Source organism: Hirundo rustica, chromosome 16, assembly GCF_015227805.2.
Source record: "Hirundo rustica isolate bHirRus1 chromosome 16, bHirRus1.pri.v3, whole genome shotgun sequence".
NCBI lineage: Eukaryota > Metazoa > Chordata > Aves > Passeriformes > Hirundinidae > Hirundo > Hirundo rustica.
In genome coordinates, this window is record NC_053465.1 from 6,670,359 (window position 1) to 6,735,483 (window position 65,125).

General features: G+C 55.9%; 3 protein-coding genes and 1 long non-coding RNA gene across 11 annotated transcripts; 3 read left to right on the top strand and 1 right to left on the bottom strand.

The window, feature by feature from the left end:
• The first annotated feature begins 991 nt into the window (after positions 1 to 991).
• On the top strand, positions 992 to 30,812 carry ZNF512B (zinc finger protein 512B). 6 transcript variants are annotated; one of them, XM_040079808.2, is made up of 17 exons: positions 992 to 1,108; positions 4,954 to 5,076; positions 6,075 to 6,154; positions 6,926 to 7,054; positions 7,404 to 7,576; positions 7,741 to 7,994; positions 8,793 to 8,864; positions 10,472 to 10,606; positions 11,912 to 12,036; positions 14,449 to 14,541; positions 15,347 to 15,445; positions 16,131 to 16,418; positions 16,979 to 17,170; positions 23,395 to 23,496; positions 24,492 to 24,554; positions 26,493 to 26,591; positions 26,954 to 30,812. In XM_040079808.2, exons 2-17 carry the CDS (start codon positions 4,956 to 4,958, stop codon positions 27,245 to 27,247), a joined length of 2,319 nt encoding a protein of 772 aa, XP_039935742.1. In that variant the 5' UTR covers positions 992 to 1,108; positions 4,954 to 4,955; the 3' UTR covers positions 27,248 to 30,812. The 6 variants fall into 6 exon arrangements, with proteins under 6 accessions (XP_039935742.1, XP_039935743.1, XP_039935744.1 ...); XM_040079810.2 differs by having other exon boundaries at positions 1,060 to 1,108; positions 16,131 to 16,301; XM_040079809.2 differs by lacking the exon at positions 15,347 to 15,445.
• Positions 30,813 to 31,943: 1,131 nt separating this feature from the next.
• Positions 31,944 to 54,086, top strand: UCKL1 (uridine-cytidine kinase 1 like 1). Of its 3 annotated transcripts, none has more exons than XM_040079688.1 (15): positions 31,944 to 32,014; positions 39,494 to 39,687; positions 40,221 to 40,327; positions 40,664 to 40,834; positions 41,080 to 41,151; positions 42,646 to 42,835; positions 43,698 to 43,759; positions 48,772 to 48,791; positions 51,123 to 51,221; positions 51,560 to 51,653; positions 51,950 to 52,012; positions 52,303 to 52,425; positions 52,759 to 52,866; positions 53,005 to 53,161; positions 53,710 to 54,086. In XM_040079688.1, exons 1-15 carry the CDS (start codon positions 31,965 to 31,967, stop codon positions 53,784 to 53,786), a joined length of 1,587 nt encoding a protein of 528 aa, XP_039935622.1. In that variant the 5' UTR covers positions 31,944 to 31,964; the 3' UTR covers positions 53,787 to 54,086. The 3 variants fall into 3 exon arrangements, with proteins under 3 accessions (XP_039935622.1, XP_039935621.1, XP_039935620.1); XM_040079687.2 differs by lacking the exons at positions 31,944 to 32,014; positions 48,772 to 48,791 and adding exons at positions 35,611 to 35,939; positions 45,037 to 45,053; XM_040079686.2 differs by lacking the exon at positions 31,944 to 32,014 and adding an exon at positions 35,611 to 35,939.
• Positions 33,082 to 35,479, bottom strand: LOC120759943 (uncharacterized). The gene is made up of 2 exons (XR_005703264.2): positions 35,327 to 35,479; positions 33,082 to 33,842 (listed from the first exon to the last, which is right to left on the bottom strand). It is a non-coding gene; the product is annotated as an uncharacterized LOC120759943 (long non-coding RNA).
• A 9,154-nt stretch (positions 54,087 to 63,240) lies between the features above and the next one.
• Positions 63,241 to 64,354, top strand: LOC120760191 (corticoliberin-like). The gene is made up of 2 exons (XM_040080171.1): positions 63,241 to 63,283; positions 63,754 to 64,354. Exon 2 carries the CDS (start codon positions 63,778 to 63,780, stop codon positions 64,165 to 64,167), a length of 390 nt encoding a protein of 129 aa, XP_039936105.1. The 5' UTR covers positions 63,241 to 63,283; positions 63,754 to 63,777; the 3' UTR covers positions 64,168 to 64,354.
• Positions 64,355 to 65,125: the final 771 nt, after the last annotated feature.

Here is a 65,125-nt window from a genome sequence, read left to right on the forward strand (position 1 = left end):
AGAGCAGGCAGGGTGGCCCTGACAGCAATGGTTGATCTGGGTTCGGCTCTCACCAGGCAAAATTAATGTGATTTTCCCTAGTTTCGGGGCTTCTGATGGATCCTGGCTATGCATTTCCGCAGCTGCTAACCAAGGCTGGCTCTGACCTGCAGCACTTTCCCAGCTGCCACCAGCTCTGCAGGGCGGACATCCCAAGCCTGGGAGCTGGGAAAGTGTCCCAAGGACATTGCAATAGGCTCACACCCAACATCATTCCAAGGGGTTGGGGTGACTTTACAAGAGGACCCGGGTTTAGATGCATTGATGGATGGATGGGGAGGGCATCCTACCTATACCTTTGTGGGCAGGATGATGAACGGGACACCCTGAAGAGAACAGTGACCTACAGGACACTGCCAACACCTTGGAAAGTAGGATGATGGGCAGGACACCCTGGAGGAAAGGATAACGGGCAGGGCACCTTGCCGGGCAGAATGACAAGCAGATCACCCTGTCTGCATCTTGGAGAACAGGGTAAGGGGAAAGCTGTCCTGCCCACCACCTGGACAGGCAGAGGACACAGAGGACACCCTGGAGGGCAGGACGACGGGCAGGACACGCTGCCTTGCACCGCGGAGGGTGCGACGGAGGCCAAACAGCCCGGAGGTGCGGATGGCAGCTCGGCACCCTGCCCGCATCCCGCAGAGGCAGCGCGGCGCAGCCCTGCCCGCAGCGGGGTCCGGCCGCACCTGCCCGGCTCAGCCCGGTCCGGGGGGCGCTGCCCCGTCCCGCCCTCCCGGGGCGGCGCCCCCGCCCGTCCTCCCGGTGCCGATCCCGGCGCCGGTCCCGGAGCCAAGGCGAGGCCGGAGCGGCCCGGTGGCGGCTGGTGAGGGGCGCGGGGCGGGCCGGGCCGGGCCGGGCCGGGCGGGGCGGGGAGCGCGCAATGAGCCGCGGCGGCGGCGGCGAGGGGCGGGCGGGGAGCGCGGCAGCGGAGCGCGGCGCCGCCGCGGGTGTGGGCGCGCCGGGAGCCCCGCACGGCGGCCCGGGGCGGCGGGCGGCACCGCCTGGCCGGCCGGGGGCGGGGGGTGCCGGGCCCTGCGCGCCCCGCACCGCGGCCCGGCCCGCCGAGGTAAGCACCGAGCGGCCCCCGGCCCGCCCGGCCCCGCGGCGGGGACCCCCGCGCCCCGCTCCGCTCCGCTCCGCTCCGCCCGCCGCCGCGTCGCCATTTTGCCGCTCGCTCTTCCCCTCCCGGAGCGCGGCCGGGCCGGGCCGGGCCCTCCGTCCCCTCCCCGCCGAGCCCGGCCCGCGGGGGAGCCCCGGCCGCCTCCCGGGGATGGGGCGCGGGCCCCGGGGGTGACAGGCCCGGGCGGCGCTGCCCGCGGGGTGACAGCGGGGAGGGGCAGCGAGGGGACGCGGGTGGCACGGCCGGGCCGGGAGGTGACGGGGCAGAGGTCCCCGTGCCCGGGAGGTGACAGCGGCAGCGGGCAGGGCAGAGCTCCCCGCGCCCGGGAGGTGACAGCGGCGCCCGGCAGAGCTCCCCGCAGCCGCTGACCCCCGGGACAGGGGACAGCCCAGTCCCCTTGGCGCGGTGAGGACTCATTGTCTGCCAGGCATGTGCGAGCGCTTTTCCCTTCGTGTCAGTGCCCGGGGACAGAGAGGGGAGGGACGGGATAACGCGCCTCGAACAGAAACTTTACGCCCTCAAAAGCCTCGTCTGCGCCTGGTCAGAGCCATGTGCGGCAGGAGCGCTGGGTGCGTGCCTCGGGTGAGGCTCTCCCTCCTGGAGAGCCTCGAGGGTGTCAGGCGATTTGGGTGACAGCGGCAGGATGTGCCGTGTCCCTCCGGAGCTGCCCGGCCACCAGCCGTGCCCAGGGAGACAGCGGCTCGCAGGGCTTCACCCACCACGTGCTTCCCTCCCGGGGAAACCTCCAACGAGGGCGATTCTTCAGAAGGAAGCCTCTCCCTCCGCTTCCTTGTCTTTATTCCCCGGAAGTTTTTCCCAGCAGCTCTGGTTCTGCCAGGAGTTCGCGAGAAGGGAGCACGGCTCCTGCGACAGCGACAGGGATGGCAGTGCCCTTTGGCATCCATCATTTGTGCTGGTCTCATTGCATCTCTGCTGGCACACGGCTTGTGCTGGGACAGGCAGCTCCCTCAGCTTTTGGCATTCCGTACCTCTGGAGCTGCTGGTAAATTACTGCTGGTCGGTGGAGCAGATTGACAGGTGACCAGGCAGTTGTCATGTGGTGAAGTCTATCCGTAGTGATGGGAGCGCGCTGGGAATCCTGGCAGGAGAACTTGGGGTCACGATCTGCAGGTGACTTTCCCCTGGTAACCGTAAGGACTCTGTGAGAGGGTCGCAGCAATCCCTGGCTACATACGTGCTCCTTCAGGCCTGATCCAAATTAACGGACAGACATTTCTGCGTGGAATTATTTCCCCTTTCCCGTTCCATGCCCAATTTCCAGGACTGCCAATGGCTTGGGAACAGTGCCTTTCATTCCCAAATATCACTTCCCCCTTCCCACAGCCGTGAATTTTCTCCTTACCCTTGCTCCCAGTAGTGATGGTCTTCACTCATCACATTTTGGTGCCTGTGTTCACAGGAGCTTTTTTTTTCCCCTGGAGCTGAAGTGGAATGCTTCAAAAATGTTGCCACAAAGTTCTAAAAAGTTGCCTAGAAAAAGCTGGAGACCTTAAAAGATGCTACCAGGCCCAGCCTTCCGTACCATATCCCACCCCTGGCTCATGTCCAGAACCTGTGGATACTTGTGAGAGAGTTGTCAGCAAAACCTTAAGGATGGTGTGGAAGAGCCCAGGCTGTTGCCTGTTTTTAGTGTGTGTTACTCAAAAATGAGTGAGAAGTTTGAACGTTACCAAAAAGCCCCACAACGGGCTGATTTTTAGCTCTGTGTCTCCAGGACAATTCCTCTGTGATCCCTGGGGTTGTATCAGTGGTCGGGGAGCGGATTTTGGCTCTTGCTGACTGGTTTATGAGGTTTTTATTTTTCACTTGATTCAAAAATAAGGGGGAAAATGCAAAGGGGTATTTGGTGTGGAAAAGCAGAAGATTCAGAACCTCTGAAGCTGGGCAGAGAGGATTCCTTTGAGGGGACAGACATGTTAAGGAGGATGAGAGGTGTCCAGCTGCTGGAACAGGGCTGAACTGGGCACTTCGGAAGTTTTGGGAAAGGAGAGTTGGGGTGATGCAGTGTCATGAGGTGCAGGAGGTGAGCACCAGAGATGTCAAGAGGGTCTGCCATGGCTGTCACTCTGCGTGTCACCTTGAGCTGCCCAGCAAGGCAGACAAGGAGGTTCTGTGCTCTTTCCCCGGTTGCGTTTTGGCATTAGTCCTGGCTGGATAAAGGTGTCAGTTGTGGGGGTTTCCCCTTGGTTTTCACCCATTGTAAGCACAGAAGTCTTGTCTTCGGCTTTCATTTCACTGGGTTTTTGTGAGTCTTTTTTTCCCCTTTTTTTCTTTGAGCAACTTGAGTGAGGATCGCTCAGAGGTGCCAGGAGGCAGCATTGGAAGGAAGGGGACTGGCACATTTGTCCCTGAAGGGCTGGGGACAGTAGCAGTGCCCACACTGGTGGGAGTGGAGCAGCGATTTAAGAAGGAACCACAGGGACCCCTCTCTGTGCCTGCTCCAGAAAGGAGCTGCTGTCAGGCAGGCTACAAACTCCTACCCAGCTCTCCCACCAAAAGAGCCCAAATTAGTTGAATCAGCGATCCCCGTGTTCAGCACGAAATGCCACGGAACCAGTTGCCAAGGCTGGAATTTCTCACTTGATCAGATTAACCTTTGTGTCCATGCAAGCAACCACATATGTGTCACCAGCCAAGCACAGGCTGGAAGCTTTTGCCAGTTCTCGGAGCGTGTGGGCTGCATCCCACATGGAAAGTCCCCGATCCTACAGAGAAAGTCCCTGGAGACACCTCGGAAAGAACTGCTGGACCCTCGTGTCCCGCATGTTGGTGGTGTGGCTGGCAATCTGGCCACACAGGAGATGCTCCTCCATCCCTCTGGGCGTGAGGACAGACAGGATGAGCATGGATGATTTGGGAATCAGCTTCTTTGAGTTAAATGATGCTAAACATGTGGGAGGAATTGCATGTGATGAGTCAAATCCGTGTTTTAAAAAACGCATGGGTGAACATCAGCATCCCGTCCCAGCCAAGGTCTCAAGGTCGTGGTGGTCCAAGGAATCCCTTCCCAAGGGCCTGATGCTCTCATTGTGGAGGCATGGAGCACTTCTTTTCCCCAAATCCATATATGGCATTTTATGGCATTTCCTAGAGCAGCCCCCATCCTCAGATGTGCCTTTGCTTGTGCTCTTGGGGGGAGAAGGAACTTGAAGCCAGAGGCAGAGCCAGTCCTGCTGTGGGCTTCCTCTTGGCGCTGCTGAATGGAGGGGTGTCCCACTGCCCACTTCCATCAGGAGTGAGAGTGGGCCTTGTGCGACCGTTTCTGATGTTCATTATTTATAGAGAAGCTAAATTGAATTATTAATACGGAAAATTCAGATAACATTAACAATTCTCAGTTTATAACAGTTTCCCATTAATAAGGAAAATTGGAAATTTATCATTACATCTGTTCATTAAAACTCACTATTTTTTTTTTTTTTGCTTTTGGTGTCTTAAATGAAAGCGAAGAAATAAACGAAGAGGAAAAGCCATTTATTCACTCCTTCTCTGGGCAAAGTCAGCCCATAATTTTTAATAAAGCCTTTTGCCATTGTATGCGAAGGGGAAGCCGGGCTGTAATGAAAGCAGCTTTCCAGCCATGTCTGTGCCGTTCCTCAACTGTAGAACAAATACTCGGAAGCACGTCCCGTTTCTTCTCTTTGTGGGAATCTTGAGGCTGCGTGATGGTTTTCTCATTTCCCTCCCTCCCCAGCAGCTCCCCTTGCTTTCACCATGTGTTGTTCCCGGCTCCAAGGAGTGAATTTTAACGCCTCCCCTGCTTCTTTCAGAGATGGCGGATTCCTATACCTGTAAAGGTGGAAGGAAAACGGCGGGCTCTAACAAACCCACTGCCAGCAAAGAAAGCAGGACAGAGGCGAGGATAAACCCGCCGGCAGAGCTGCCCAAGCTGGGTAAGGAACTGATTTGTCCTTCCAGTGGAGGTGGATGGGGCGGAGGGGATGAGCCTGGTGGCAGCAGTTGGGGGATGGCTGCTGAAACAAGTGGCCTGGGTCTCGATGTGTCTCTGCTCCTCACTTGACTCACCAGTGAGGGCTGTGCTGGCCAAAAAGCCCCAGCCCTGGGAGCTGCAGAGAGCTGGTCCCTGGGAGCAGGAGGGGAGGGATGGAGACGGTCTCTGCCTTCGTCTGCCTTAACGAGATGGGTGTCTCGCCGCCTATTTATCGTGTTGGTAGCTAAGTGTTACATCAAAGGATGGAAAGGCTTAAATGAGTTCAGGCCATCTGCTGCCTCCCGTGTCGCGGCCCCCGGGGTGGAGGCTTGTGAGCCTATGAGCCCTGGGGGACCCTCATGCTAAGGGCTGTCACGCTGATGGATGGCTGATTTCTCTCTCCAGGAATCTCCAGGCCCAAGGAGGTTTTTCCTCCTGTCTGTTTATGCTGGGTAGATCCCCTGTATGAGAGAGGTTCCCACTGCCTTTACCTTGCTAAGGGCAGCTCTGGATGTCGAGGAGTGCCTGTACCACGGGAGGAGTTTGGACCCCAGTGATGTAGCTCAGACAGGACTTCCAAAATCAGTGGCTTTGTGGGGAAATGCGTGTGCCCTAAATGTTTCCCAGATGCCCCTGTTACCTTGAGGGGATTGAAGCCATAATTGCTAACAGAGGAGGATAACTTATTGCTGAAGGGAATGAACTCCAGCTGTCCGCAATATGAACATGCCTGTGTTCAGGAGACCATTTTTCCCTGTGCCACAGCTTATCAGCACCTCATTTACAGGGGAGCTGGCATTGCCTTCCAGAGGAGAATCTCCCTCCTTGCTAGGACAGGGAATGGCCAGCCTAGAGCTGGGGGTGCCAGGCGGACAGCAAGAATATGGGGCTGGGCAGCAGAATTACTGGGACAGCGGCGCCTCCGGCATGGCTGGTGATGTGTGCTGTGTCTGTTTGCAGGAAATGCAGCCAGTGACAAAACCGAAGGCAGGAAGAAAGGAAGACCCAAGGCTGAGAACCAGGCACTTAAAGACATCCCTGTAAGACCCCACACACTCCAGTCCCTGAGCCCTCCCAGCTTCGCTCCATCTCAGGTGCCCTGCACTGTGCACTCCAGCCAGCCCCATTCCAGGGCTAAACCTGCCTTCCCTGTGGTTTAATCTTCAGAGTATCTTTAGCTTGGGCTGAGCAAGATCTTGGTCTCTCAACCCCTACATGCAGGCTTCCAGCATCTTCCAAAACCCTGGTTAAGGAGCTGTACTCCTTTCCAGCCTCCCTTTCCTAGGGCCATGTCCAGATGACTGGATCCTGTCACAGCCGTGTCAGGCTTGGCTAATGAGCCGGCAGCAGTGGCAAGGGGGTGATTTATTCCCTGAAGAGTTGTGCAGTTTAATTCCTGCCTTGTAGCATGGACAACACGTGGAGCAGTTTGTCATGAGAGCAGGGGCATGGGGTGATTTACGGACTAGATGAAATGTGGGGTGATTAAATCAGCCGGGTGACTTCGGGCCTGATTTATTCCCAGCCTGGTAGGGAGTGTGCATGTGCTCTGGAGGCATGGCAAGGTAAAGCCTCAGTAGGAATCATTAGCCTGTGGAGCCTGCAGCATCTGTCCCAGCAGCTCTCCCTGGAGCGAGCACTGCTCCACTGAAACACACCCCTGGGGCCCAGTTCATGGCTGTGTGGTGGAAGGCATGGACGGGAATGATCAGAAGTCCCGTGTGCCCTCCCAGCTCCCTTGGGATGCGTCAGCACACACCCAGGCACAGGGTGCTCTTCACTCAGATGTCTCTTGTTTCTCCTGTTCCCAGCTCCCTCTGATGAACCAGTGGAAGGACGAATTCAAAGCCCACTCTAGGGTGAAATGTCCCAATTCAGGCTGCTGGCTGGAGTTCCCCAGCATATATGGCTTGAAGTACCACTATCAGCGCTGCCAAGGGGTAAGGAGACCGGAGAACTGTCTGTCCTTTCCAGTGGCTGGCTCTTCCATTACCATCTGCAGGGTAACACTGCTCTGCGGCCTTAAACACCGGGAAAAACGTGAGGTGAAAATGGGGAGAGCAGAGATGTGCCAGGAGATGTGCCGTGCGTGTGTGTGCGTGTGTGTGAGGGACTGAGGTCTCTGCAGCTCAGTGTGAGGTCTGGCCCTGGGGGAATCGTGGACTTATGGTAACTGTTTGGGAGGGCAGAAGGGTATTACACATGATTTATGTTCATGCTTGTGTCAGAAAAAGCCTCTCTTTTGTGATCTAACATCTGTGCTCACCTGCCTCTCCCTGCTCCACACAGGGTGCGATCTCAGAGAAGCTGACATACTCATGCTCATACTGCGAAGCTGCCTTCACCTCCAAAACCCAGCTGGAAAAGCATCGGCTCTGGAATCACTTGGACCGGCCAGTGCCAACCAGCAAAGCAGAAAACAAAGTGCCCAAGGCCATTGGGAAGAGCAGTGGAAAGAAAAGGTACCAGGCTGTGGCTAGGCTGCATGGCAGTGGCATAGGGATGGCTGGGAGAAGGGGAACATGCCTGCCTCCATTCCTACAACCTGGGCTGGCGAGGGGGGAAAGCTGTCAGGACACTTTTCTAACAACCCCTCTTTAAACAAGCCCTCTGTGCTTTGCCCTAGACCTGCTGAGAGTTCAGCTTGCCCCACCATCCATCCCAAACAGGCAAAGACGGAAAAAGCCGTGGGCCAGGAGCACGCGGAGAATGGCGAGTGCCTGGCGGAGAGCCGGGAGAGCAAGGAGTTCCAGATTGCAGCGGCTGAGGCGATGGCAGCTGCCACCCCCACGGCCAAGTCCTCCAGTGGCAAGGACAGCGGGCAGCAGCGGGGCAGCCAGGCCTCACTGCAGGAGGAAGACCCTGAGAGGATGAAGCACAGTAAGATTAGAGCCCAGGGCTACACTGGTTCAGTAGCCCAGAGAGGTGTCCCACGGGAAGGGGATCTGCTGCAGCCAACACTGCTGCGAGTGTCTCTCTGAATCCAAGGGATAGCCAAGCCTTGTCTCCAGACCTTAGTAACTTGCCCTGCTCTCCAGTTTCTTGCAGCTTTAACTCCACTGGGAGTTAAAACTCAGTTGTAGCTGTGGTAGAAACATTTCTAAAGGACCTGCGTGATGGTTGGGTTTGATGATCTTAGAGATCTTGTCCAACTTTAACAATCCTATGATAGAATTGGAAACGGGTTGAATTCTTGGCCACACAGCAAACTGCCGTGTCAGCCTGTCTGTCCTCTCTGAGTGTGTCAGGTTAAACCAGGGTGGTTCTGGCAGACTCATTTTCCTGAAGGATTGGGACAGGGTGAGGAGCCTCTCTGTCAGTGGCCACTGCAGAGCTGGTGTAGGGCAGTGGTTGTCCCCATCGTGGCTTGGGGTTCCACTGCTTGCAGCACCAAAGCAAACCACCACAGTCACATGTGGGAACTGTTTAGCTTTTGCACTAGGCAGAGCCACCACTTTCACTCATTGAATTAATCCTGAATAACAGATTTATCCTGGTTTTGTGGAGTGGGAAGCAGCAGTCTGTTGGTGTTTTCGTGGAGGGGTGCTTCATTTGACAGCCTTTGACCCACTCCTAACATGGAGTGTGTGCCCACCCCATGCCCCAGGACTGATGAATCCCCCTGACAGTACAGTTATTTGACCAAATCTCTCTCTCTGTTTCTCTCTTTTGAGTCAGGAAGGAAACAGAAAACTCCTAAGAAGTTTACGGGGGAGCAGCCGTCCATCTCGGGGACATTTGGACTGAAAGGTAAATGCAGGACAACTCTGGTCAGCTGTAGGGTTGTACCTTCTCCCCAGGGCATTGCAGGGAAGTCCCTTCCCCAAGATCCCTCCCTGTGGTGGAGCCAGGCAAAGCCTGAGGATCTCACACTGGAGGAGTTGGCATCTTTTACCATGAGAGAGTCATAAAGGGAGTGAGAAGCAGCAGCAGAGCTGGGACTGATAACAACCCTGTCTGCTCTGTTCTGGAGCTTGGCGCTGGGAAATGAGGGAAGAGAGGAAAGGATCCGGGTACATTCGTCTGTAACACAAGAGTAACGAGCTGCTGACACCAGCGAGATATGAGAAACATCATCTCATCACCACCCCACCGTCCTGGGATGGCGCAGCGTTTCCAGTGGCGTCGGGAAGGAATTCTGCTGCGTGGAAAGGCTGGTGACGCACCCATCCCTCAGACTCCATCTCCAGCGCTGGTCGCCCACATTCAGGAGAGTGGATCCAAGGGAGAGGAGACGCGTTGCCGGGATGTTTGCTGAGAGGAGGCCCAGGAATTGACTGCTGCAGCCTGACAAAGCAGGAGCAAGTGGGACTTTGGTCATGCTCCATAAATACACCCAACTGGGCTGGGAAGGAGGGGGAAATCCTGGAGCGTCCCTGGAATGAGAGCAACTGGATTCAGGCTGACTGTGTGATACGTTCAGGCAGAGAAATAGAGAGCGGGTTTCCAGGCACTGCAGGAGGCAGCACCTTCCAGTATGAGGCACTCCGGGGAGAGGCACTAATGGCTTTGAAGGAATTGAACACTGACGAGCAGGCTGGATGTGGTCTCTGTGATTTCCTTTCCTCTGGCTCCTGGGAAGTCTGGGCTTGTTTCCCTTATCTTCCCCACAGAGGCACTGCCGGAGGTTGAAGCGTCTGCTGTGGCTTCCTGGCATGTGTTCCCGTGACCCACTGCCTCAGATGTGAAATGAAGATGGGGCAGGTGTTTCCTACGCTCCCCAAGTTCCATGTGGCAGTCACTTCCCAAAGAAGAGGGTGCCCCAGCACATTGTGGGGTGCTGTCCCCATTCAGACCCTGGGTTTGCAAGAGTCACAACCCCCAGGTCAGGGGGATGTGGAGCCTCGTGGGACAGGTGTGGATCTGACCCTGGTACTCACCTCATTGCCCCCAGCACCTTCTGTGGAAGCACAGGCACAGGGCTGAACTGCACATGGATTTGGGGAATTGGATCCAGGGCAGTTAAACAGCATTTCCAGAGAAGGAACATCAGCCGGAACAACCCTTTTACACACTGAATTTGCTGTTCCAATTCCCCTTTTCAGCTTCTTGCAGAACACCCTATTCCCTTCTCCCCAGCCTATCTGCCTGGCTGGAGGCATCCTACCTCACTTTGCCATGGAGTTTCCATAGTTCTTAAACTTGTGTTGGGGGAAGTGATGCTGTTTGTAAAACACTACAAGATGTTAGAATATTGCTTGTCACAATTATGGACCTGAGCCTACATGTACAGCCTTGGCAGATATGCAGCCAGCTCGTAGCTCCTGGCTTAGAGGGAGAGATTTTACACCTGTTAACTGTGAGGTGCTCTGAAAGCATTATAGCAAGTAGTGAATCCAAACCCTCTTTCTTTACAGGTCTTGTCAAAGCAGAGGACAAAGCAAAAGCCCATCGAGCCAAGAAGCTGGAGGGAAATGCCAACATGGAGGAGCTGAAAAAGAAACCTCCAGGAGTTGGTGTGAAGAAAGAAACGTCTGTGCATCCACCAGCAGGTGAGGCAAAGCACAGGCAGCTGCTGTGTGTGCAGTGTAGCTGCTTTTCTGTGCACTACCCCAAGCCTGCATGGTCCCTACCTCTATGCCACCATCCCCACCTTCACCTGCAGCTCCTGGTCCCCACACGCCTCTTGGCCCAGCGGCTGTTCACTGGGTGAGTTTTCTAGCAGGTTCATCAGGAGAAGCAGCACAAAGTCAGAGGTAGGAGCACACAACTCCTTCCCTTTTAAGATATAACACAGATGTGGGAACAGCCACTGCTGCTAAAACATTGGTGCTGCCACAGTTGACATCCTGAGGGGCACCTTACCTTCAGTTCACTGCCAGGTCAATGTGGTGAAAGTGCTGGGAGTTAAGAGCAAAGTTCCACCTGGCTTCACTGTGAGTCAGCATGTGACCCATGTGATGATGGCATTTTTCTAACATCATTCCCATGAATGACACCAGTGCATATCTGGGCATAATTACACCTTCCCTGAGCCTCGAGGTGCAGCCTACACCCAGCACAGGTTGCTTGCTTTCCCTGAGAGCTCTGACAGCAGGAGGAACGCAGGATGTGCAAGATAAACACAGCTGCAGTGCCTTGCACTGCTTTCAAATTCAAATAAATGACTCTCTGATCTCGCAGCCATACAAGAGCATCCAAATAAACAGACTTGGCAGATTTTATTCAGCCCAGGCTTCCCTTGCTGGAAGGCCAGCGCTGCTGTGCTGAGAACACGGCGTGAACTCTGGGCCTGGGAGCTGCTTTTGGCCCCACATGTGTCTTATTTTGGGTTTTTTAAAGGCCAGTCCCAGCCATTCAAATAAACAGATGCCTGGAAGCCAGCAGTCCCCCAGCTTCCTCCATGTCTGCCGGGAAGAGGATTGCCAGAGAAGCTTTCCAGGCACACGTCCGGATGGAGCTGAGACGCTCACCTTTGTTTCACTCCCGCTAATTGTTTCATTTGGCCGGGGGAAGTTATTCCAAGCAGGGCAGGATCAGGTGGCTGGGGGCATCGTCATCTTTTTTAACTCCCAGTGCGCAGGATACCAGAGTGGTCGGAAAGACCTGGGTCTTTCCCCTAGTCAACAGGTCTGGTAACTCCACATAAAATTGACCCAGTGACCCAGATTGCTTGGGCAGCTGCAAGAGAGTGGGACAGGGAGAACTGCATGGTTCATGTCCGGTTTTGGCTTTGCCTGGGAGAGTGTATCTCTTTTTTTAACATCAGGAACTTTCCCACTTCACTGCTTTTCAACTTCTCAAATCAAGCAGCTGAGGCAGGTTGGATGTAACACCTCTCTCCTCTCCCTCACCAGCAAACCCCGAGGACCAGTGGCAACGGGAGATCAGCGAGAAGGGGGAAGTTTCCTGTCCAACCTGCAGTGTTATAACCAGGAAAACTATTGTGGGACTCAAAAAGCACATGGATGTCTGCCAGAAAGTAAGGCCTTGCTTTATTCAGTCAAACACATGGATTTTGGAGGGAACTGGTTGTGTACATGTGCCTCTCATAAATGTGCAGTACTCCTCCTAAAACCTTTCTGGTCTCTGATAGAACATTGTTGGTCATCTTCAGCTTGCTGGCTGAATTGCATTGACACAGAGGGATTTGGACACTAATTCTGAGCAATTCTGAATCCCTTTGTGATCTGGGGCCCTTGCCCCAGTGTCTCAACAGAGTCAGATATTTCTAGTAGCTAAACAAATAGTTTTAAGGCTGGAGAGATTGTTGGGGTTGTCTCTAACCTGGCCTCCTCCGGAGCCCTGGCTATAGGGTTTCACTGTGCCCTGTGCCTTGTATCAGACCAGATAAGCTGGTTGCATGAGAAGGAGAGTCTCAGGGAGACTCTGAGCCTGGATGTGCTCAGGCAGGCTGTCAGGATGCAGGAGTTCAGTAATGGTGCAGTGAAAAATTGTCTCTCTGCCACACCACCATCCATCAGAGCGCAGGACTACGTCTTCATCCATCACCTGGCAGAGCCGTCGCCACGGAAAGCCAACGTGGGATCGATGCCTCCTGATTTGAAAATATGTGGCTGGGCTTTGATTCCACATTCATTTTCTGTAAATGCTTCCCCAGCCATTGCCTTGCTGTTTACACAGCAGTGGGAAGCTGCTCTCCTTTCCAAACCCCATACTACAGCAACGCTGGGCAGAATCCTGCCACCTTCAATACCCTCCTGGCTTCAGAGGAGTGGGGATCCTGGCCATCACTAGTCGTATTTCCTCCACTTTGGAGCATCTCCCAAGCCAGGCTGGCTCTGTGCAGAATGCACAGCCAGATGACCTGCTGAGATGGCTCTGCTGGAGCAGTCAGAGGTGTATTCCCTGCTGGAAATATGCCAGCCCCATATTCAGCCGAAGATTTGGGGCTCCAGCCCTTGGAGCAGGTGCTCTGTCACACTTCATGGGAGGGAGGGTCCTTGCCAAAGCTGGCTGTGCTGCTCTGGGAGCTGGGATGCTTTGTGGAAACCCAGGCAGGACAGTCCCTAAGCTCCAGGTGTGTGACCAGAGGTGCAGCTCTCAGCATTCCATCTCTGAGATAAACCTGTGGCACAACCTTAGTGACACCTTGCTGCTATAGCTATGTGGCATCCCTATCAGAAGCCACCCAATCTTCTTTAATGACTGATATATTCCTTAGCTGGAGAAAAGGATGTGCAGGCTCCCAAAACCCTTATTTAAAAAATGGAAATTGGTTTCTCTGTTCCATGCTTGTCACTAGGCAGTCTGCACGTGTTTCCTTTGGTTTTGGAAAGGAAATCAGAGATGGAGAGGGTTGCAGCATGTTTGGGCCTGAAGGAGGCAAGGGCAGTTATATCCTCCTGGTATCCCAGGGTAGGAGGGCTTGTTGGAATGGGGACATGGTATGCTTTTAAGTGTTGACCAGAGGAGTAAATCCCAAATTAGCTGCTAGTGGCATATAATGAGTCAAGGAGCTGTTAGCATCCACCTTGTTAGGATCAAGTGCTTGGGTCTGGAACAGGATTAACTGATGGGAGCACAGGTACCATGAGTCACTCCCAACTGACTGCAGTGAGTCTATTCTTCATTTTCCTCGAGTTCCATAATGAGGAGAGATCTGCGGATCCATCATCATTGCCTCTCCAGCTTTTAGCTCAGTCTTGCCTCTCCTTCACCACTCTCCCTTCAATCATCTGGCAGGAGAAGCAGGAATGACCAGGGCTGGCCAGGCAGTGACTCCATGTCGAGATACTCTGTCTCTTGGTGCCCAGAGCGTGAACCTCCTGAGTCAGTAAATTCTGGACCCTGCCCCAGCAAAAGTCAAGATTTGTTCACCCACTGTGCAAGTGCCCCTTGTACCTTGGGGTGTGCAGTAAATGCATCTCCCCACACACTCGGGAGGTCAAGCTGGGTCAAACAGCAGGGCAGTGAGAGGCAGAAAATATCCTCCTGTGATTGTGTCCTTAATTTCACACAGCCCAGGCACCCAGAAATTGCACTGTATGCCAGCATCTGTCTTACTTAACAGGACTGCAGAGTGCAGCCCACTGGCATTGGTAGATCAGAGCTTCTCTCTCTAACCCTTTAACAGGAAGAGTAAGACACCAGATCCAGATGTTTTCAGCCAGCGAGGCTTTAAATCTAAATCCAAAATGGAATATTCTCCAAAAATTGGGGCATGTGGGTTTGATAACAGTATCCAGGACAACAGAGAGAAAGCTCTGAGCTGCAGGCAGGGCCTGGGACGGGAAGCAGGGACGCTGTGTTGCCTTCTGGGTCCCACCACTGGGTACTGCTGCAGCAGCAGCCACCCTTGGGGTTATTGACCAGCAGCAGCAGCCCCTGGAAGGATGTGGCCTGTCTGGTGACTTGCCTTTAATTCCTTCAGCTGCAGGATGCCTTGAAGTGTCAGCACTGCAAAAAGCAGTTCAAGTCCAAAGCTGGGCTGAATTACCACACCATGGCTGAACACGTCAGCAAGGTAAGGGAGCTGGGCTGTGCTTGTCTTCTGCCTCCTTTCTCCATACAGGTGATGAAGCCATGCATCAAAAGTCCTCTTTCCCTCATCTTTGTAAAGGAGGGATCCACTTTGGAGCATTTCACACACTGCTCAGCCTGCATGAGTTAGGCTAACATGAGTTAGGCTCATGTTGATCCTGATAAGTAGAGCGGAGGACTGAAAAAATAAAAGAGCATTTCAGCTCCCAGCATGGGGTAAGATCCAGTGAGTATGGTGAGGTGGATTTTGAGTGGCAAAGCTCTGCCTCCAAAACTGTGCCTGTAAATCCGGGACTGATGGGTTCTGCCTTGCACGAATCTCAAAATCTGGCCTTTTGCTCTCCACCGTGCATGGGAGAAGCAGCCACAAAATCTATCATGAATAAGTTTTGCAGGCACTAGTTTAGATGCTGTTTTAAAAGTCTGGTTTTGTACATTTCTGAGATACCAGGGCAAGGCATAACTACATTTCTACATGTCCCGTGCTTACCAGTTGTGACTTGTCTTTTACCTGTGCCTTAATCTCCTGCTCTTCAGTCTTGCTGGTGAATCCTCTGTGCAGGAACTGCTCCTGGGTTTCTCAGCTGGCCCTTTGGGTGTAATCACAAGAAAGGCATGAGCAGATCCAGCACATAACAATGAAGCATGGGAGATCCAGCTCTCCTAATAAGAGGTTCCCTCCAGCCCAGGGCAGCTCCCTGCAAGGCAGGGCTTTACCATCCACTCCTGGCACAGAGGACATGAGTAAATGGTTGACTCTGTCGCTTCTGTTACTTCCTTGTTTCCAGCCTGTTCCTGTGGAAACCGCGGGACTTGGTGAACAGGAAGAGCGGGAAAGGCTGAGGAAAGTGCTAAAGCAGATGGGAAAACTGAAATGCCCCAATGAGGTACGAGAACAATTCTTGTTTCTCGTTCTGTGAAAAGGTGGAAGGAGTGAGTCCCATGCAGAAGGGGACATGTACTCTCCAGGCATCCATTGGCATGTGCTCGACATTTCCACCTTAGCTCAGCCATCCCAATCCCAGTCCCACTGGCTCTGTGGGCTCCAGCAACAGGACAGCCCAGCAGGAGGGTGGGCACAGGGCAGACTGAGGAGCACTGGAGGGCAGGTTCTGCCTCCTGAGCCCAGGAAGGGGCACAGCGTAAAACAAACCACACCAAAAGCAGAGCCGAGCGGGTTGCAGACAAGTCACGAACAGGTAAGGGAGGCGTGTGGCAGAGGTTTGTCCTGCGGGTGCTTTGCTCTCCGTGTAGGCAGCGCCTCCCCAGTGCCTTCCCTTCCCGCTGCCTGCTGTGTGTCTGTCCAGAGAGCCCTGTCTGTGTGTTGGGGCAGGGAGTGCCAGGGGCAGGGACAGCTCCTCCCATCCCTCCAGGGCACTGTTGTGCCTGTGCCTGGCTCTTTGGGAACTGTCAGGTTCCCCAACACTTGGACAGGATGGATTGGCAGAGCTGCTCTTCGGAGCGGGCTCCTCGGGAACGTTCCTCCCTGGACAAATGGCACCCCAACATTTTCAATGTGGCCACGTGAAGCCCCAGCCCTCCTTAACCCTCCCCTTCTCCCCATCTCCATAGGGCTGCGTGGCCAACTTCTCCAGCCTGATGGGCTACCAGTACCACCAGAAGCGGTGTGGCAAGCAGCTTGCCGAGGCCGACAAGCCCGTGTTCAGCTGCCCGCACTGCGGCAAGAAGTACAAATCCAAGGCTGGCCACGACTATCACGTGCGGTCAGAACACACGGCCTCGGTGAGCGCCCCGGACGCCTCGGCAGCCCGAGGAGCGGGGCCATCCCCCCCCGGGGGGGACTGCAGAGCTGTGGAGCCCGTGGGCAGGACAGAGCCGGGCAGGGCCGGGCCGGGCAAGGCAGGTGCAGACGTCGGGCCGGTGTTGTCTTCTCCCTCAAATCACCATGCACGTGTGTTGTACCACGCGGTGTCGCGGGGGGAACAGGGTACACCCTCCTCCACCCCTCCAAAAATGCTGTTTATGGGAGTGGTCAGCAGCATTCCCTTTCCCCAGTGCCCACAGGGCTGTGCTCCAGCCCACCCTGCGTCCGTGCTCTGCAGGAAAAAAACAAACAGACCTCAGGCCGCTCCTCACAAGTGCCGGCTGCTTGCCAGTGCTGGGGTGGCAGGATCTGTCCCTGAGGAATATCCCTTTCTGTTCTGTTGATCCCTACTGACAGTGCATCCAACACTAATCACTCCCTAACTCTAACAACTGGAGATATTTATACACGTGGGAGCACGGAGGGACACAGTCAATGGCTGCTGCTGGGCTGAGGGAGGCGGGTGTTCCCCTTGCTCCCATGCTCCAGTGCAGAGGCTGGAAACACACAGCCCAAATCCCAGCATCCCCATCCCGGGGCCGGAGAACTCGCTTGTTCTCTTGCCTTGCCCTTCCTGACTCTGTCTCTCTTGCAGCCTCCGGAGGAGCCAGAGGTGAAGCCGGAGCCTGGTCCCGTAGAAGATTTTGAGAGGACCCCGAGCGGCCGCATCCGTCGGACGTCGGCCCAAGTGGCCGTCTTCCACCTGCAGGAGATAGCGGAGGACGAGCTGGCCAGGGATTGGACCAAGCGAAGGATGAAGGATGACCTGGTGCCTGAAACAAAGCGGGTGAGCAGCCTTCAGTTCTCCTTTTGGTTTTGCTGTACACAGAGATCCCAGGATTCTAGCCTGCCTTCGGCTGTACACAGAGATTCCAGGATTCCAGCCTGGCCCCAGCTGGTTGAAGGCTCACATGTCTCACTTGCTGTGCCTTAAATTAATTAGCTGTGATGGCAGATTTATTGCTGAAGAGCCCACCCAGCACAGGCTGTGCTGCTGTGGTCTGGAGGCTCCCAGCAGCAGGCAGCTGTGCCCTTTGGAGGAAGAGGTGGTGCATTGGGAAGAGATCAAGGTCTGGCCCCGAGAGTGTTGGGGCAGGAGGTCATTTCTGGTCCATGCTGAGCAGGGAAGTAGAGGGCGGCCAAGAGGAGCATGTGAAAAGAGCAGATCAGATCTGAAACCATCTCCCTTGTGCTGTCAGAGAGCAAAGATGCCCCAGGCAGAATTCCCTCCCTTCCACGTCTCCACTTTAACTTCTGAGAGATGCTTTCCTGGAGGTAAAAGGCCTGCAGCATCCCAGAGCAGCGCTGCTGGGAGCAGAGGAAGGCAGAGAGTGGAGACAGGACTGAGCCCTGCAAGCTCCAGCAGCAGTGCACTCGTGGCCCAATGCTGTGGGGTTTGCACAGGGCCTCAGTAGGTTTGAGATTTTTGTAGGCATTGGAGTGAGTACACGTTAAACCAAACCTCCCTTCTGGCTGTGGGAGGAAGTGATTATTCCTGGGAGTGTAGTAAAGCTGGAATTCCCTCCAGGTATGTTCCTTCTGGACTGTAAAGGAATGAAGCAGCATAAATCGTAAACCTTTTCAGTGTAAAAGGGGGAAAAAGAGAGGGGAAAATAAGAGTTCTTTTTGCTTGCCAGGACTCAGTGCAGAGCTCTCCTGCAAGTCTCTGCATGAGGTGCAGCCTGTTTCCCGAGCAGGTGACTCTGCAGTTAGGTGCCAGGCCTGTTCCCTGCTCTGAAGAGTTGGGCATCTCTTGTCCAGTGCTGTCAAATTCACTCTGGCAAGATATTTGGCATGTTGCAAAGATGGAAGTGAGAATCTAAGGGCATCAGGAGACTCTGAATAGTCCCAGCCCAAGGGACCTACCCCAAGCCATGAGGACAGCCCAAGTCTCAAAGCCAGCTTGGAGAAGTGATGGAGGAAAAGGGGCGGCAAGAGAGCAGAACTTGCACCAAAATGCCTTCCTGCTTCCACAGACTGTCCCATGCTGTCCTGGCACCTGTGTGTGCTCAGCAGGAGTGCCACCACGGTCCTGCAGAGACCCAGAGAAGCTCAGCTTGTCTCAGCTCTGGTCTGCATGTGGTGGGCAGCTGGAAAACCAGCACAGAAACAAACCAGCAGCTTCTTTACACCCCTTGGCATCCCAGCGAGGCACTGGCACAGAAGGGGGTCCAGCTGCAGCACTGCCATCCACCTTGGGACAGAGCTGGGCATTTCAGGGCCAGAACTGCTTGCAAACATTTTATTTCCCCAGTGCTCGGTGTTGCCGTTGTTGGTTTCTAGATGACTTCAGCTGCAATGCATTAATAACTTTAAAAAACCAAGCCCAAAGTAGCTGTTTCATTTCAGGTACTGTGGAAGAAGAGGTGTGCTACTCTCCTTTCCCCTCTCCTGTCTCAGGTCCTACATTCTTCTGTTCTCTCTTGGAATTGTTTCCTCTACTCATGACTTTGGGTGTTTTCTTTTTGAATTGAGGGAACAGCCAAGACCCCAGGCCTGGACAAGGGGCACATGCTCAGGCTGGCAAAGGCATTTTAAAGGTCTCAGCACTGGCGTAATTGCTCCATGAAGTGCTGGTGGGTTTTTCTAATGAGACGTTTCTTGTGTTCAGAGTCTGATTGTTTAAGTTTAACTGAGCCCTATCCCAGTGCTAAAAAGCAAAGAATTGCTGTGAGGCTGGCAGAAGCAGTTTTGCATTAAAGATGGGAAAGGGGGGAATTGGATCAGCTCCCAGATGGCAAAACAAGGCTCATGAGTCGGAGGATCAAGAGACCTCAGGCCCTGCATGAAATCCCACATGGATTTTGGAGGATGTCAGTGTAGTGGGTGAGTCCGTACATAGCCGTGCGTGTGCCTGTGGCTACGTCTTGCAGTGACTGTCACGTTCCCTTGACAACACTTTATAATCTGTTCAGTCTATGACATTTTTTCTTGACAAGCGATGCTGGGAGGAGGTGGGAGGCAAGTTCTGCCCAGGCAGGCTGGTGGGAGCTTGCTGACTTCAGCACGCTCTGAGCTGCTCTGCTCAGCCACGGTTTGCATTGCTCAGGACTGCTCTGCCTTTACAAGTTGGTTCAGTTCAGGGTGTAGAAAGAAACCTCCTGGCAAGTGCCCAATTCGACCTCATTACAGCCCCAAAACAGAACTGCCCTCAGAACTGCCTGTGGGACAGCTTTGTGCCACATGGGAGGCTCAGAGCAGCCAGCAGCGTCCCCATGTCCCCATGCCACCACCCCACCGAGGGCGTGTGGTGGCCCTCCCTGAGGGAACTGACAGCCCAGAGCCACTGGAGCAGCAGGAAGATAAACACCAGTTCGCCTTGGGACTGGTGGGAACTGATGGAATTCCCAGAAGAGCCACCACAACACCACCTCTTCTTCCCCCTGAGTCATGCCCAGCCATTGGGAGTACACTGCTGGGCCTGCAGACCCTGGACTGGACGTGGAGAGCAGTGGGATGTCAGGGATAAGCAGCAGTTTGCAGCTGCTCCTTCAGCTCTTCAGCAAGCCCTAGGGATTTCCAGGATTCCAGAAGGACAGATGCTTCCCAGCTCTGGTCTGTCACCCGTGGTGGATGGATATACCCAAACCTGCTGCAGCACAGGACAGGCTCCATCCCTGAACTCTCCAGTTCCCCACCATGGTCCCAGCAATCCATGTGGATTTCAAGGAAGCTGATGAAGAAAGCCACCCCTCTCCATCCCTTTTCCAGGCAGCAAAACCTTTTCCCAGGGGAAGGCCCAGCTCCTCATCAAGCTGATGGGATGCAGGGGTTCTCAGGCCCTGCAGCCCCTGCTCTGTGGCCACGTGGCAGCCGGTCCCAGCCGGGGAGAGGGCTGCTGGGTTTGGATCCCGTTGGTGGCCTGTGGTGGGACGCGTTCGCCTTTCCCCGGGAGGACGGATTCCTTCACACCAAAGCAATGGCATCAGAATAAACGATTGCTGCTTGATCCCAGGCCCTGCGCTGCCTTCGGTCTCCGCTAACCAAATCCAGCATTTCTAAATATACACTGGAGTCTTATTTTCTCGCTCCGATCTTTATTTGCCTCCAGATAAGCTGAAACAGATGGGGTGTTTCACAACAGCCTCTTGCTGGGGATGTCAGATGGGGAAGGGCACACCCCTGCTGCTTTTCTGGGAAAAATCCCCTCTCCAGAAGGTCTCTGAAGATGATGCCGACCCTCCTCTGGCCTTTGCCAGGGCTGTTGTCTGCCCATGAGCAGCCTTGAGGCTGCAGGTTCCCAGTTTGTGGCCCTGGGCTCTGGGATGAGAAACAACCTCCATGAGCAGAGGGAAGAGACAGAAGGGGAGGAAATGCTGTGGAAATTCCACTGTTTCAGAGTGTGACGCTTTCTCGGTAGAGCCTGAGGTGTGGGGTTCCTTGCTTCAAGGTGCTGGAGGTTGTGATGGGCTCCTGCATCCCAGGCAGGAGCTGTGCCACACAGGGAGGGATGCAGAGCTCCACTGTGGGATACATGGACACTCATGGCTCAGGGTCTCAGTGTCAGTAGGGGCAGCCACGCAGTCTGCACATCCCTGTGGATTGTGGTGCTGTGGGGTGCCAGGGATCTGGAGCAAGGGGCAGCTGGAGGCCAGTCATAAAGCTAAAGGGGAAAAGTCATCTCCAGGCTTGAGGTTTTTTACTGGAACCAGGATAAATTCCAGAGCAGAAGAGGCTGGCTTGGGTTTGTCCCCCAAAACAATGGCCCTGCGATCCAGGCAGGAGCCAGGCTGAGCCCTGCAGACTCATGGCACTGTGCGCCAAACCGGATCCCAGCTCCAGCTGCGGGGCCGAGCCCATCCTTCCTCCCCTTGCTCGGCAGAGCTGACATGGTATGACCCTCCTGTGGGACCTGGCCAGCACCCCTGGGTGCATTTTGCCTTCACAGCATCATCCACAACTTCCACAGGATGAAGGCAGAACTGTGCCTTGTGCTGGGGACCTGGGTGAGGCTTCAGGGCCGCTCGTCGGCTGAGACATCCCGCATGGTTCTCATTTACTGTGATATATTTTGGGGAAGGGGAGAGATGTCTAGGGAGCAGAGAGGATTGAAATATGAAAGTTAATGAAATAAAACCGTCAGTCAAAGGAAACAAACCTTCCCAGCCCAGCATCCTTCGACTGTTCAGAAGGGATGGGCTGTAGCCAAAACCAGTTGTAGTCGTTTAATGATTTGGCCATGAAGATTTTCACTTACAGGCTGTTTGAGGAAAATAAATGGAAAAGAAAAAGAAATATAAAATATTCCATGCCTGGGGCTCCCTCTTAATAAAGACATAAAGATGACTTTGACATTCCCAGAACCGCAGTGCTCTGGGAAGACATAGGATTTACATGTTATTGTGCAGGACCGTTGGAGGAGAGCAGGGAGGGATTTTTCTGTGGAGTGGGAAAGCAGAGCAGCAGAGTCCACATCTCTGAACATCCCCCCTCGCCTCCTCCCCAGGGACACGCAGAGGGAGAGGTTGTTGCTGGGGCTGTGTGCGGTTACTGTTAATGTTTGCTCATTCATGGGATTGATTGGGTTTTAATTATGGAGGCTGTTTGGCATCCTGGCTCTCAGTATCAATGGCAAAAAGGGACTCCTGTGTTCTCCCCTGGAGGTGGCATTGCCTTCCCCGCGTTTGGGACCAAGCTCTTGGTAGATGCACCATCCCAGAGCTTCAAAGAGCTCTGCTGGCATCTCCCCCAGCCGCGAAGCACGACAGAATTGCAGCACGCTGGGGCTCGGGGGAGTTTTCCACATCCACATCCGTAGCAGCGCTCACGGCGCCGTTTCGCAAGGCCCTGTGCCCCTGCCCCTCACATGGAGCCCAATGCTCCCTGACCCAGCCGTGCCCTGCCACGTGCCAAGGGGAGGGCTGCAGGGGCACATGGATCACTTCAATCTGGGTGGAAAGGAGGAGCTGGCATTTGAGCCTTCAACATCCCGAGCTTCCCTTTGCAGGGAGGTTTGGGAACAGCTGGGGGGAGCTGGCCAAAGGCAGATTCGCAGCTTTATCAGCATGTTCAGGAAAAGTCACAGCTGGAAAAGAAATCCAGCCAGCTTCCTGCTGCCTCCAAACCACCAGCTCCAGGACCTCGGGGAATGTTTTGGCCTGGATTTGCACCTCTGCAAGCACCTTTTGGCCGTGCATCCTCTCCATCCAGCATGGTTGCAGGGATGCAGCTGTGGCACGTGCTCGGGTACCCACACCTGCACCGTGCCATCCGTGGGCTCACCCAGCACTGCTCCCACTCAGGGCAAGTTTGGGGCTCAGGAGCCAAACAACATCCACTGGCTCTAGCAGAGCTCCCCAGGCTGGGCTGGGAGTTGTGCTGGTGTGGTTGTGCCACCCGCTGTCCCCTGCAGAGCTTGGCACGGCGGCTCAGTGTCAGGCTGGGACCAGCCCTGCAGGTAGGGCCAGGCACGGTGGCTGGGGGGCCCGGAGATGCCTGGAGCTGCCACAGCTGCCTTGGCTTGCGCTGAACACGCAGAACTGGAGCTGGGAAGGCCGGCCCGCTCTGCTAACCCTCAAAGTCGCTAATAAAGCGCTAATTAAAAGCACTTGGAAGGAGCAGCCCTGCCAGAAGGAGAGGCAGAGACACAAGAGCCTTTCATTGTTTAACGGGTTGTGCCCATTCATCCATGGAAGGCAGCCATGGAGGCTCCTGGCCCCTCTGCCCAGTGTGCCGGGTTGTTTATTCCCCTGGTTATAAAACAGCAGAAGGGCTGTGCCTACACCGTGAACCGCAAGGCCGGGTCCAGTCCTGGCCCTGGGGGCACGGACCCGGGAGCAGGAGCCTCTCCTATCCTGTTTGCCAGGGACTCGTCGCCGGTGGCAGGGCAGTGGGCAGAGCCATCTCCCTGCTTTGCAGTGCCCAGGGGGAGAATGGCATCTCTGGGGCAAGTCTCCCAAGTAGTTTTCAGCTCCTATTCACTTCGGAGCAGGGCAAGACCCATGTGAAGAGGCAGGACCGCGGACCGGGCTGGGGTGTGCAGCTCTGCTCATCAACTGCTATTGTTCACAGCTCAATTACACCCGACCAGGGCTTCCAAAGCTCAATCCCAGGCTGCTGGAAAACTGGAAGAATGAAGTGAAGGAGAAGGGCCGCATCAACTGTCCTAACAACGTAAGGATTGTCTGTTCTTCTGTGGGCTGGCTGCTCTCCATCTGCTGGAGGAAGGGGTTTTTGGGGCAGAAACCCACCAAAAATGGCTCTTATTGCACCCCTGATCACAGTGATGCTCAGGCATTCATTTCACCTCCTTTCCCTTCCTTTCCCTTCCTTTCCCTGAGCTTGCCGCTGTACCTGGTTAAAGCATGTCCCACCTTTGTGATCCTCCTTGTGTGCTCAAGCCACCAGGCTTAGGCTGATGGTGCAGCACTGCCCAATTTGAACTCCAGAGCTGCTTTTGGGAAGCTCCCAAAGATCCTGATGGGGTGAAGGCTGCACAACCCGTACAGCCTTTTGGTGCAGAGGACCTGCTTTTCCCAGAGTTAAGCGAAGATAGATTTAAGCCAAGCTCTTTAAAGCCCTGTGACAAGCACAGACCTCAGGGCATGGTGCGTGTGCCTCATCTCGCTGTAAAACCCAGCCTTGGCCCCAGCTGACAGAGAGGTGAACCCCACCCTGGTGCTGAGCCTGGATTTATCATCCCAAACAAAGCTTTGCTAATGGGAGTTCTGAAGGAGGCAGTTCCCACAAGGCCAGGGGAGCCGAGCTGGCTAATTAATGTCATACACAGGCACTTGGAAAAGACGTTGCTCAGAAACTGGTCATGCTGCTGCCTGGGTGATTTCTCCTCTCCATTAAGCCTCTGCTGTGGCTCCAAGAACTCCTGTAGCCCAGCAGGACCTCCCGACAGCTCACAAATGTAGGTTTTCCACGGAGACATTTAGGGGAGACGTTTTTCAGCCCGTTGCAGAGGGATGTGGCAACATGACTCGCATTAGCACTAATGGGAAACGTGTGACCAGAGCCCTCGGCGCCTCGCAGAGCATTAACCTCACACTGCTCAGCCCGGACCGGTGGCCATGCTGGCTCTGCAGGCTTCTGGCCATGGTTCAGAGGAAGGCAGGGGATGAGGGGGATCGTGTCTAACCCTGCTTTGTTTTTTCCTGCAGTGCTGTGAAGCCATTTACTCCAGTGTCTCGGGGCTGAAAGCTCACCTGGCCAACTGCAACAAGGTAGGTCCTGCCTTTTACACCCTTTTCTCAGAGGTGGCCTCGGTGTTGGGTTTTCTCTTCCTCCTCCAGCTGGTTTGGAAGGAACAAGCCAAAGGACAATGGCACAGGTTATAGGATGGTGGCTGCTGGAGGTCTGGCCGGCAGTGCTGCTCCAAGTGAGTTGTCACCAGGCCAGATGGAGGCAGAGAGGCTCGAGCTGAGCAGATTGGATGGAGGGGATGTAGCTGCCATTCCAGTTACAGAGAAAAGGCCCCACAGCACAGACTTTTCACCCAAGCCCAGACCTCTGACACACTTTGCGTCACAGGGACACAGACAGTGGGTCTAAGTCCTCCTGCCTCATGTCCTCCTGTCCCACAGCAGCCCCTGCCCAGCTGGTCCCTGCAGCCCCTGGATCATTCACAAGCCCTTGGCTAAGCAGCATGGCCAGCATGTCACACAACCACACATCAGCCACATCAGCTCAGAGCCAAGGAGCTGGGTGCTGGAAACCGAATGTTTCCTGAGGCAGGTGGAAATCAGGAGTCTTCTTCCATGGATTTGGGCAGCCCCTCTGGAAGCCCGGCTGGAGGGATGCTGGTGTGGTGCCTCCTGGGATAAGCTGAGTCTGGAGGAGGCAGCTGGTGCGTGCAGAGACCAGTGCCCTCCCACTGGATGGATGGAGCAGCCCTGAGCTCCAGTGCCCTGCAGCTGCCCCAGGGGAGGGATCAGGAGCTCCGTGTAGGTCCCTCAAATTGGAACCAAGTAAGAGCTGCTAAATCTTTATACCCTGAAACATTTCCAGCTGCAGCTTCCATTGAATGGAGCTTCCAGGAGGCAGCTCCAATACATACCCCGTGGTTATTAAAAACACCAACTCCGCACTCCTCCAGCGCTAGCTGGAACAGCAGCCCTTAATGAGATCATTTAGAAAATGGGCTGCAGAGATCCGGCAGGAGAAGCTGGATTTATGCAGGATAAAAGAGCAAACACAGAAGACTAGGACAGTTCCTTCTCTGAGAGAAAATGGAGCTGGTTTCTGGGTGGTTCCATGCATGGGAAGCAGCCAGGAGCTGCATGAACATTTCCATGAGCCACAGAGCTGCACCCTCTGGATGTGGCACAGCTGGGACCAGGTATTGCGAGTCAGCAATAGGGAGTTGCTCTGCGACCCCCACACTGCCATCAGCAGGATTCTTCCCCTTAGGGGAGAGGATTTACTTTGAATACACGTGCTAACAAATTTGGCATAAATAAATCAGAGCCCCTCCAGAACTGGCCTGTGATTCCCACTGTAAAATCCTGCAGAACTGGTTGCAATACATAGAGCCTTAGCAAGAGCAGAGGCTGCTCCCCATCCTCAATGGGGATTGATGCACCAGGACGATTTTGCACAAGAATTCCTGAAGCCAGGCCTCCTGAAACGAGAGACCTGTCTAACTCAAGATTTACAGCTATGGAGAAATTCCCAGGGAGGAAATATATGGCCCAGAGGGGCCCATCCATAACCCCCTCGTCAACAGAGAGCACATTATCTCCCACGTGCTGTGACCTGCAGCACAGCCGCGAGATCTGTCATCCCACCAGGGCGCTGGTGACAGCAATCCAGCAGCCACCCTGGCTCTTTGGCAGTGTAACAGGACAATTAGGTGAGTGTTGGACATAAAGCTGATGGTGGTTCAGTCCCAGGGGATCACAGATCTGCTGACAGCCAGGACACAGGGCAGTGGCCCCATCACCTGATGTTGGGGACACACAGGCAGCAGCACAAGTGGCATGGACTGAAACTCAGAAAGAGGACGTGGCTGTGAGCTCCTGGGCCAGCACTGAGGCTGGGAGAGCTCCGGTGGTTCACGAATGTTTATTTTGTGTCACTTTGAGATCACGGGAGGGTCAGGGCCAGGGGAGGGCCACCCCTTGGGGCGCTTTGGGCTCTGCAGGAGCTGCTGTGTCTTGCAGGGGGACCACTCAGTGGGCAAGTACCGCTGCCTCCTGTGCCAGAAGGAGTTCAGCTCCGAGAGTGGCGTCAAGTACCACATCATCAAGGCTCACTCGGAGGTAAGGACGCAGCAGAAGCTGAGCTGGTCCCTGCTCCAACGCACCCATCCTTGGGCCATCCATTTCCATCCATCCATGCATCCATCCATGCATCCATCCATCCACCCATGTCTGTTAAGAGCAGAGCTGAGTAACAGCTCCCAGTCGGCCTGGAGGGTTGTTCCCTATCCCCCTTGGTGTCCCTGACACCCCCGGGTTCATTGCACGGCTCGGCACTGAGCAGTTTGATCTCAGGGAGGTGATGCCGGCGGGGTTGGGGGCGGGCCAGGCTCGGGCTGTGTGTGCCGGTGCTGGTGCCGGTACCGGTGCCAGTGCCTATCCCCAGGACTGTCACTAACCCCCGTGTCACCCCACGGGCACAGAACTGGTTCCGAACCTCCTCAGAGGCCAGCCGGAAAAAGAAAAACAGGGAACAGCTTTCTTCCAGCAAAGAGGAGAAAAAGAAAAGCACAAACGGGAAGAAGAGGGGGAGAAAACCCAAGGAGAGGCCTCCGGAAATGTCCCCGAAGGGCAGAGAGAGCGTGGCAGCAAAGACTAATCACAAGAAAACCCTCGAGCACTGGGAAGGCTCCCGGAGCAGCCCCGAGGGGGACGAGCTCGTCCTCAAACCCCCGAGCCAGCGGAAGGGAGGAGCCAGCAAGATGCCCGAGAAATGAGCAGCTCAGAGACTCGTCTCCGAGGATTCGTTTACAGCCCAGGGTAACAGGGTGGGGGTCTCTCCCAGTTTTATGTCCCCTCCTCCCCATCCCACCTCCCCTTGCCCCACCCTCCTCTCACCTTCTTTTTACAAAAAGAAAGGAAAAAGAAAAAAAAAAGACAGAAAATACCAATTAACCACTTTAAACAAATCACGGACCTTGTTTCACACTGGAAAACAAACAGGATCAAGGAAGCTGGAACGTTCTCCACCCCCTGCCCATGTACATACCCCTCGGTGGGGCCCCGCTGCCTCCCCCGGCCCGCGATTCCCCCTCCCCTGCGCCAACCTGGTGACGCTTGAGCGAAAGAGAAGTGCAATAGCAGCGGGGTCCCGTGGGCAGGGACCCTCCCCCGGGCAGGGACCCGTTCCCGGCGGCTCCGTGCCGGGCCGGGGAGCTGCCCACCTGTCCGGCGGCCTCCCAGCTCCAGGGTGATGTTTCCAAAGATGTTTGAGCCGGTCGGGCGGAGCGGATGCTGCGGTGAGGGCGAGCTGGCAGCGCTTTCTTTGCCTGCCGCCGCGGGTCGAGGGGAGAACGTGTTCGGCAGGGAGCGGCTCCGAGGGGCGTCAGCTTGGCTGGGTTTGTCCGCGTGGTGCGAGGCACAGGCAGAGGAGGGAGCGGGGACCGTGACACGCTGGCGGTGCGGGAGGTGTGAGCAGGAGAGGGGGTGCTCTGGGACTGGTCAGGCTTAGAGGGTTTAGTGGAAAGTCGCGGGGATGCTGTGGGCCCCGTGGAGAGTGGCAGTGCAGCCGTGGAGGGGGCGCAGTGAGGGAGCTGTGCCTCGGTGCTTGGGTTGTGTTTGCCGGAGGAGTGCTGTGATGGCAGAGACGGGATGCCAGCGCCAGGGTCAGGGGAGATGGCAGCTAAAGAGCTGTCCCCTGGCCTCGGGGCGTCCAGGGGTGATTCAGGGTCCCACTGTGCTCCGTCCCGAAGGTGCTGATCACTCAGGAGGGAGGAATGGAATCGGTTTCCCAGCCGTGGCCGCAGGAGGTGTGTAACAGGGGCAGCACCGAGCGACAATCGTGGGTCCTGCTGTAGGATGAGCCCAGTTGCTGCCCAGGCACCTCACATTCCCCTTGTCCCTTCGGGCTGGGACTCACCCATAGGAGGGGTCTCTGCTTCCAAAGATGCATCTGAGCCCCTGACCACCCACCTCGGGGTGGCAGGTCCCTGTGGTGCCATCCCTGCTTGTGCTCTTCCCCGGAGCTCTTCCTTGCTCCTATGCTGACATTGTCATCACACCTCGCTCCAGCCCGGGGGGAGCCATCCCTGGACCAGGATGTGCCCGTCTCCAGACAAAACCAGGCTACCTCGGTCCTTGGGAAACGGGCACGTTTCCTCTCAGTACACAACAGAAAACTTTAATTCGATTTTTTTCCCCTATGCAGAGCCAGGAAAGAGGCATCAGAGGGGGAGCTTCTGCTTTTGCTTTAATCCAAACCTCAGTTCTTGCTTTCCAACATTGCTCCTTGTCACCCACCAGAGGCTCGGTATCATTCCCTGCTCCGAGCAGCTGCTCAATGATAGTTAACATCCTCCACTGGCAGGTAATTCCAGCCAGGGAGGGGGGACAACGGTGGCTGAAGCTGGGGTGGCTTCTCAGGGAGCCAGGGCTCCTGCTCTGTCCATGGCTCCGGCACCCGGATCCACCATGTGCATTGCCCAGCGAGCTGGGAACGTGCCTGCGGCTGAGGGAACTGCCTGAGCACTGCTGGCTGCGCCGGGCCTCGAGGCAATTAGTGAGGAAGCTTAATTAGTCACTGCGGCTCAGCCTGGTTGCTGCTTGCGCTTCATCGGGTCTGTGTTTGGATGGTGTCACTGGGGTTGATCCTGCCTCCCTGGGGAAGGGGGAGAGCTTTGGCAGCTGGAACAGCTCACAGGAGCAGCAGGAAGGGGAACGCTGGCAGAGCTGTGAGCCTGGCACTGAAATCTCTGTGAGGGTGCAGAGGGAGCCTCTGGATCCCAAAATCATATCCTGCCATGGAGGGAAGTCCTCAGGCAAGCTCCATGCCCTGGTCTAGGGAAGGGAGATCTGGGTAGCCTGGGCTGCTGGCTTGGATGGTCACCACACAATCCTCACTGTCTCCCCTTGGGCATGGCCTGGGACTCTGTTCTCATTAACATGCAATTAACTGGCTTCTCATTGATTAAATTAACAGGCAACACAGTGCTCCACAGTGGGGGAGCCCTGGGAGCTGCTCAGGGTGGGGTAGATGGGAAAGGGCTGGCTCGGGGGGACATCACGGGGTCCGGATCAAAACCCACTTCTGCTTCCATAGTGAGAGTGTCTGGCAGGAGCAGGGACTGCTGCAGTGGCCTCGCAGAGTGGCACCAGCCTGGAGCAGACCCCAGAGAACATCTGGGGTCTCAGGGCAGGCAGTGGAAGCAGCAGTCCTGGTGCTAGGGCTGTGCTGTCACCCTCAGAGCACTCACAGCCCGTGAGGGCAGCACCATGGTCAGGCAGGAATTTCAATGAGAAAGTGAAATTTCAGGAGTTTTTTCCCCCCTAAAAGGTGTTTTCCCCACTAGTCATCACTCAGAGAGGAACATTCCCCCTCCATGAGGCATCTTCTCCATGAGACATCCTTTCCTCTCCTGCTTGTCCAGGGAAGGTTCCAGAGCAATGCTGGGATCGCCAGCACCTGCCAGATCACCATAGTGGCATTGCTGGGGGCCAGTAGGTTGTGCCCCTTCAGGTGCTCCCAGCGAGACAATGCCAGAGGGGAAACCACCTCAATCCAGAGGGACAGGCAGAGGCTGCAGGACCAGACGGGGGATGAGGTCTCCTATCCCCTTCCATCCCGTCACCCATGGGATTTGGGGATTGTGTCACCTCGGGTGCAGTGACACTGTGCTCCCTCACCTCCCCTTTTGAGGAAACCCACCATCCCATCACCCATGTCTCCAAGGAAAGGGCTAAACCTCCATGGGAGCAGGCATGGACTGCAAGCCTGTGGGAAGACCTCATGGAAAGCTTGGATCACAGGGAACTGGGCACCTCAGCACCAACACCGCGCCCTGGCGAGGTTGGCTGTGTCACACCAGCTCCGGCCACGGTGGATGGAGCCCCCTGGGCCTGGAGCATCTCTCACCCCCAGGGACCCTGGGAGCATTTTGTTCTTTTCTTTCTCTCCTCGTGACACCCATCCCACGGCATATCCGAATGTTTCTCGTCGATGCCAGTTATTAGTGCATAAGTGTATTTTGGGGAAAAAATTAAAACAGAAAAAATTAAAAAAAAAAAAAAAAAAAGGAAAAAAAATTTTCAATTTATCACTTGTAACCATATATATAAATATATAAATATATATATTAAAAAGTGTTTATTTGCAAAAAATAAAATTGTTTTAACGGTAAACTATCTTATAATAAACTCCCGATTTGTGATGATCTGTTCTTTTGTTAATCATTGACAAATCCTCAGTTGGAGAGTACTGTCCGAGCAGCTCCGAGCAGCGCCGAGGCGCTCCCTGTACTGTATGTATGAAACAGCTGTATCGAATAAATGGTTATGGATTTTTTATTAGCACTGTCGTCACCGTTATTGGGCAGTTCGGTGGGAGGGTTGGGCATGGGGTCTGAGGGGTTTGGATTTGTCCTTCCTGGCAGTGGCTGAGAGGACTCCCCGCAGCTGCTGGGGATGGAGCATGTGGTGACCAGCCCAGGGGTGCCCCCAAAACCGGGATGGGGAAGGTGAGGGCTGGTGATGCTTGCTGCACCAGCACTCGGCACAGCCCGCGCTCCTGGTGCCAGGAGGATCCCAAAGCCCAGCCGGCCCCACTCCCATGGTAGAAATCCCCCTAAAGCTGCTCCCAATCCACCCATCCCATCAGCAGCATCCAGCGTGTCCTGGCCCAGGGGCCAGCCCAGGGCCTCTCCTCCCTGGGGAGCTCTGCGGGACCCGGGGCCACCCCCGGCTCTCCCAGCGTGGGAATAAATCCTCTCCTGCTCCCTAATGGCTTTTTTGGCACCGAACCCAAGTCAGGGACAGATTTAGACCGATCTCGGCGCTGGCAGAGAACGCAGCGTTTCCCCGTGGGCGCTCTCGCCTCCCCAAAGGCGGGTGGGGATCCCGGGAGCGGTGCTTGCCTTGCCCCCCCCAAACATGTGGTACCCCAAACCTCAGCCCCGGGGCACCCCGGCCGTGATGGGAGCGCGGTGCCGAGCAAAGCCAGGTCCCACCCAGCGCCCCGGGACCTCCCGGCTCCCCGCGGTGCCCAGGGACATTGTCAGAGCCCGGGTCACCCAAATCGCGCTGCCCCCAGCCGCAGGGTGGTGGGGGGTGCTGTGTGTGCACCCCTCCGCGTCCCGGGCAGGGATGCCGATGCTCATCCTCCCCATAGCGCCCGCACGTAACCACAGCATCACTCTGAGCCCCACAGCACCCACCCGTGCCCAAAACACCCACCCGCACCTCCAAACGCCCACCCGCACCCCACGACCCACCCCGTGTGCCCTACAGCACCCGGCCGTGCCCGCATACACCCATCTCCCCGCACCGCTCTTACCCACGTCCGCAGCACCCCTCCGTGCCCCAGCACCCCTCAAATGGCCCCCAAATCCCCCCGGCTCCCGCTCCCGCTCGCTGCCCATCCCGCACTACAATTCCCGGGGATCCCCGCGGCAGCGCCGCCCCCGCCGCTCCCCGCCCGCTCCCGCCTCTCCCCGCAGCACCATGGCCGCGGCCCCGGTGCCCGAGGGGGCTCCGGGAGAGCAGCACGACAGGTAAGACCCCGCTTTTATTTTCCCCGGGATAATGGCTCCGGGACGGGGCCGACCCCGCGGTGCCCGGTTCCCGGTTCCCGCCGGCTCCGGGGGGGTTGCGGTGCCGGTCCCGTCCCCCACGATGCCACTTCCGCGAGTGGGGCCTCCCCGAGCCCATCGCCCCGTGAAATCCCTTCTCTTTCCCCGCCAACCGTTTCTTCACACCTCTTGTTTATCTTAGCGCCTTTTCTTTCCCTTTCGCGTTGTTACCTTTTCCCTTGTTTACCTTTTTTTATGGGTTTTGCCTTTGATATCCCAGCTGATAAAACACAGCCTCCCATTTTCCAAGCTTGCTCGCACATGCATCCACTCCATCAAGATGAAGAGTGGGACAACGTAAACTTTTCCACCTAAAAACCCCATACAGGGTGATTGCCCCCCAGCCCCTCTCCCCAACACATACTCATGTTTCCCCTCTATTTTCTACCCCCTTTTTCTGCGCAATCCTCCGGGGACTGACTGCTCCCGTACATCAAATATCTGGGAATTGCATTTGGAGCATCACTGATGCTCTGGGGAATGTGGCAAAACTTATAGGGATGGAGCATCCCTGCATCCCTGGTTGTAGGGTACCAACACCCCACAGCGCCGACTGAGCAACCTTGGAGTCAGTGCCAAAGCATCCCTTGTGTTCCCATCCCTCATGTTCCCATCCCTCGTGTTCCCATCCCTCGTGTTCCCATCCCTCGTGTTCCCATCCTGCATGTTCCAGCAGCTAAACCCCTTGCTGGAAGCTGTCTGTGTCCTTCCTGCGAGTCAGCAATGGATAGCGGGGAGGATGAGGATGAGGAGGAGGATGAGGAGGAGGAGGAGGAGGAGGATGAGGATGAGGATGAGGATGAGGATGAGGATGAGGAGGAGGAGGAGGAGGAGGAGGAGGAGGAGGAGGAGGAGGAGGAGGATGAGGATGAGGATGAGGGGAAGGAGTCTCCCCGCGTTGTGCCACTCGAGTGAAGGATGAGTAACTGGCTTGTGTAACAGAGCCCCTTCCACCGTGGCTCCCACTCGGTATAAATAGCAACAGATAATTGGCTTTGCAGAGGGAAATGTTTGTCCTTTTGTGGTGAGGGAGCAGAGACCACAACAGAGCTGGAGGGGAGCGCCTGTGCTGGAGCTGCTGAGATGAACCAGCTCCAGGTGGCTCTGGCGAGGACAGAGCTTGGTACAAGGCTGGGTAAACCAGGAGTGACGTTCCGTGGGTTCCAGGATTGGCATGGGCATGACCTGTGACAGTGGGGTGGCAGCCAGGTCCCTCCATCCCGTGTCTGGGTTCCTCCATCCCTCAGGCAGGTTCCTTCATTCCTCAAGCACGTTCATCCATCCCAAGGTTCTTTGATCCCTTGGACATGTTCCTCCATTCCTTGGCTGTGTTCCTCCATGCCTTGGGACGGCTTCTTGGACAGGGAAGGCCCAGCCAAGAGCCAGCACACATGGATCCAGCCCAAGAAAGCCCAGCTCAGCGATGGAGGAAGCAGGTTTGACCTCCATGCTCCTATGGGTGCTGCTCACTGGATGGGATGTGGGAGCAGGACCCTCTCCTGGGAACAGGCATCCTTCCACCGTGGGCTTGGTGTGCCTGCAGCTCTTACACCAATCCAGTGACAATACTTGTGACCAAACGAGGAAAATCCACATGCAGTCCAGCTTCCATCCTTAAATCCCAGGGGAAATCTCCCCCCCAGCAGCTTCCAGCACCAGAAGGAAAAGGGGATCCGGACCTTCGTGCCTGCTTTCCTCTTTCTCCATGTTTTAAGTCTGCCATTAGAGGAGGGATTTGCTTAAAAATCACCTGGAAGAAAAAAGTCCAAAACTCAGGAATTTCAACTGGTGCAAGAGCTCAGAAACTGGGAAGGGGTTTTGGGAAGCAGAGGAGATTCGTGCCAGAAGAAAGGCTCGGTCACAGCTGGCCTTTGGAGCCGGTGTGTCCCACCTGGGAGCCCAGTGGGAATGTGGGGTGGGATGCTGGGAGACTTGCTGCTGTCGCCTGGACATTTAACAAAGGCAGGAAAAGTGGCAGCAGGAGCATGAGATAAGGAACAATATCCCTGGGCGAGGGCTCCTCGCGCCGTGTCCCGCATCCCTTTGCTTTTGGGCTTCTTTAATGAGAAGGAGCAGAAGTTGCTCCGGAACAGAATTTTATTTTTAAACTTCTGAGAGAGCTTTTACAGTGAGAGGGGAGTCTGGGCGGAGATCAGGGGTGGAAAAGCTCCATTGATCATCGCTCGCTTCCCTGGTATCAGGGCAGCAGCTGCAGATCCTGCTGGGGACAGGTTACCCCAAATCCCTCCTGTCCCTGCCCCTGCCTCAGGACCAGCCCCTCATCTCTGGTTCCCATCAGGTTTCTGTCTTTGGAGATGATTCTCTGCAGGTCCCATTGGTGAGCAGGAGCAGGAGGGGTTTCCTGATGACTCTGGGAGTCAGTGTGTTTCCCTGCCTCTGGAATAACCTTGATGGCTCTGGGGGGAGGAGGAGGAGGAGGAGGAGGAGGAGGAAAGGATCTTTTTTCTATTTCTGGCCCCATCTCCAGGTGTTGTTGCCAAGCAGGAGGGAGCACCCTCCCTGGAACCCTCGGCAATGGGTGTGCAGAGGCCAAGCTCCTGTCTCACCATGCTGGGGTGGGCTGGGGTCTCACTCGGTGGCCATGGGACTTTGTCAGGATGCTCCGTGTCCCTGGCAGAACCTGGCTGCCCTCCGGTGTGTCCTGCACCACCTCCTCCCTTCCTTGGCAGCCAGAGGCTGTGGGCTGAGGGCTGCTCTGCCCAGGGCTGGCCTGGACCCCCCTGCTGCGGTGCCCAACATCTCCCACCCTTGCTGCATGTCCTCCCTTCAGCAGCTGCCTGGCTCCCTGGCCTTCCCGCAGGATGCCCAGGCTCCCTGGAGAGGCTGATGCTGGAAGAGGAGCCGGCTGGCCCGGGGGGGCAGGGGCAGCTGAGGGAGTGTATGGCCGGGCACAGCAGCCAGCAGGATGTTATTCTTAGCCACCCTCAGCCCCAGGGTGTTGAGTTTCACCCACTTGTTTACTCCAGGGCTGAGGGGACGGCGAGGGGGCAGCTCTTGGGGAAGCTGAGTGACAGGGGGGGATCCTCAGCCAGACCCCCCCCACCGACAGGAGCCAAGGGAGAGGGGTGGGAATCCTTGACCAAAAAGCAGCCCCTGGCCCCCAGCCCCAGCTGCATGAGGGGTGCTGGCTGGGTACCCCCTGCCCTCGGGTCATCCCCTCCTGCCCCCTGCAGCCCCCTCCCCAGCAGTGCCGAGAAGCCCCTGGGAACTCACCAGTGCCTGTGGATGTGGCTGTCACTGTCCAGGTGCCCTCCCCGCTGAGCCCACACGTCCAGGACAGCCGAGCACCCCCAGTCCCGGGAGCAGAGGTGCCGGGGCCGGTGTTTATTGCCTGTGCTGGGGGCGGTGAAGGGAGGTGTCACCTCATCCCCAACCCCCCTCTTTTTCTTTAATCAAGCCAGTGCTATTAATATCAGGTAATGAACGTAATCTGGAGGTTAAGCTATCCTCTTATGCTGCTGACCGCCTCGCAGCTCCCCGGCACAGACGCTGCCCCTGCTCTGCTCCCTTCTCCTGCCTCCATCTTGCAGCCCCCCGGATCTGCTGGGGCTCTGCCTCAGCCCGGGCACTTGGGACGCCTCAGTGCCCATTCCAGGGGGACACTCCATTCATGGCTCCGTGCTCTGGGAGCCCCGCTGGCATAGCCCCTCCCTCACCCTGGTAGTGCCAGAGGTTGTGGGACGGGAGCCAAAGTGTGGACAGGGACAGGGGGTGGCAGCCTCAGTCCAGGATCACCTCTGGATCAGCGGCAGGGGGAGATGAGCAGCCCCCCAGCCTTCTCCAGCGTCCGCATCTCCGGCTGCTGGGCCCTTGGGCCAGATGGCGGGTGAGTTTTGCTTCGTTTTTGGGGTTGGATTTGCTGTTTTTCATCTGTTTGTTTGCTGGAGTGAACTCTCTGTGGCTCCCGTCCCAGTCCCTCAGCCCCAGTTCCTGTCTGAAAAGATCGGCTTCCCATGGGACATGGCTGCAGCCAGCCAGGCACCTCGGCAGGCTCTGGGGGCTGCTGGGGGGTCCGTGGGGCTGGGGGCTCGGTCAGTGCGCTGTTTACGGGGCACAGAGCCCAGGACACGCTCTCCTGTCTGCTGCCAAGTTCAGGTTTGGGGCTGTGCCATCTTTCCTTGCTGCTCTGGGTGCTTTTGGGACCTGCTGCCTTTGCTCTCCCGGCCCAGCATGGATCCAGGGTGGTCGGGGTCTCTGAAGGCAGCGGGGTGAAGAGAGATGGAGCACGGTGGGGAGGGAGAGGGATGTCCCTTGCACCTCAGTAAATCCGTGCTTGGAATAAGAGGGAGCAAAATGCTTCCTTCATTTGTGCTGGCACAACAGCAGAGCTGGAGAGCCCTTCTCAGGAGCAGGACACCCCCAGCTTCCTCTGGGACACTCCAGTGAGGATGAGTGGCCACAGGGAAGGCAAAGCATCCCCAAAAGCTGGGGACAGCCTGGAGAGAGCTGGTGGCAGCCAAACCTTCCAGGAAGGCAGAAGAGGGGTTGCCAAGCCCAGGTGATGTTTCTTTTCCTGTTTGTGTGGCTTTGGCTCTCCAGGGGTTTGCTGTGCTGGGGAGGGTCCCTGTGGGACAAGGACCCTCCTCTGGGCAGAGCAATGGCATTGACTCCAGCTCTAAACAGAGCCCTGTTCTCTGGAGGCTTCAGCACTGCTGCAGGGAATTCCTGAAAAGGGAGGAATGGCCAATGGAGATGGCTGAGATCAGCCAACCCTTTTTAGCAAAAAAGAGCCCCTTCCTGGCTGAGGCAGCCATGGAAGACATCTACAAATCTTGAAGAGTAACATTAGGAGAAAAGGCATGACCTCTGGAGAACTCCCGGACAGCCCTGCAGCCCCACAGCCATGCTTCTCCCAAATAAATCATGGGAATTGTGGATTTGAGAGGTGTAGAATATCATCTGCATGTAGAGGGTACAGGCGTAGATGAGGAGTAGAGGTACAGGTTTAGATGATACTCAGAGAAACGTGTAGAATTTTGGTGAAAGTCCAGAATTATTTGGATGAGATAAGGCAGAACACCAGCTCTTGGTATGGGATTCAGGTGCTGCATCCCAGGTGTGCAGGGGGTGGATGGCTCCACTCCTCTCCCAGGGGTGTGTTCCTGCATCCCACAGCAGTGTCCCCTCTGTGCCAGCACCCTGGGTGTGCTGCGGGCACCCTGGCGAGCAGCGTGGAGGCATGGCTCTTGGGAAAGCAGGGTGGGGCTGTGGCTGTAATTCTGGGCACTGGTGGAGCTGTTGGAGTCCGAGCCTCTTCCTCCCTGCCAGGAGCTGGGTGATGTTGATGCTGGCTGGAGGCAGCGGGAGCAGAGCTCAGCCTTGCTCCAGCTCTGCTCCAGCTCCAAAAAACTCCAGCTCGGAGTGACGTTGGGAATGGTGGCCCGGGTCAGGCTCTGCAGGCTGGCACAGCAGAGCTTGGTGCTGTGTGACGCCGAGGAGCAGAGCATCCCGACGGGCTCTCCTGTCTCACGGAGACTGACGTGCAGTCCCGGAGGAGAACCAGCCCAGCGGCTCCGGAGTAACCGCGGTCCCAGGAGAGGGGCTGAGACGCGGATGAAAGGAACTGATGCTTTCTTCTCTGGTAAACAACTCTGTTTTTGTCACCTCTGCTTTTACCGAGCCAAAGTGACGTTGTTTGTGCCCCAGCACCACCGGTTGCTGTCAGCCCCGCTCTGGGAGTAGCACCGGTGGGTAGCGGCGGCTGCAGCGTCACCAGAGGGAGAGGAGAGACAAACATCCCACCTGGATTTGCTTCTCCTCATGGAAGGAACCATTTTTTCACAGGAAGACACCCCAGAAGGTCTCCCAATGGGTGTCATCTCCCGGGGTTGCTTTTCAGAACTCACAGTTGGGGTGTTTTGGGCTCCTGGTTGAGCCCTAGTTTGGCAGTGCTTGGAGCTGGCTGCATGTGCTGATGGGCTCAGGCACGGGATGGGGTGTTGGTGTCCTGAGCTCTTGTGGGGAGCTCTGTGAGTGCACAGCTTAGGGTGGGCATCGCTGGGAGAGGTCCTGTCACAGGGGCAGGAGCTGCAGCCTGCCTTTTGTTAGCAGCAGTTCAGCAAAGCCGGGCAAATCCCGGCCTCCTTGCCTGCTCCACAGGGATGTGCCCGTGCCGGGGGTAGGGGTGGTGTGCTGTGGGCATCCTGCCATGCCCAGGGGGTTGCCAAGGGCATCCTGCCATGCCCAGGGGGGTTTGCCAGGGGCATCCTGCCATGCCCAGGGGGTTGCCAGGGGGTTTGTTTGCCATTGCAGGGGTGGGGGTTGCTGGGTCACTTCATACACAGATGGCCCTTCTGAAATTTTGATCTTTATCTAAAATTGTTCTACAAAGGGCTGGGGGAGGGAAGGGAATTAATCTTCATACCGAAACAGCTTAAAATCAACCTGAAATCTATAAAGCCCTGCAGTTTAAGCCCTTTCAAGAGCAAGCCATAACAGAGCAGCAGCAAAGCCCCGCTGGCTCAGCCAGGCTGTACCAAACAGTGACAGCTTGGAGCCAGTGGTGCCCAGATCTCCTGGTTTCCCTTCCAGCCCAGTCATGGCTGGGGACAAGAGCAGCATGAGCAGGGAGAGCCCTTTGCACTTTCCCCCAGGGAGCAGACATCCTTCTGGGGCAGCAGAACAGGAGCAGGGATGAGCAGGCGCTGGTATAAATAATCCTCCCTGTCCCTTAGCGGCTGCAACTTATCTCCTGGCCAGAGGCCACTTATCACCTCCCGGCCACAGCTGTCCTCCTGCCAAGCTGGAAAGGGCTCTGGAAGGTGCCTTGTTCCTCTCCCTCTCCAGCAGGGAAGATAAGGAAAAGTGTTCAGCAGCTCCAGGGCTTTGGGTGAGCTCAGAGCTCTCTCAGCTCCCAAGGCAAAGCTGATGGCTCTGCCCAGCACTGCCTGGCTCTGCCCAGCTTGCGGGCTTGTCCCTGGGGGCTTCAGGACAAAAGGCTGGGAGAACTAGGTCTTGGGTGTGAGTGGAGCACTCAAGGTGAGGAAGGGGACTGGGGATGGGGGTTAAAGATAGTTGTGCTGTAGCCCATGTGTTAGACTGCTGACCCTTGGCCCACCAGGGTGGGTTGTTATCCCCTGTAACACACCCCTCAATGCTTTGAGAGCTCACTGGGGGATTTATTACATGCTGAAATTCAGACAGCCGGACTTTAGGGACGGATGTTTGCATGGCACCTCTTCCAGGTTCAGATTGCTTCCCTGTGAGAACTCCTCGGTGCTGTCTGTGGCCACGGGTCGCAGAGATGTGGGTGCTGGCAGCGCTGCAGCGGCGCTGTGCTGGGCTGTCCCACCCTTCCGTTGCGCCCCTCACCTGTACAAACACAGGATCCCCCAAAAACCCGCTCCCACACAGCAGGCACGGGTGTCCTTCCCCACGCAGTAACAGCAGTGCTGAGTCCCTGGACCGGCTGTACCCCGCCGTGGGCTCCACCAAGCCGCCCCGCAAGCGGACCACCAGCCAGTGCAAGTCTGAGCCGCCGCTGCTGCGCACCAGCAAAAGGACCATCTACACAGCGGGCCGGCCACCCTGGTACAACGAGCACGGGACACAGTCCAAGGAGGCCTTTGTCATAGGTAGGTCAGCTCTGCACTGCCCAGCATCGCTGCCCCTGCCCCATGGCTCTCCAGCAGATCTTGCTGGGGGTCCTGCCCCATCGCCTCCTTGGAAATTTGAGGTTGGCTCCAGCCTGGACTGGAGCAAGGGGAGTCCCTGTGGTTAGTCCTGCATTGACTGGGTGGGCTGGACCCGAGAGTGTGCAGAGGAGGTGATTGGTTGTAGGAGGCCAGTCTATGCTTCTTGTTCCCTCAGCTCCTGTTGCCTGGGCTGTCACGTGTTCCTGGGGATTCAGTCTGGACTGGTTCCCATGCCAGCGCTCCCCGTGTTACATAACCGTCTAACAATGGGGTTCCCAGCTTTTGCTGGGCATGTTGCTGGCAGTTCCAGTACATGCCATTTGACATTTTCCAGGATAATCTCTTGGAGTGCCTGTGAATTCCCTCTTCGGAAGCTCCTCTGGCTTAGTGCAAATGTGCAGGACCTGGGCCTCAGCCTGTGGTGGGAAGGGCTGTGCTTGGAGTTGGTGGCTTCATCCATTTTTCCTTGGCAGGCCTGGGAGGAGGCAGCGCCTCTGGGAAGACCACGGTGGCCACCATGATCATTGAAGCTCTTGATGTCCCATGGGTGGTTCTGCTGTCCATGGATTCCTTCTACAAGGTGAGGCTGCACCCCTCTTGGCCCAGCCAGGCTCCTCAATTCGCTATTGCCCCATTCCTGGAAGTGTTCAAGGCCAGGTTGGACAGTGCTTGGAGCAACCTGTTCTAGTGAAAGGTGTCCCTGCCTATGGCAGAGGGTTGGAGTGAGATGAGTTTTAAGGTCCCTTCCAACCCATACCAATCTGGGATTGTGTGGTAACCCCGGTAAGGAAACACGTTGTAGATTTAGGGACAGCCATGTGCTTTTCCCTTCCAGTGTGGCAGGGAGGAGGTGACTGGGCACAGCAGTGGGGAGGGAGCTGCCCAGCCATGTGCCCTAAGCTCTGCTCTGTGGCAGGTGCTGACCAAGCAGCAGCAGGAGCAGGCAGCCAGCAATGACTTCAACTTTGACCACCCCGACGCCTTTGACTTTGACCTCATCATCGCCACGCTGAAGAAGCTGAAGCAAGGCAAGAGCGTCAAGATCCCCATCTACGACTTCACCACCCACAGCCGGAAGAAGGAATGGGTATGGCACACTGAGGGGGTGGGACAGGGTGGGGCATGGCCAAGGCAGGAGCAGGGGGAGCAGACTGGACCCCTCCAGCCCCCTGCCTTGGCAGTCTGATTGGTGCTGTCACCCTCTGCTCTGTGCCTGGCTCGGGGCGCGTTTTTTGGGTGAGCTGTCGCAGTCACAACCCAGAGAGATTCCCTGGGACTGGGCACCTCTGAGCAGGTGTTCTGTGCCTAACCACATCCATTCTTATCCCACAGAAAACCCTGTATGGTGCCAATGTGATTATCTTTGAAGGCATCATGGCATTTGCAGACAAGGAGCTCCTGAAGGTGAGGGAGGGTTTTGAAGCAGTTCCAGGGTGAGGTGGTTGGATGGTGCTCTCTCCTGAGGTCCTGCAGCAGGAGGTGACCTTCTCTTCCAGGTTACACCAGATGCTACAGCACTTCCCTGAACAGGAAAAATAGGCTTTGACTCTCAGCAGCCAGGGAAGAGCCCCTGGCAGAGGTCAAGTGTTTCACAGATACCTCGATCCCAGCCATTTGTGCCCAGGAAACAGGAGCTGAGTGGTGACCTGGTTCCTGGCAGTGCTGGTGCATAAACACAGCTAGAAATAGCCCACCTCTACACTGCATGCTGCAGCTTGCACAGCCAGAGGCAAAGTCTGCTGAACTTCTACTGCACAGAGCCCGGTGTTCCTAGCATGGAATCACCCAGCACGTCAGGATCTCTTGGGGATTGTTTGGATATATCATAGAATCACAGAATGGTTTAGGTTGGAAGGGACCTTAAAGCTCATCTTGTTCCACAGCCTGCCTGTGGCAGGGACACCTTCCACTATCCCAGGTTGCTCCAAGCCTCATCCAACCTGGCCTGGAGCACTTCCAGGAGTGGGGCAGCCACAGCTTCTCTGGGCAGCCTCTGCCAGGGCCTCCCCACCCTCACAGGGACAATTTTCCTCTCAATATCCCATCTAACCCTTCCCTTTGGCATTGTGAAGCCACTCGCCCTTGCTCTGTCACTCCAGGCCCTTGTCCAAAGTCCCTCTCCAGTTCTCTTGGAGTTTTTCTGGATACTGAAAGGGGCTCTAAGGTCTCCCCAGAACCTTCTCTTCTCCAGGCTGAACAACCCCAGCCTCTCTCAGCCTGTCTCCATCCCTCGGAGCACTTTTGCAGCCCTGACAAATGCTGCAGCAGGCAGTGAGCCATACGCAGACTTAGCCAAGCTGTGTCTAAAAAGTTTCCTCCCCTGCCAAGCGAGCTCTTGGGTTGCACTTTTCTGGAGCAAGGATGACCTCCAGTGGACAGCCGGGTGAATCCTGCAGGAGACTCCACTCAGCATCCCCACTCCTGCCTCTTGCAATTAAGGACAGAGCCATGAGCTGCCCTGCTGTGCTGGGCTCCTTTCCAGCATTAATTCCCTGCCTGTGGGAGAGGCTTGGAATGAGATGGTCTTTAAAGTCCCTTCCAGTTCAAACCATCCAAGGATTCTTTGATTAAGAAGCCAGTGCTTGGTGTGTGTCACGGACAGTAAGTCCTCTTGTCTCCTCCTCGCTCTTTAATAACATCCAGCCAAAGTGTTGGAGCTGGTTAGCAGTAGGGACAGGGTTTGGAGCAGGACAGGTCTCAGGGGACGCAAGAACAAGGGGCTCACGGCAGCACCAGCCAGGTTCCAGGGAAAAGCTCCGCGCAGGCCGGAGCAGAGGAGAGCCAGGCCTTGTTAAACGGGTGCTGGGCTGGGCTCAGCCCCGCTTGCGGCAGCAGGGGAAGGTGGGTTGAGACCCACACCTGACCAGGTGGGATTTGTCCCCTCCCCTCTCCTTTCAGCTCTTGGATCTGAAGATATTCGTGGACACGGACTCGGACATCCGCCTGGTGCGCCGCCTGCGCCGGGACATCAGCGAGCGCGGCCGGGACATCGAGGGCGTCATCAAGCAGTACAACAAGTTTGTCAAGCCCGCCTTCGACCAGTACATCCAGCCCACCATGCGGCTGGCAGACATCGTCGTCCCCCGAGGTAGCTGCCCAGGGCTCAGGGACACCCCTGAGACCCCTCAGAGACCCCAGCCCTCAGCTCTGGGCTCTGTGGTTTTCTGAACCCCAGCCCTAGGTGTAACCCTCACCCTAGGCAGAGCAGAAAAGGCACGTGGATCTGAGGCTGGTGTGGAGGGAGCCGTGTTGTGGCAGTCCTGTGTTCCCCTTGGCTTGCCTTTTGTAGCCTCAGAGTCCCTGGAGCTCTCTCTGCCTGGCAAGGACACAGAGTGGCTGTCCCACGCCAAAGCAAAGGTCATTCCAGCTGAGGGTCTCCAAACACTGCCCAAAAGCATGGGAAAAGTCTGTGCCCAGCCAGTCTCCTGCCCTACCAGCTCCTGCAGCATAGTGATTTAAGAGCTGGAAGTGACTTGGAGATATCCAGTAACAGATTACTGAATAAGGATTTAATAAAAGCAGGAATGTCTCCTGCTTTGCAAGGAAAAGGCTGTTTGTGGAAGCAGTGTGGTTTTGAAGATAGTGGGGAATTTAGGGAAGAAACATGGTAAAAAACTGTAATCTGGATCAGGGTGACTCCTTTTTCCCTGGTATGAAGTAGCAGAACAAGAGGAAATGGCCTCAAGTTGTACCAGGAGAGGTTCAAATTGTATGTCAGGGAAAATTTCTTCACCAAAAGTGCTGTCAAGCCCTGGCACAGGCTGCTCAGGGCAGTGGGGGAGTCACCATCCCTGGAGAGATTTAAAAGGTGTGTGGATGTGGCACTTGGGGACATGGTTTAGTGGAGGGCTTGGCAGTGCTGATTTAATGGTTGGACTTGATGATCTTAGAGGGCTTTTCAACCTTTACAGTTCTGATTCTGTGATTCTTTTGCTTTTGGGTCACTCCAGGGAGTGGAAACACTGTGGCCATCGACCTGATCGTTCAGCACGTCCACAGCCAGCTGGAAGAGGTGAGAGCTGCCCGGTCCTTGGATGCTGAGGGGGCTTCACAGCCTTGCCTGGCAGGGAGCTGTGCTCTGGGTGCCCAGGTGGGAATGGCCTGGCCTCTCCCGTGCTCCAGGTGTGGGAGTTCCTGTGAACTCCTCCCTGCCCCCTCCCTCAGTCCACTGAAGGAATCTGCCTTCTCCCTGTGCTCTGGTTGGTCCTGGCACCTCTGCCAGCAGCGGCTTCCTTCCCTCCCTGGGACAGCAAGTCATGAGGGGACAAACCAGCCCCCCTCCCGTGACCAGAGGGATGTGTCCCCCTGCCCTCCCAGGGCCAGCATTGCCCCAAACCCTCCACTGCTCTTGGGCTTCTCCTCTTCCCTCCTGTGCAGACACTGCTGCACAGTCTTACCAGTCAGGAGCCCACTTTTCCACTTCTGTGCTGCGTGCAGCTCCTGGGTTTCTAAACTCAAAGTCTTGTTTGAGCCCCGATCCAGGCACGTGCTCCATCACTTCCCCACCCCAGCTTTAAGTCCTCTCCTGTTTGTCCTGGGCCAGTCCTGACCAGTGCTTTGGGACCCTGCAGTGAACTGGTGGCATTTTGTGTTGCTGTCCCCGAGCAGCACAGTCTCCTCCCACCCCACAGTTGTAGCTTTGGCGATGTTTCAGTTGTGGAAATGCTCAGAGTGATGTCCTGGAAGTGCAGGGACTGTGACCTGGAGATAGATGCACTGGAAAGTAAAGGGCTTGATTCTTTCAAATATCTTTTGAAGCTCCTAGGTGGCAGGAGCTGCTCAGCCCTGGGATGGGAGCTGGCTTGACATCCAGCTTCCCATGCCTGCTCAGGAGGGGCTGCTCTTGGCAAGGGTGTCTTGGCAGGTTCCTCCTCCTGGAGTACCTGGCTGCCTGAATTCCCAGCACTAATCTGGTTGGGAAGCTGGTTTTTAAACCCTCGGTCACAGGAGGAGGGATCGAAGCCCCAGCATCTCTGCTAATGCCCGGCTGAGAAGGGCACCCAGCCCTGAGGCAGGGTCTGGGAAAGGGGAATGGCTGCTTCCCCCAGCTCCTGGGATCCAGCCAGGGAATATCACAGCAAACCCAGCACCCCCAGGGTGCCGCTGTGAGCCAGGCGAGGGGTTGGCTTGGGGAGGGCTTTCATCGACCTGGGGAGGGGAAGAAGGGCAAAAGGCTGCATGTGAATTCAGGAAAATACTCCTATTTTTCCTTTTTTTTTATCTTGAAACGACCCTGGTGTTGACAATGCTTAATACCGGTTGCGTTGTGTCTTTGTGTTGCTGCCGCAGCGTGAACTCAGTGTCAGGTAAGAGCCCTCACTCTGTCCTGTCTGTGCAGCCGAGGCATTTCCAATGCCAGGCACTGCTTGGCCTCACCCCGACCCACGGCGGGACCGGCAGCTCGCATAGCGCACGGCCCTGTCACCTCCACGGTGACAAAAGGCCACCTTGCCCTTGGCTTCGGGATGGCAGGGACGGGGTTGCTCCCCAGGGAGGTACTGCCAGCTCGAGCACAGGCCCCCGAAGCTGGGACAGGGCCAGGTTTGTACCTGGGGATCCCCAGTCTCTGCAGGAAGGGAGGCATTGCATCCTGAGATTTTATTTTTCTTCATCCTCTAAAATGAACAATTTTCAGAGCCGCTCTCCATCCCGGATGATTAAAGATCGTTAAACGTTAATTATTAGATTAGTCAAAGCATCTTGAAAAAAGGGTGGAGAGTGACTTTTTAAATGGGCAGATAGTGGTAGGATGAGGGGAAACAGTTTTGAGCTAAAGGAGGAGAAATTTAGATTGGGTAATGGGAAGAAATTGTTCCCTGTGATGGTGGTGAGGCCTTGGCACAGGGTGCCCAGAGAAGCTGTGGCTGTCCCATCCCTGGAAGTGTTCAATGCCAGGTTGGACAGGGTTGGAGCAACCTGGAATAGTGGAAGATGTCCCTGGCAGGGGGTTGGAATAAGATGGTCTTTAGGTCCCTCACAGCCCAAACCAGTCTGTGATGTTGAGGGTGGTGGGAGCCCTGGACCCCTCGCTGCACGCAGGGATCTGCCTGGTGGCACCCAAAGGGGTGTAGCAGCTTCACATGGCCAGAGGTACCAACTTTCCTACAGCTTCTGGAGGATGCAGAACCATTTCTGGAGGGCTGAGAAAATCCTGCTGCCTAAGTCCAGCAGGATCTCTAATTTCTCGGTGTCTGCAGGTGCATGCTATCACATATATGTTGATTTACTTGACCTCTTCAGCGTGGGGCCCCAGATGGGACTTCAGCTCTCTTGCTTCCATTAAGAAGCCACCTAGGCTTTCAGGTATTCTTGTAGGGAGCAGAGGGAATGCATTACTGGAGATGGGTTTGCATTTAGATCTCCATCATTGCGCGGAGATACGCAACTCAAGTAACCTTAAGATTTACATCTGGCATACAACGAGCTTTTAAAATAACTGAGATGAACAGGGAAAAGGCTCTGCTTCACTTACTTCTGCCTCAGCCAGTCACTTCCTAGACTAGACAAGTGGATGTTTTATTTTATTTCCCTTTGCTTGTTTAACACCCTGGGGCCTGACATTTCCATACAGACACGTAAGCTTCCCTCTGTGTCTGGAGGTCCAGGTGGGAAAGTGCTCTCTAGTATGAAGAGAAATCTGTTGCTTTAAAAATGGCAGGAATAACATTAGAGAGAAGACGAATATATGTGCAAATATGTATGTGTATATAGAGATAGATACGTATACACACATAAAATTTCCTTTCTCCTCCTTAATCAAAGGGTTGTACAGGTGATCTTCTTCTGCACTTAAAAATGGGTTATTTAATATATCCATAAAGTATTAGAAGTTTTATGGTAGCAAGTTTGGAAACTGACCTCTGGAAACACCTCCATGATCAGCTCACCCACGGGTGGTTTTATATTCTGTTTGAGGCTTCCATTTATGCATTTGACAGAAAAACTGGGGAAAAAAAATCCTGCAAGAACCCAAATCTGTTGTCACTACTATAGCCCCAGTGCTTTACTGCTGCTGTGGTTTCCCCCAGCCCTGCTGTCTCTCTGCAAGAGGAGTGGGGTGGGTGGAGAGTCACATCGAGTGAGATGTGCCTGGCAAATACGGGCTTTTCATCGCAAACAATTCCCCATCCTCTTGTCTGGAATGGCTCCATCTAAATGTCACGGTTGTTCTGAAGTCACTGCTGTTTGGCAGCGGTGGGGACACGGGGAGGGCTTTGTGCTGGTAGGATAAAACCTGAGTGCTCAGATCTGGCCCCGGTCCGAGGTGTCTCGGTGCTCCTTGTGCTCCAGGGCTGCCTCTCCTGGCTGGGACAGGTAGGGAGTGCCTCTCCCCACTCAGATGGGTGAATTGTGAATTCTGGGGGGTTTAAAGCAAGTGGTGCCTTCCTTGGGCATGCAAGGCTTGTTTTCCTTCTGAAACCACTGGCTCCCGAGGAGCATGCTTGCCTTCCCAGTTATTCCCTCAGAGCACAGCTTGGACCTTTAGCATTTCAGGATATTTCTTGTCCAGCTTCCCCCGTGTTTGACTATGCTGATGCTGGAGATGTGGTTCCATACCAGCACTCCCAGGTGGGTATTCCTCCTGGAGCCTGGCAGCGGGAGCTGGAGCAGCCAGCCCGTGCTGAGGCACGGTGCTCCCAGCCCAGCCTGTTCTCCAGCCCTCCTGCCACGCTCTCAGCGTGCAGCCCCGCTCCTGGGGCCAGCGCTCTTTCCAGCTGATTCCCCTCGCCAATCAATATTCCCCACCCCCAAGGTCCCGATCATCTTGGCGTGCCCTTTGCCAATTGTGTCTTTAAATATCAACCCGTGGCGCAGTTTAATAGCCCTTGTTTGAAATGTCAGCCCTGAAAGGCAGCCGTGTACGTGTTTGAAATGCCTTGACTGCATCATCTCCTTTGTAGCTGGATGTCTCTTGTCTGCTTCCTGCTCGATAGCATGTTCCACAAAGAGCCAAGGATGCTCCCTGAAGCCTTCCTGGGAGATGGTCACCCCTTTCTCTCTCTCTCTCTTTCTTCTTCTTTCCACTTTTTTTTCCCTTTAAAGTCTTTGTTCTCAGGGGGAAAAAATAAGTTTCCAAGATAAGACGTTTTCTTGACATGCTCATGGCTGCCTGTCTGGATGTTCCGTCACAGTTCTGTCTTGGCAGGGAGGGACAGGAGGCATCACGCTCCCTGCTTCCCTCCCAGGATGGCCAGAGGTGACATGGTGGATGGCTGCTGGAGGGGCTGAGCTCTTCCCTCAGCCTGCAGGGCCTCTCCAGTCATGGTGAGCCCAGGGGAAGGAAAGTCTTCCCTGCAGGTGATGTTCTGTTCAGAGCCAGGTTCCTCTCCATGTTTCCAGTGCTCTTGGCTTCCCATGTTCTCCAAGGCTTGAGCAGATCATCATCATGTGGGAGGGGGACACCCCTATGAGCCCACAAGCAGTTTGCCTGGGAGCAGGGCAGGTTGGATGAAGGATTTTTAGGTTGGACAAAGGTTTTTGGCCTTGAGTGCCGACAATTGCTCTGAGATTGCAGTGCGGCCCTGGGTGAGGGCTCAGCATGAGCCCTGGAAGTGTTGAGTACCAGGCTGGATGGGGCTTGGAGCAACCTGGTCTAGTGGAAGGTGGGAGGGTGGAATGAGCTGATCTTGAAGGTTCCTTTTCATCCAAACCATTCTAGCATTCTGTGGTTCTACATCCCTTCAAACTCCCAAGAGCCACCATGGCAGGTGGCACTACCTTGGGCAGAGGTGGGACAGTGTCCCTGCTGTGGCTCCAGGACAGTTCTTCTCCCTCATGGAGCCAGTGCCGTGGACAGCAGTGGTGACATGTCTTGGTCACCAAGGGAGGAGTGTCGGGTCTGCACAGTGATGACCCAGGCACCAGGCAGGTCCAAGAGCCATTGATCAATTAGGGGATTTTTTCCCCGCTCTGACTAATGACAGTGCTTTCTCCTCTGTTTCATGTCGTGTTTGTCCCTCTCCTCTTAAACTCTCGTGTCTGCTGTCTTGTCTCCCCTGAACATCCCTCCCACCGGGTGACCAGAGGAAGCTGCGCTGGGATATGTGAGGAGACAAATGCTTATGGCAGTGTTTTGGTTGTGCCACTAACGGTGGGGAGTGGGCGAGGGCTGTGCAGGGTGAGCCACCTCACTAACCCGGGCTGGGGATCTTGGGGCACACAGCTCATGGGGTCCCGCTTTGCTGGGGCTGTGTGGGACAGACAGAGGTGGGGGCACTTGAAAGAGAAGCTTTATCCCAAAAATGGGACCTGTTTCTGCAGAAAGCACCATGCAGGGACCCCTGCAACACTGAGTGGCTTCCAAGCAGGGTGGTATCCAGACCTCCCAGTCCCCACACTGCACGGGTGTCAAAGGAAGGTGTGGAAAACTTGGTGACAGAATGCTGCCAGCATTTCTTGGGGGTCTGTTGACAGCTCGGGATGCTGGGGAGGTGTTCCCACTGCTCATGGAGGTTGGAAAACCCTTGGCATCTGTGGCAGGGAGCAGGAGTCAGGTCACGTCATGACAGGAGAGGGGCTGCCCATTCCACTGGCATGCTGTGACATGGACTTGGCAGTGATGGAGGGGAGAAGTGCCAGTGGCAAGTTCAGTCCTATGCTCCTTGGTGAGCTGCAGCGGTGGGAGATGACCCAAACAGCTCCTCTGGTTTAGGCAACAGCAGTTTGTCACCTGGGCAAACCCAGCCAAGGCTCTGTGGTCGGGGCCCGTCTCTGCCCCATAAAGCAGGTGAGCTGGCAGCCCCCATGCCAGCACCCTATCTGCCCAAGGCAGGGCTCATGCCCTCACCACCACACGTTGGCATCCTAGGGGCTGAGAGGGGTTTAGGCAGGGCTGTGCTCCCAGGATTTGCCCCCAGGCCGGCTCTGGCAGGAGGAGGGAAGAGAGGGCTGTGGGAACAGAGCTGTGGGTGCTGCCAGCAGCACAGCCCTGGCACGGGAGCATCTCCAAGGGCTTCTAACCCGTGGGACAGCGACTAACGGAGTGAGCTCGCTTCACTGACAGCAGGGCCGGGCCTTGAGGGCTGCTTGTCCCAAACCAGCGATGGGGTCTGCACACAGCAGGCAAGCCCACGAGGGAACCACAACCCATCCATGCTCTCTGCATGGCTGCCAGCTGTCCTGGAGCATTCCCTGCATGGGGGCTCTTGGCTGCTACACAGGACTGGTAAAGCAAGAAGGAGCCCTTAAGTACCCACAGGCCTTGGGAATGTCTCGTTGGTGTTGGCTGGCCAAGACCAGGAGATGGCTGTGTGGATGGAGGCCTCGAGCTCTGCCCTCCTCCATGCCTACCCATCTTCTCCGTCTTCCTCTCCGCTTGCGTGCCTCTGTGTGCCATTAATCTAGGTTTCTGCTTGATTTGAAGTCTTAATCATGCAGTGCTTTCATTTGCTCTCTTCTCTGCCTCCCCGACATCGCTGTGTTTTTTGCTGGATGCAGCCTCTGGCACGTGTGTGATCTGACGTGTGGCTTTCCAACCCCAGCCCTCCTCCCAGACAAAGTTGCTTGTCCATCCTGCCCAGCCTTGTGGAAGTCAGATGTGACCTTCTTCTCATTACTGCCACTCTCACAGGGAGAAGTGACTAATGGGGCTCCATTGTGCTCTTCCCCGTGAATGGTGTTCCCTTGATCCCAGAATAGCTCCCGGCCCTATTCGTTATGTGGAATGAGTCACACAGAGCCAGTCCTGTCCAGCCATAAAGTCTTAAAGCTGTTCCCAATTTGGAATGGGCCAGGTGGTCTCTGAAACAATCACGTTCCAGATACGTGCCAGCGCTGCCAGCCTGGCTGCCTCTCCAATTCCTGGTGACATCTGGCACTTGTAGGTCACAGACAGCCACAAGAGTCCCTCCTCACCCCGTGAGTCCAAGATCCATCAACAGATAAGACTCTGCAATAGGAGAAGGTTTTGATTTTATTTTCTACTTTCTTCCCAAACAGTGGAAACCAAGATGGGCCAGCCACCTTCAGAGAAGCTGTGGCTGCCCCATCCCTGGAAGTTCAAGGCCAGGTTGGATGAGGCTTGGATTAACCTGGTCTAGTGGAAGGTGTCCCTGCCCATGGCACAGAGCTGGAGCAAAATGGTCTTTAAAGTCCTTTCCAACCCAAACCATTCTATGAACCTGGCTCAGTTGCCCAGCAGGAAGGGCAGGTCCTTGGGCTGCAAGGTCTCCCTGAGTGACCCTGGTTTGTGGATGCAGGTCCCTTTGCCACGGCAGGGACCAGGCAGGGTTGGCTGCTCACTCAGTTCATCCGGATGGCCTCTGTGTGTGTTTGCAGTGTGAGATGACATCTGGGAGGATGGCTCTGGCCGTGTGCTGTGCTCCAGCCTTCGGGCAGCCTTCCCCAGACCTTCTCACCATGTGTTTGGTTTTCAGGGCTGCCCTGGCGTCTGCCCACCAGTGCCACCCCCTTCCTCAGACCCTCAGTGTGCTGAAGAGCACCCCTCAGGTGAGGGGCATGCACACCATCATCAGGTAAAGCCCCTGCTGTGGCTCCTGGGGTGGGATGGGGCTCAGATTGAATGGCCTTGCCTATCTTTGGGCTTCCCAATCCCACTTTTGCCTGTCTGTATGGCTTGGAGGCACAAGACAGGGCAGATAGTGGTGGCTCCTGCATAGAGGAGTTGTGCAGTTACGGCCCAGTGACCTTGCCAAGAATTTTTCTGCTTTTTACCATGGAACAGACACCACAGTTTCACGCTCAGATGGTGCAAACAAGAACCAGGAAGGAGCAGGGACTGCCAGACCTTTGCCAGCATCTCCTGAGACACATTTTGGTCTCAGAGCTGACGTTGCCTTTCCCTCTCCTCTAGAAACAAGGAGACCAGCAGAGACGAGTTCATTTTCTACTCTAAAAGGTTGATGCGGTTGCTGATTGAGCACGCGCTCTCCCTGCTCCCGTTCCAGGTAGGTTCAAGGCTCCGGATGCTGGGTTTCCTCTCTGATTCCTCAGCCTTTAATTGCTGGGGAGCCAGGACAGTCCTGGTGCTGCTTCTCCAACCTTCCCCACAGACCAGTCCTTTGAACCCTCAGATTAGAAGGCACCAGGACTCCCCAAGGCTGTGGAGCAATGCTGTGGCCCTGGGTGACAGCTCTGTCCAGCCTTAGAGTCCAAAGGTCCAGCCCTGCAGCTGGCTGACTCCAGGGCTCCTGTGAGAGCCGCATCAGAGCCCCTGGTAACTCTTCTCACATGTTTTTTGTAGAGTTGCACAGTCCAGACCCCTCAGGGACACGACTACGAAGGGAGGACATACAGCGGGAAGCAAGTAAGTGGAAGCCAAGGCGCTATTGAGGCAGTGGGGGTGCACTGGAAGCCCTGGCTGCCATCAGGCTGGGTTTGGTGCCTGCTATCATGAGTGAGACACCCTGCACCAGCAGGAAAGGCAGGTCGGTGACCAGGGGTGCCATCAGCAATGTCACTGCTCCCTCTCACTGGACTGGGAGTGGCGCAGCCCTCTTGCTTTTGGGCTGCCCGTTAGAGTCCCCCGCTGCTGAGACGCAGTGTGGGGTGGTGGCAGCTCCTAAACCGTGCAACCACCGCGGCCCTGTGCTGCAGATCACCGGGGTGTCCATCCTGCGAGCGGGAGAGACCATGGAGCCGGCGCTGCGCGCGGTGTGCAAGGACGTCCGCATCGGCACCATCCTCATCCAGACCAACTGCAACACCGGCGAGCCGGAGGTAAAGCCCGGGGCTGCTGAGGACATCTCCTGGTGTTAACCTGCCTGCAGGGGGGGCGTGGCTCAGGTGTTTGCTGACAGCCCTTCGGTGACCCAGGGGTTTGTCTTGGCAGGGCTTGAGTGCTTTGAAAGCTGCTTTGAAAGCTGCTTAAGTGGGTTTTGCCCAGCAGGCTTGTGGGCTGGTTTGCTGCCGAGTGTTTGTGCTGGCTCTGAGCTGACAGCCAGGGTCCCAGGGACAGAGAGGCAGGAGGGATCCTTCACTCCTCAAGGAGAAGGGCTCAGGTTGCTCCATTTGCCTGCAGCCTCTGAGCTGCTCTCTCTTTCCTCCACGCAGCTCCACTACCTGCGGCTGCCGAAGGACATCAGCGAGGACCACGTCATCCTGATGGACTGCACGGTCTCCACGGGCGCTGCGGCCATGATGGCAGTGAGGGTGCTGCTGGTACGGGTGGCTCGGGCAGGGGGTTGGCTCCGGAGCAACCTGCAGAGCACCAGCTGAGGGGATGTGCCTGGAACGGGCTTTTCCGTGGGAAGGAGGTGTCAGGGCCCTGGGGTAAATCACCCTCTGCGTTTCGTGTAGGATCATGATGTCCCAGAGGACAAGATCTTCCTGCTCTCCCTGCTCATGGCAGAGATGGGTGTCCACTCGGTCGCCTATGCGTTCCCCCGGGTGAAGATCATCACCACAGCTGTGGACAAGAAGGTGAATGACCTCTTCCGGATAATCCCCGGCATCGGTGAGTGTCCTGGTAGGAATGACTCGTGGTGAGGGGATTTTTAGCGCTTCTGGTGGGGAGAGGACATGAAGCCCTGGTTGTCAGCAGCAGTTTAGGCCTGGCCTTACATTACCCAGAGCCCCAGTGCCACTCCTAGGTCCTGGTGGGTGTCAGGATCACCATGCTGACTCTGAGGGCTGCGGGGCAGCCATCCCCTTGTCGGCAACAGGAGCCATTCCACGTGCCACGAGCCTCCTCCAGCCCCAGGCAGGGAAGTCAGGCTGGGACAGCTGGAGCAGCCCCGTGCCCACCTCCTTCCCTAAAATGCCCCCGTTTCACGAGTTCACTGTGTTCTATCCTCGCCTCTACTGTGCCGGGAAACACCTTCCACCGGGTGTTAAACCAGCCTACCGGCTGCTCCAGTTCTGCTGCCACTCAAGTTTTCCTGCTGTTCAAGCTGTCAGATAAACCTGCTCTGTTCCCCTTGCCTGCTGTGATGAGGACAGGCAGGAGGATGGGTCCCAAGGCTCCCACAGTGCTGCACTCTGACTCTCTCTCTCTCCCCACAGGAAATTTTGGTGATCGATACTTCGGGACGGACGCTCCTCCTGACTGGAGCGATGATGAGGATGCTCTTAGCACTTAGCTGGATGTGGAGGTGCCACTGGCACCAGGCAGCTTCAGCACCGCACCTTAACCCCCCTGTCCAGTGCAGATTACTCCTTCCTCTCACCAAGCATAGATATTTTTTTCAAATCGTACATTGGAGATCTAAGGCATATTTTTTCAGAGAAACATAAATCCTAGTTTGACTTTATGGATGGACAGTTGCATGTCCCAGCCTAGAGCGGAGTTAATTTATTTTAATTTAAATATTTGCCTATATAACTTATTGGAGATATTTTATAAAGGACAATAATAAATTTTTTTCTCTGGTTTTCTTGAACGGAGTATGTCCTTTTTCTGTCACTTCCCATGGGTGCCTGGAAGGACTTGTGACCCTTCAAGACTACAGCCCTGGGAGGGGAGATGCCATGAGCAGTGGTGGGAGGTCAAGAATACCACACCCTCAATCCAAACGAAGACTTGATGCCAGAGCAGAGGCAGCTCCTCCTGCCTGAAGGGAAACCAAAGCTATTATAAAGCATCCAAACGAGCTACACAAGGATGATGAAGGATCTGGAGGGAAAGCCATACAAGGAGCAGCTGGTTTGCTCAGCCTGGAGGAGACTGAGGGGAGAAACTGGCGAGGTCTGCAGCTTCCTCCTGCGGGAGGTGGAAGGGCAGGCACTGATCTCTGTGTATGACCAGGGACAGGACCTGAGGGGATGTCTGGAGCTGTGTCATGGGGTGTTTTAGGTTGGATATTAGGAAAAGGTTCTCCCAGAGGGTGGTTGGGCACTAAAACAAGCTGCTCAAGGCAGTGGTCAGAGTCCCAAGGCTGCCAGAGCTCAAGAGCATTCGGACAGCACTCTCAGGCACAATGTGGGATTGTTGGGGTGTCCTGTGCAGGGCCAGGGGTTGGGATCAATGATCCTTGTGGATAACAAGGATAACATCTTCTAACTGAGGCAATTCTGTGAGGTTCAGCTCAGATCATATCACACCTCAGCTGGAGAAGCACCGAGTGCCTGTTGTGAGTCCAGCAGCCGAAGTGAAGCAGAGCTCAGCCCAACGCCAGCTCTTGCTGAATCAGAGCTGATCGAGAGGTGGTGTGGAGCAGGTCCTGTTTCTGACCCAGGACACAGTGACCAGAGCAGGGTGACCTCCCTGCAAGGGGAGCTGGCCCCACATGAGGGGGGTTCAGCCAGAGGAGGTTGTGACCTCCGGAGCTGAACATGGAGCATTTTCCTTTCCTGCAGGATTCAAAGTACCAACCCAACACCTCTGTGCAGGAGACAAACGTGCCAAGAGGAGCAAACCTACCTCTTGTCTGGGTATCCCTGGCCTGGAGCTGGCTCCTGAGGGGTCCGGCAAGGCAAGCAGGGGCTCCTGGCAGTGTGGGATTGGGAGGGGAATACTCAGCCAAGCCCTCAACAAAATGGAGAGTCACTGGGTGATCGCTCAGTGTGGGCTTGGGTGTGACGAGCCCAAAATAACCCCCACTGCTCTGCGGCACGTTGTGCAAATTCTCAACTAGATTTAAAAGAAAACACACACCTGAGTTCCTGCCAGCACTTGGTGAAAGAAGGAGCCCTCCATTGAGAGCCACGCTCAGAGCCAACACTGACACTTGATTAGTGTCTGCTAAAAATAGTCCCCTGTGTGGGTGGAAGGAGAGCTCATGAGCACAAACACGGGAGGACAGGCAGGCATGGGGGGTTTAGGCTGGAGCAGCAGGTCAGCCTTGGTGGGTGACCAGGTCCATGGAAGAGCGTGACACGGACAGGGACATCTTCACTAGACCAGGTTGTTCCAGGCCCCATCCAACCTGGCCTTGAATGCTTCCAGGGATGGGATATCCACGTCACTTACTCTGGGGGTAAAGCACCTCCTCTCCCCCAGCACTGTTGGTGTCTGCTTTCAGGTGACATACGACAGGACAGGACAAAACAATTGTGCCAGGGGAGGTGTAGAATGGATATTAGGGAAAGTTTCTTCACTGAAAGGATGCTCGGACATCGAACAGGCAGCCCGGGGCAGTGGTGGAGTCGCCATTTTTCCTTAGCAAATCCTTGGTTTGCCTCAGATCTACACTTCCCCTAACAGATGCACATTTTTACGCAGGATCTGCACTACCCAGTCCGTCCGAATTCCAGAGGGGTTTGGAGAAGGTTCTTGTGCACATGGTGTGACTTTGCGTCCTGTGCATGGCCGGGAGTTGGACACAATGATCCTGAGGGGTCTCTTCATCATATCCCATGGGTCAATTGAGCATATTCTACCATTCTGTGATTATTTTGCTTCAGCAAACCATCCTTGTGCTCCTGCCACTGGCAAACACGGAGCCATCACCTCCCTTCCCATCCTGCATGCTGCTCCTACCTCTGGAATATATGGAGCCATCCTCTCCCCTCCCACTCTGCTCCTGCTTAAGGTAACCACGGCTGATTCATCCTCAAACGCTCTTTCTGGTGACTTCCACCCCCGCCGCCGCCATTGCCCTCAGGCCGCGGCGCCATCTTGGATCCCTCGCCCTCCCTGCGCGCCCGCCACCTTCCTCTCCCTCACAGCGCCATTACCAGCGCTATCAGAACAAATTTAGTTTCGGGGCTGCGAGACAGAATTTCTTTTGTTTGTGACAAGCTGCTGGTAGCAAATGCCACGTCGGAAACACTGCGTGGGCGGCAGGCGGCTCCTTCCCTCCCCTCTGCCTGCGCCTCGCTGCCCCCTCAGCCGGAGGCTCTGAGGCCATGCTGCCCATGGGCTGGGGCGGTGGAACACAACAAAAACCACTCTTTTCTTGCTAAGATATCCATCTAAGGCTCTCTGAGCACTCCCGGCCACCAGGCTGTGTTACTGCAGGGTGGGGGATGCAGCAGGTCTCTTCACCAGCCCAAACCGCCCCGCCCGGGGTCACGCCATGTTTTCAGGATGAGAAAAGGGGAAAAGCGGCGGAGTTTGGGCACGGCTGAGCCCAGCGCTGCGCAGAGCCTGACTAGGACAGGCACGGCTCCCGCTCCCACCTGCTGCTGACCAGCCCAGGAGCGTGAGGCACACGATGACACCCCCTAATGCCTCCTCCACAACGTGGAGACACTGGAGAAAAGGACTGGAAAAAAGGAAAAAAAAACCCTTTTTTTTTTTTCTCATTGCAAACCACACTTCCAGGTGTCTCATTAAATCATTAAAAGAAAAAATTATTTGATTTATCGCTATCACAAGGTGCCCGTGGGCTCAGCTGCAGCCCCCCACTATCGCTGGGGTTCCCCCTCCCACGGCAGAACCCCAGCTTCTGGCAGCGCCTTCATCCTCCTGCCATCACCACAATCCCAAACCCCCTACGTGGGATCCCCGCTCTCAGCAGCGCCTGCAGCTCCCCACCATCTCTGGGGTCCCACTGCCCATGGCAGGACCACCAGGGCCGGCTGTGCTTTGCTTCCTGCCTGGCATCCAGAGTGACCCAAACCCCCACCCATCTGACCCACGGCAGAGCCTCGAGCACCATCCCCTCGTCGATAAAAATAGATACGAGCGGTTAAAAAAAAAAACAGCCGACAGAAGAAAAAAAAAAGCCAGCAGAAAAAAAAGAAGGCGAACAATGCTTGACCATCAAAGAGCAACCACAGTCATTTCAAGGCAGGAACACCTGAGACGAGGACTTTCGGGCTGTGTTTTCTCTTTCTGCAGCAGATGGGCTCGATTTTCTCTGAAACAGATGGAATGTCTCCTTGCCTGAAGTATGCAGAGCTCCAGCGCTGGGGGCTGCCCATCTTGTGGGCTTCTTGGGGCTGGAAAGGAGCCAAGGGAACAATGGGTCAAAAGAAAAATTCAATTTCCTTTTGAACTTGTTACCCATTTGATTCCTATCTGTACAGAAAAACACAGATCTTGTGGGCTGAAACCCGTGTGCTGGCTGCAGTGCTCATCTGAGAACTTGGCAATTCCTTGCAGGAGCGGGCTGTGCTGTCAGGGTCACCTCCAGGACCTGCTCCGGGTGAGCAGCGTGTCAGAGCCCTCCAGACCTTTGAGATCTGGCATGGCCAGCCCATGGCTCTGCAGGGCACAATCTTGGCCAATTCTTTAACGAATGCTGAATTTCCATGTATTATAAATAAGGAGATTTGTCAGGGCTGGCATCAAACTCTCTGCTCTGTTAGCAGAGGCAGGTTTTCAGAGGTTGATATCCAAATGGTGGTGAAAAGTGGGGTATTTTGAAGCTGTTGAACGAGCAGTGTTGTGCACAGCAATTAGTTCATGTATCCGACAGGCCATGCATGAAGGTGTTTACCCGGTGCCACTGGAAACTTTTTCAGCAGCACCATAAATCAAATTCATCTGCTGCTTCGAGTGATCCTTGGCCAAGCTCACTCACCACAGAAGCATTTAGAATCATCAAAGATATTTAAAAGACTTTATTTGATCTCAGTGCCTTTAAACAAGGGCATGAGATGACAGAACAAGTGAGAATGGCTCCAAAATGACAGAGGGCAGCGTTAGATTGGACATTGGGAAGAAATTCTTCCTTGTCAGAGTGGTAAAGCCCTGGCACAGGTTGCCCAGAGAAGACGTGGCTGCCCCAGCCCTGGAAGTTCATGGCCAGGCTGGGCAGAGCTTGGAGCAACCTGGAATAGAGGAAGGTGTCCCTGATCATTGCAGTGAATCTTTACGTTTGTCAAATCACAGAATCCCACGAGGAGCTGGAAGGGACCTTAAAACTCATCTTGTTCCAGCCATGGGGTCTCTCCCCTCCAGACCAAGAGACGCTGCTCCAGATGGGCCTGGATCCTTTGGCAGGTTCTGTATTTTCATGGCAGGCAGTTTTCCTCCTTTACCTTTGCCCTCTTCTATTTTACAGCAATAATGGTGCTTCTGCACACACTGAGGATAAATGAAAGATTGAAATAAATTGCTCTCCTCCAGATCTTTCCTCTGGGGGTTGTGCATCGCTGGAGGATCTGCTGGCTGAGGCAGAGTGAAGGGGGATGCGGACAACCCCACAGCCTCTGGCCAGAGCGGGACAGAGCTCTGTCTTGTGGCTCCATTCAATGAGGCAGCACTTGGGAAACATTTCTTTGGGGTGGGGGGTGGGAAGAAGGATCTTTGTGTTGAACTGAGGAGCAGGACCTCTCTATTCCCTTGGGGACGGGGAGGGGGAGCCCAGAGCCGCTGGACTGAGACTGGAGGCTGGTCTGCAGTTCCCACAGCCAGGGCACCCCTTCTCATCTCTGTCTCCATCTAACAGCACTTTCTCGTTTTCAAAAGAGTTGAGAGAGAACCACTAAAACACAGAGCCGTGTTGGGGTTTCGTTTTTTGCCTCACTTTGTCTCCACCAGCCTGCCTGTCCAGCGTGTAATGGAAATTTTACCGCAGCCGCTCGATGAGCAAACAGGAAGCCAGCAGAGAACGTGGCAGCTCGCTGTGGCCTGGCTCAGCTCAGACGGGTGACAAGAAAGGCCATAAAAGACAGCATGGGGGTGGCAGGGGGAGGAGAGCAGGCCAGAGGGGCTGGGGCTGGCAGCAGTGCAGGGGAGCTGGTCCTGGGTTCGCAGGTAAGGCAGGCACTGCCCTGCACCTTCTTTTTCTTCCTTCTGCAAATGATTCCTGATTATTTTTCAAAGTGTTTTCCGCTGTTCTTGGGGCCGATTGAAAGGATTCTGCCGTACTTTATTCTCTGTAACAAACTTACTGAAACTTCACCTTGCTCGGAAAAACTAATTCTAATTGGCTTTTTCCTATTCTTTTTCATCTTTGCAAGCCCACAGTACAAACCTTAAACTCCCCCAAAGCTGCTCAGATTTCCAGTGGAGGTATTGGAGAAGGTAAAGCTGGGCAGTGGTTCCACAACTCCCTTGCTCCTGTCAGAAAGATTTTTCTTCCTTTTCTCTGAAGGAAATCCAGAGTCCCTCCATAGAAGAGCCTTGGCTGTGTGTGGAGTGCTCAGAAATGCATCTGGCTCAGTCCCCATCACAGAAGTGGGAGGGTGTTTGGACCCAAACAAAGTAAGAAATCCAAAAAGGGGCTGAAAACAGATCACAGATTCCTTTTGCTGTGATTTTTGTGACAGCTTTCCAGGCTCGCTCATTTCTTGCATGGGGCTTGTCAGTGGGAAAACCCTTCCCTTCAATTTCATACTAAGTTCATTCATTTTGAGTGATAAGCTTTTAACGTTCATTTTTCCTTCAGCTCCCTGAAGGGAGGGCGTAGTGAGGTGGGGTGGTCTCTTCTCCCAGGTAACAAGTGACAGGATGAGAGGAAACAGCCTCAAATTGCACCTGGGGAGGGTTTACATTGGATATTAGGGAAAACTTCTTCATCAAAAGAGTTGTCCAGCACTGGAACAGGCTGCACAGGGCAGTGGTGGAGTCACCATCCCTGAAAGGATTTAGAAGAAGTGTGGACGGGGCACTTGGGAACATGGTTAGTGATGGGTTTGGCCATGCTGAGGGAATGGTTGGGCTTGGTGATCTTAGAGGGCTTTTCCAACCCAAGTTGTTCTGAATCCTTAATTCCCTGGGAGCATGCAGGACAACGTGAGGAGGTTTGGGTGGGTCCCACAGACAACCCCACCTTAAAAACAGAGCCAAGAGGCTGCTTCTCTGTTGTCTCCTCCAAATTCTTCAGAGGCTGGGAGATCTGGGCAAGTAGACAGTAGGAGGCACAAGGCACATGGTGGGGGGGTTCAGCAGCTGTCCCAGCGAGGGGCACCTCGAGGACTGTCTAACCTGAGAATGGTGAAACATCAGGGTCAATCTCAGGTCCGTCAGCCCATGAGATGCCTTCTCCAGAGCGAGATGGGCAGCACCAACCCCCACCAACCCCATGGCTGCCTCCACCCAGCACACGGAGGAGCACAGCAGGGAGCAGGGCGGCACCAGAGCTTCATCCGCTTCACCCTGGCACGGCTGTTTGTGAGGATGGGGAAGGACCAAAGTGGGTGTCAGCCCCCAAGGAGCTAAGGGAGGAAAGTGGCCAGCAAATCCCACCTGTTCCTCAGGAGAAGCTGCTGGAAGCTCGGCCACACCTTAGTGCTGAAGTCGCCACGGCCGGCGGTGCAGCAGCTGCTGCGTGTGAGTTGCTGCTCATGTGACAGGAGGCTCCGGGTATCAAAAGCACCTAATTAGGAACCTCTCTGACTCCCACCCGGATCCGTGCCTCTGTGTGCAGTGAGCGCAGCCCAGGGGTGAGTTCGGCATCCCTGAAAGCATCATTAACACGTCGCTCCTCACAGTCCTGACTAGAGCAGGAGAGAGTGACAGCCCTAAAAGTGACGATAATGAATCCCCAGGCAGTGCGCAGGGCCCATCAGCGCTGGATTTGTCACTAATTTATGAAGGGAGCAGGGCAAAAAAAAAAAAAGATAATTTTAATCTTTCAAGCTGAGCTTCCTTAATAAAACACAAGTCCACGATACGCTTGTCGGCATCGCTGTCTTTCCTACAATTAAATGACTAACCCTAAAGATAAACGGTGTAAAACATTACCAGCCACAGTGCAGGCCACGGGGCAAGGGGTGAACCGAGCTGCCTCTCTGTGCCTGCTCCCAGCTATGCCAGTGGCAGTGCAGGAGCAGAAATCTCTGCCCAGAGCCAGGGGCTCACTCTTCTGAGATAAGGTGGCCCCCAAAGCCCCCTGAGTGATGCTCTGGGCACCTGAGCAGCTCCTGCAGTCCCTGACCCCTCCTGCTGCAGCCCCTGACCCCTCCTGCTGCAGCCCCTGACCCCTCCTGCTGCAGCCCCTCCAGGAGCTGCTTCTGCAGAGCAGCCCCAGGAGATGGGGTAGAAAGAGTTTTTCAAATAGAACTCTGCCCCACGTGCAGGTGAGCAGCCAAAATTGCTGAGCTGGACCCCCTGGACCTGCCAAGTCCTGGCACGATTTCCAGAAGATTTAGAACCATGCTGGGAGCCCCCATGAGCAGCCAGGCAGTGCAGGAGAGGCAGCTCCATTCCCCATGCTAGGCTCCAGTCACCAGTGGAGCTGGTTTCATCTCCTCATGGGATTTTGGGGTCTCATGTGCCCTCAGCCCCCAGCAGGTGTGGGGATGCTCTGGGAGCTGCAGGCAGCGCTCCTGGCAGTGCAGCAGGGCCAGGCTCAGTGCTGGTATCGGTGCAGGGGACAGCATGGGGTCAGGCATGGGGGACACGGAGAAAAACAGGCTCAGGTGAAGCACTGGAAATGAGAAAGGATCTCGATGATTCAGTGAAGAAAAGGACTTTAAAACCTCTCAAAGCCAGCAGGAGGCAGCTGCTCCCCCTTCCTGCCCACCCAGTGCTTGCTCTGCTGCTGCTGGGAGCTATTCTGCAGCTGGGGGGTTTAGGGCCCCACCTCGGTTTGCCACCCCCAGAGACCGCCTGAGCCCTTTCCAGGGACCCTCAGAACTCTGCAAAGCCCTTGTTTTTCATGTGGTTCTTGCCGTGGAGGAGGGCGGGAGGGGTTCTTGCCGCTCATCCAAGTTCTACCTAATGGGGACTGGTTTGTTTTTTTACCCTTTTCTTAAGGTTGTTCCTCAGGAGAGAATTTTAATTTTAGAGACAGCAGTGCTTCTGCAAGGTGAAGGAAGTAATTGCTGAGCTCTGAGGGCCAGGCAATGGAGGCTCCAGCAGGTAGGCAGGGAAAGGCAAATGTATCCTTCACATGGCTCCCTTGGATCTCGGGATGCACCCCCAGGTGTGTGTCTGTGCTAGGATCCGGCCAGGAGACGAGCATGCCTTTGTACTGTGTCAAAGGGGGAAAATTGTGCTCCAGAAGCGCATTTTGCTTCTGCAGTGAAGTTTTCATCTGTGCGACGGCAGGGGAGGGATCACTGGGAGAGCCGGGAAGCAGCCGGGGCTGTGTTCAACAAACAGCTGCCGAAGGAGCCATCGGAAAAACTTTCCCAGCGCCGTGAAACGCTGCGGAGCTCAGGGCCGAGCCCGCACACGGGTGTGTGCCCGGTGTGCCCCCCTGCCACGGGCACACCTGGCTCCGAGAGAATCGGGGGGCTCCATGGAGGTGTCCAGAGCCCAGGAAACATCACCCGGAGCAATGGGGGATGTGTGGCTTGGCTGGAGGGTCCTGCTGCCCGCCAGGCACCCCGTCACACACAGAGGGTCTGTCGTGCACACTCATGAACTCACACACACCTCCCAGCCCCTCCACCAAATCCCCCTCATCTCTCGAACCCCCAAACCCGCAACGCTCAGAGAAACGCCCCTCAGAACACTTGTGCCCGCTTGCGCACACATCCCTGCACGGCCCCAAAACACCCCCCCACCCCACCCCACCCCACGTACCCCCCGGACTCACACCCCCATGAACCCGTGTCCCCCTCTCAGCCTCTCCCCGCTCCACACACCGCGGCGTTCCCCCGGACTCTCAGCCGCGCTGTGCCCCCCAGGGCTGTCCCCTGGCACCCCGGGTCCCCCCGGCTCTCCCCCCGTTCAGCACCGCGGACAGATCCCGGCCCCGCTCCCATCACGTGGCTCCCACCGCCCCTATATAGCGCGGGGCGCGGAGCTGCGCGTCCTGCGGGAGGAGCGGAGCCGGAGCAGCGCCCGAGAGCGGTGAGACCCGCACGGGGACCGGCACGGCCACCGCCACCCCCCCGGGAGCCCCGGCACAAGGAGGGGGATCCCGAGCCCGGGGGGCGGCTGGAGAGGGAGAGGAGGGTCCTGTCCCGGGGTGGGAGGGGGGATGTCCCCCCGCAGGGGGTCCCGGGTCCTGGGGGGTCCCGTCCCGGCTGCCGAGGGTGTTCCATGCCCGGGGGTGTCCCATCCCGGGAGAAGGGGTGTCGCGTCCCCTGGTGGGGGATCCCAGCCCGCGGAGGGTCCCGTCCTCATGAAGGGTCCTGTCCCAGGGACGGGGGGTGGGATTCCCGTCGGCGGGGGTGGGGATCCCGTCCCAGAGGGCTTCATCCTCAGGGAATTTCATCCCTGGGGAGGGGGTCCCGAACGGGGTGAAGCCCCTCGAGTGACCCCTGACCGCAGCGGGGGGAATGTGGGGGTCCGGGGTGGTGGGGGGACTGCTTTTGCAGGCTTCTGGCCCCGGAGCGGCTGCGATGCGGGTCAGGATGATTTCAGCTGCCTCCGTCCTCGTCCTGCTCTTCCTGCCCTCGGAGACCTGCTCCCCCCTGCAGTGGCCCCGGGGTCCGTCCCGCAGGCTGACCCTGGCTCCCCAGCTCACCTGGGAGCCCTGGATGGGAGCCCCGAGACCCCCGGTGCCCGCCACCGATCCCCTGCCCCCAAGACTGTGCCAGTTCCACGGGGCAGAGCCCAGCCCGGCCCGAGCCCGGCGGGCGCTGCAAACCGGCAAGAGGCGAGACGGAAAACCCAACTCGCTGGATCTCACCTTCCACCTCCTGCGCGAGTTCCTGGAAATGTCCCGGGAGGAGAGACTGGCCCAGAAGGCGCTCAGCAATAAGCTCTTGCTGCAGAGTATAGGGAAATGAGGGACGCTCGTCGGAGGTGGGGGAACGAAGGAGATCGACCCCGTAACAAGACACCGCGGCAGAGCGGAGAACGGGGGGGATGCCGCGGGCTGCAGCCGTGCCCAGGGAGTCCCCACCTTGCCTGGCAGTGTTCCTGTCACTGCGTCCGCGTGTCACTGTTGTGCATTAAAGTCACAGTCGTACCTGCCCTGCTGCTGTGCTCTTGTGCTTCCCTGCGGTCATAAACCTGTGGACCTGAAACAGGTCGGCCCCAAAACACCGGAGCAATCCCTGCTGCTTCCTTGGGTGAAAAATATCTGCAATAAAGAGCTCTGAATGACGCAGGTAGTGCCACCCCGGCTGGAAGCTGCACCCTGAGACCCAACCAGGGCCTCTCCAGTATCCCTGCGAACGGCTCCAAAAGCTGCTGCTTCCCAACTTTGCGTCTTTTTGTGTCACAGCTGGGGATTTGGGACAAGGTTTAGTGACACCTGAATTTGCCGGTTCTTGGAAGAAGATGAGCATCTGCGTAAAACCCTGGCAGCAAGAGCATTGCAGCCCCCCCAGAGGCCCCCTCCCTCCCCAAGCTGTGTCTTCTCTGCGGCATTGGGCCTCCCTCACCTCAATCCCCCTCCTGCAATCACAGCCCCGAGCTTGGAGCAGCCATTCCCACCCCAAGTTGTGCACAATCCACTGCCAGGCTTGACAGGGCTGAGCTGGGTTTGGGGAGGCCCCCAGGCACTGATAGTCGTGGTGGAAGGAGGAAAATTGTCCCAGGAAAATTGTCTGCACTCTGCAGACCAGGGAAAGGGTCAACATCCTTCCCCCAGGCCAGCTCGGCCATCCCAGCTTTGCGTGGTTGACTGGGGTGGGCACAGCGCTGGACAGGACCTCTGGCACCCCGGTGACATCAGAGAGGGGACAGCGAGGGAGCAGAGATGTGTGGGGTTGGGACAGAAATCACGGCAAAGTTCAGACC

Bases quoted from the DNA above. Each gene is read 5' to 3' on its own strand.
- UCKL1 (XM_040079686.2), top strand. From the start codon at position 35,872: ATGAGCAGCCCCCCAGCCTTCTCCAGCGTCCGCATCTCCGGCTGCTGG. The intron at 51,654-51,949 runs GTAGGTTCAAGG...TGTTTTTTGTAG, and splicing joins TCTCCCTGCTCCCGTTCCAG to AGTTGCACAGTCCAGACCCC. The intron at 52,867-53,004 runs GTACGGGTGGCT...CGTTTCGTGTAG, and splicing joins TGGCAGTGAGGGTGCTGCTG to GATCATGATGTCCCAGAGGA.
- LOC120760191 (XM_040080171.1), top strand. From the start codon at position 63,778: ATGCGGGTCAGGATGATTTCAGCTGCCTCCGTCCTCGTCCTGCTCTTC.
- ZNF512B (XM_040079808.2), top strand. From the start codon at position 4,956: ATGGCGGATTCCTATACCTGTAAAGGTGGAAGGAAAACGGCGGGCTCT. The intron at 15,446-16,130 runs GTACGAGAACAA...CCATCTCCATAG, and splicing joins AACTGAAATGCCCCAATGAG to GGCTGCGTGGCCAACTTCTC. The intron at 24,555-26,492 runs GTAGGTCCTGCC...TGTGTCTTGCAG, and splicing joins ACCTGGCCAACTGCAACAAG to GGGGACCACTCAGTGGGCAA.